The sequence below is a fragment of the Hemiscyllium ocellatum genome, unplaced genomic scaffold (genome assembly GCF_020745735.1).
Source record: "Hemiscyllium ocellatum isolate sHemOce1 unplaced genomic scaffold, sHemOce1.pat.X.cur. scaffold_329_pat_ctg1, whole genome shotgun sequence".
Classification (NCBI taxonomy): domain Eukaryota; kingdom Metazoa; phylum Chordata; class Chondrichthyes; order Orectolobiformes; family Hemiscylliidae; genus Hemiscyllium; species Hemiscyllium ocellatum.
This window is the reverse complement of record NW_026868377.1, coordinates 294341-359571: the sequence shown is the minus strand read 5'-3', so window position 1 is coordinate 359571 and position 65231 is coordinate 294341. Positions and strand designations below refer to the sequence as shown.

The 65231-nt window shown below is 45.1% G+C and overlaps 1 long non-coding RNA gene across 1 annotated transcript; it reads right to left on the bottom strand.

The window, feature by feature from the left end:
• Positions 1–13410: 13410 nt before the first annotated feature.
• LOC132813126 (uncharacterized) lies at positions 13411–43065 on the bottom strand. Its single transcript, XR_009643948.1, has 3 exons — positions 42962–43065; positions 37853–37959; positions 13411–14138 (listed from the first exon to the last, which is right to left on the bottom strand). It is a non-coding gene; the product is annotated as an uncharacterized LOC132813126 (long non-coding RNA).
• Between the last annotated feature and the right edge of the window lie 22166 nt (positions 43066–65231).

Genomic DNA, 65231 nt, shown 5'->3' with positions numbered 1-65231 from the left:
AGAAAAACCCTTCCCTGCCTATGGTGTGTGAACTGCCACTTATTTCCTTTGAAAAGAGTCTCTGTTTCCCCTCAGAAAAGCAGGTGTGTCCGCGCACTTACAGACTGACTTACAGACAAAGGAAACCTGATCTGAGACTCGCAGGTTAATGAAGCTATTAGTGACAGCCCATTGCACACAACAAGAGCTTAGACCACAACAGATTCTAGTGAAACCAACAATGCAATGGAAAAGGTGAATTAGTCTTTATAATCATGCAGCCTCTCTCAATCAAATAATCCTAGTCAACTTCCAAACATTTTAAAAACTATTAATACAATGTATACATATTTATTTCCTTCCCTAATTTCCTCTAAAAATATATCTAATTATTGTCTTCAAAGTACATTTTAAATGGTCAATTCATAATCACAATTCATTTCCAATTATTCTTAGAGCAAAACAACTTGCAAACTAAAATAGTTTTCATGTCAGTAATGACACTGGAAACTTTGTTATGTAGTTTAACCATATTTCCAAATATAGTTTGGTTTATTATTGCAGTGAAGCTAAAATTAAAGTCTATTGATTTTCTCTGATATCCTTCCATTATTTTATTCCCTAATAACAATGCCCATGGTGTAATGGGTGACACAAGGATTAAAATAAATGAATTTTCAATGCAAGAACTGGTACAAATGATCACATATTATCCAGTTCATTCATTGTTGTCGTTGATGTTAAGAGTTATTTTCCCTGTGTGATCAAGTTAAATTCACTTAAATAATCACAGTAACAATTCTCACCTCTATAGATCTGTAAAGTGAATGTCAAGTTATAAATATTTCAAGTAAAACCAAATTCACATTTTGTTCTGTTTTATTCCAGGAACGATGGAATGTGTTACATTATTATGGGAAACAGGAACAAGTGAAGGTGGTGACTCTCAGACGTGAGGCCTTAAAGCTAAAGGCCAGCTGGTAGTTACAGTGGGGGATGTACCTACTGCCCCGCTCTCCTCAGAAGGCAGTGAGGATGGTGACACTGGGTAGAACAGGTTAGATGATGAAGCGCCCACGTATCAACAGAGGGACGGCAATGGGTGGGATGACCCACTGCCCTGTAAATCCCAGAAGGCCGTGTCCATGGCACTGCTGGGCATCAAAGCTCAACGTGGCTAGACAGTAGGGAGCAACAAAAGGAACTGACAGAAACCAAACCTGAACTGTTTACCCAGCTGAACGACAGGTGTTGGTGAATGAACACCCAGCCTGATAGAGAAATGGTAATAATGGGCCTTATTGAGACAATATGGATGAAGTAGTTGAGGTACACAGTCTCACCGAAGATGGTGTCAGCCAAGATCTCTCAGGCCAAGATTCCCTGATGTGTACAGCAGAAACTGTCCCTGGCAATGTGAGGGTGGGGGTGTGAGCCGGTCCCCCCCCCCCCCCAACCCCAGTGCACAGCCGATCAGTACCTCCAGGCATTTACAGATATTACAGGGACACACTGGGGAGGAGACAGGCTGAATGGTCTAAAATAACCTTGGTGTCTCAGGGACCTAAGGGTAATATCGAGGATCATACAGAGAGGAAGCCTGAGGTGTGTAAGGAACACGGGGATTACCAAACCCCAAACTGTGATGATGAAATAGGTTTGATGTGTTTAAAGATGACATGGGACCCCATTTAACTGTAATTATAAACATGGGACTCCCAGTGGGAGATAATTCTAACCACCTTCTGAATTGGGTCATGAGAGCTGAGGCAAACGCAGAAACACAGAGGAATAGCTTCAGTACAGGGAGGGGAACCAGACCCACAATGGTACAAGGGAAGCAGGAAATGGCACATAGCCAAGGAACGTAGGCAGAGAGAGGGAGGTAGATGTTCACATTGTGTGGCCTGTGTTCACGTAGGCACATGCATAGCTTATGAATATTTATTGATGCTGTGTTTGCTGTATTAATAAATATTAATACAGGAGCAGCTATATCAGTTACCGATATGGATTTGCTCCCACCCTGTCAATTACTAAAATGAGAGCAGTTGGAGAGGGAATCGAGGAAGCTGGATGAAATAACCGATGCAGATCACCGATATGGCAAAATATACTCAGATATGGGAGTGTGAAACTGAGGAAGGGAACATTCTGGGAGTAGCCATTTTAGAACAGTTAGGAGCAACTAGTGATGTAGAAACCCGAACTGTAATATGGGAACAACCTGGCCAGGCCCGGGACAGGAAGCAAAGGAGAGGCGACATCTCCAGGGTAGATACCTTGCAGAGAGACTGGAACAGTCAGAGAATCTGGGGAGTTATAGCTAGGACCCAAACAGCAGTGTGGGGAACTCAAACAGGAATGTGCGTTATTATCTGTAGATCCTGTAAAGATCGAGGGCCCTCTCACTCCCCACACAAACAGGATCCCATTAAAGCTGGGGCTGAGGAGGCAGTCATTGTGACAGTAACAGATTGAGAGAAGCAGGGAACAGTCAGACCGACAGTATCCCAGACTAATTCACTGAATCCAGACGGCTCATCCCATCTCACTATTGATTATACCTCCCTCAGTAAATCCGCCACTAAAGAGTATCCTACAGTAGCGAACCACACCACTGTATTTAATGGATTGAAATCGCAACAGGATATAGTCTCAGCCCTTGATATTGTGAATGGGTTCTGGTCCATAATGGCAGAATAAACTGATGTTTACTATCAAAGGAAAACAGTACACCTGGATCCAGTTATCTCAGGGATCCCATAATATTCCAGTATATCCCACCGATATATGGCTGATGGAGTTAGTCTATTTAATCTTACCAACACCTCATTACCTCAGTTGGTGAGAAAGAACATATCCAAATATTAAACATAGTATTGTGTCAGTTCAGGCAGGCCGGGCTTAAAATTAACCCACAGAGAGTGCAACTGGGAAGGTAAGTAGAGGCGTACCTGGGACATCATATCAGGGAGATCAAATCAGGAAGGCAGAGGGGATAATCCCATTGGAACGAAAGGCCATGATTTTAAAAACTATCCATCTGCACATCGCGAAGGGGTAAGGCAAACTTTAGATTGTTTAATTATTGGAGGCCTTTTGTGGAGGCCAGAATTGGCAGAACCATCACAAGCCCTGACAGAAGCACTGGCATTAGCCAGGGGTCAGGGAGTCAGCATATTCACAGACAGTCAGCATGCCTTTGGTATCGTTCATGACCATGTGTTGGTCTGGGCTCGGTGAGGGTACATCACCTTGTCTGGGGGCCACATAGAGCATGAGGAACCCGTCAGAGAGTTAGTGGAAGCAGCTGACTTTCCCAGTGAAGCAGCAATAATGAAGATTAGAGCTCACAGGGAAGTAGAAACCCCACACCAACGGGGCAGTGAGTATGTGGCTAAGGCAGGTAAAATACTGACTGAAACAGTGCAGACATTTGAGGAGATGGCAGTGGCAGGAGCTGCAGAAGTGAGAGAGGAAGGTTGAAAGATATTCCCAGAAACAGTCCCACAACAGGAGAAACAGGAATAGGAAAAGGGTGGGGCAGTAATAGGACAAGACAGAGTCTGGATGATCCAGCAGTGCCACCACACTGTAAAAGACAAACATTATTAAAACATATCATGGGTCAGCCCATATTGGGCAGGATACAATGCAATATCAGATGCTCCGCTACAGGGGGAGGCCTGGATCAGGGAGAGATACAGCAGCTTTTTTGTTGAAGGGGTGTAGTTTTGTACACGCTATATGAGCCAGGGAAAGCAATCAGGATAAAATGGAGGCACAGCAGGGACCTAGGGACCCATGGGAACAATTACAGATTTTACATACACCCCCATCCCAATCTCAGGGAAGGAAATCCTGCTGGGTCTTAATAAACCGGTTTACGCAGTGGGTGGAAGCATTCCACTGCAGATTCTGACCAAGGGACACATGTTACAGGGAACGTAGTTAAACAGCTCTGTGGCCTGTTTGGTACTGAACAGAAACCCCATCTCCCATCCCACCCCAGAGCTCAGGGACAGCAGAAGGAATGAAGCAGACACTGAAAGCTAGTCTGACTAAGGCCCCCCAGAGACAGGCAGAGATGGGTTAGAGTACTCCCCACCATCCTAATTAAATTACCATCAACTCCAGCAAAGGGAACAAGGCAGTCCCCCCTTTGAATTAGTGACCAGACGGACTACGCAGGTGCCACAGGGTGTGGCAGTGGGAGTGCCCGAGATGTCCAATGGCAAGGATAGCGTTAAACAATTCTTGAATGAACTGGCAAAGCAACTGCATGAGCTGAGATGGGAAGTTGCAGAGGGACAGCGAATCAGAAACTGGAAAGGGAGCACAGAAATATCCGAGTTGACATTCCAAACCCAGGAGATCAGGTTGGGAGAAAATATTACCGGAAAGCATGAAGGAAACCCAGCCTTACTTGGCTGGGGAAGCCACAGAGTTCTCGAGAGGGAACTCTCCCATCATGCTTAAGTAAGGAGCGCTGAATAAAGGTCACCACGCTGCTAAACTCAGGCTCCTCTTTGATACTTCTCCCAGCAACAGTTGTGCAGGGGCATGTTGCTGTCTGGAGGTCTGTGGCCAGTGCCTCTGTTCCACAAGGATCAGAACTGGGACATCTGTTGTTTGCAACATATATCAGTGATTAGCAAGAAAATGTAAACAACTGAATTAGCAAGTTTGTAGATGGTACAATTGATGAAGCTGTGAACAGTGAAGAATGTTGTCAAAGGATACAACAAGAAAGATCAGTTAGAAGGTTATACGGAGAAATTACAGATAGATCTGATTTGGACAAATGTGTGGTGATGCATTTTGGGAGGCACATTGCAAGAGGAATGTACACACTAAACGGAAGGCCCTGAGCAGCATTGATGTACAGAGGGATCTTCAGGTGCACGTTCACAGCTCCCTGAAAGTGGTGAAGGAGGTGGATGGCAGGCTTGCCTTCTTCTGTCAGGGGAGTGAATATAAAACTGTAATTAGGCCACCTTTGGGGTATTGTGTGCCGTTTTGATCACCACATAAGGAGGGTGTGGAGGCTTTGGAGAGGTTGAAAACAGGTTTACCAGGATGTTGTCTGGATTGGGAGAGGTTGGAACATCTTGGGTTGTTGTCACTAGAAAGTCAGTGGCTGCGGGGTGACCCAAGAGGCACAGAGTGAATAATCTGACTCTTTTTCCAAGGTGGAAACGACAAATTCTAGAGGCCATAGGTTTAAGGGGAGAGGGGGGACGTTTAAAGGAAATGAAAACCAAAACAACTGCAGATGCTGTAAACCAGAAACAAAAACATTTTTGTGAAAAGTTCAGCAGGTCTAGCAGCATCTGTGAAGAGAAATCAGCGATAACGTTTCTGAGGAAGGGTGACCAGACCCGAAACATTAACTGATTTTTCTTCACAGATGCTGCATGACCTGCTGAGCATTTCCAACAACATCTGTGCAAGTTCAAAGGGAGGTTGTATCAGGCAAGTTTCTCATGCAGAAGGTGGTCAGTGACTAGAATGTACTTGCCTGAGAGATGGTAAAAGCAGGAACAATCACAATGTTTATGAGGCATTTGGGCAGACACATAAGCAGGCATGGGTTGGCAGGGATATGGATCATATACAGGGAGATGGAATTAGTTTGGAATGGCATCATGATCTGTACAGACATAGTGGGCCGATTATCGCAGTGCTGTCCGGTTCTGTTTTCCGGGGGGTAGAATGTATGGAGTGAGAGATAATATTTTGAGTGGAATATGTCTCTTCTTCAGAATACATAGGAAGTTGATGCATTTTGAGAGAAGCAATGTAGAAAGGGAATATATATTTGATTGGAACAGACACAGGGAGCAGGACAGCAGGATGGGGGACAATGTGTACAAATCATTAAAGGAGAGAGAACATAAAGTGTTTTGAGTAAACGTATAGGATACTGGGCTTCATTAATAGAGCGAATGATAACAAACTCATGGAAAAGATGCTGACCATTGACAAAGCTCTAGTTAGGTCACAATCAATCATTGCATCCAATTCTGATCAACAGATTCCTGGTCAGAATGGGGAAGTTAAAATACCACAGAGGGGCCAGTTCCATACTTTGCTTTCTTTCAGGATGCATTGGCGACTCAAGGGTTAAACATTCTCCTGCCAAAGGACTTACTGCTGCATTGCAAGAGTACGAGGCCTGTACTCTTACAATACAGACAGAACACCTCAGTAGGGGGAGGCGGACTGTACCTTCGAAATAGAACATATTGCAGCCACACGTGGATTCCCCTGTAACCCCAGACAGAGGGATTTGTCCTTTCCAGACAAGACTGAGAGCCCTGGGCACAACCCTGTGAAACTGCCTCCCGCTCCCATTGTCTTACCTCCCCTCCATATTAGCATAGGTAACTGAATTCCCCATTTACTGAAGGAAGAACCCTTCTGCCTTAATCTCTTCCCATCAACACATAATCATGAGCAATACGATAATCAGTTTCTGTAATCCATTCACACTTTATCACAGGACGTCACCATTCATCAAGCTTTGTAAGGTCATAATCACCTACTTTAAACTATGTAATGGCAATCGCCCATGTGACTGATATGTCTTTGTCTAATTCCTATTAAATATACTGTCTCTATGGGTAAGGCAGAGATTCATGAAGAACAGTCTCTGCAAGTAGACACTCAGCTACTTTAGAGACACTTTGAAACTCTCGCTGGCTGCACAATAATAAAGCTACTGCTGTTGTGCAGAAAACTTGTCTCGTCTGGATTTGTGGAACAAAATAAGCACCAACAATGAAGGATATGAGTGATCTTCAGAGTGTGGAGTACAGATTACTGGAGAGGTTCACGATGAAGAAAATGCAGTCACTGAATTGATTTGAAGAAATTTGTATTTTCTTTGAAGTAAACAAGTTGAATATATTTTTGATAGAGCTGTATAAGATTATAACATGTCTAGGTATAGCAGTCAAAAATATCTGTATTCGATAGGTGATCGCACAAGAATTAAGATCAGATGTAAAGTTTTGATACAGCGGGAGATGAGCAAGTGTTTCTGCTGACTGTATTGTTTGGAAATATGCAGAACATGCTGCCTATTATGGTGGTGCAAGCAGAGAAGATGAATGATTGATAAAAACAAATAGATCAGATCCGAGGGAAATAAAATTGCAGAGTTTGTGTGGACGTATGGGGAATGAGAATATGGGATTCTGCTACAGTGCGCCAGCTTGGATTTGATGGGCCTCTCTCTGTGCTATAATGCATTTTATGTGGACTTGCTTTACTTGCTCTGGTCACCGATTAAATTGTCATTGAGGTAAATCTGCTCAGTGTTCCTACTCAGTCTAACACAGGCTGTCCTTCCTCAGCAGGAGATAATGTTTTACTGCTTTATACTGGGTTCTGGGAGGGGGAGGGGTGGTGGGTGGGGTGCGTAATGGTGTGTATAACAGTCTGCCAGCACTTATCTGAAATCAAAACACTAGTGCAGCCACACTAGGGACAGACTCTGGAAATGTGGGGAATGCCAGAAGGGAATTCTTTACCCATTCCCATCTGGAAACGGGCCAAACCAGACAGTGTGAGGAGAAGCTGTACACCTGCTCTGTGTGTGTGTGTGGTGGGGTGGGGGGGGTTGAGAGGAGGGGAAGGGATTCACTCAGGCATCCATCCTGCTGAGACACCAATGAATTTACTTATAACCACAAGTTGAAGGACTTTTTTTTCTCTTTTCACACCAAGTAATGAACAATGGTATTGCCAGTCCATAAATTTTTTGCATATACAGAACTTAGCTTTGGAAATGTTCACAGCAGTGTTGAACATGTACAGATTCACACTGGGTAGAGACTTTTATTTTCCTTTATTCATTCACAGGATGAAGGTATCGCTGGCCCGGCAGCATTTCCTGCCCATCCCTAATTGCCCAGAGGGCAGGTATGAATCAACCCCATTGCTGTTTATATTGATATTAATGAACATGAATGTCAGACTAGATTAATTATCATCAAACTCAAATCCATTTGATATTCATATATTTACAATTAGTTTTCAATTCACCAAATGTAGCTGAAGGGAGTAATCTTCAAGTGATTCTAACAGAGAAGATACCTGAATACTTGTTCAGCAAATTAAAGCCTGTTGTGTTTAGATAGTAATAATTTTAAAAAGGTGACTTGAGAATAATGGAAGAAGTTGATTGTTGAGTAATTGATAATCTTGTTTTAATCTGGAGTTAATTTAGGATTAGTTAGCAAAAGGGAGTAATCTTCAAGTGATTCTAACAGAGAAGATACCTGAATACTTGTTCAGCAAATTAAAGCCTGTTGTGTTTCGATAGTAATAATTTTAAAAAGGTGACTTGAGAATAATGGAAGAAGTTGATTGTTGAGTAACTGATAATCTTGTTTTAATCTGGAGTTAATTTAGGATTAGTTAGCAAATGGTAGGGAATCCCAGCCCCATGAAGTGCATATCCAGTTCCATGTGGGAAAACCAGGACACTTCTTGTATCAGCGACAACTACAAGAACACGGAGGTGACACTGGAAATGTCAGGAACACGAGTTAATCCATGGTTAAAGTACTACACTCACTCCTCGTCCCCACGTTGATGTGTTCTCACCAGAGAGGGTACAGAGGAGATTGATCAGAATGTTTCCATTATTGGAGAATGTCTGCTCTGAGGAAAGGTTGGATAAGTTGGGGATGTTTTCCGAGGAGGATGAGCTGAGATTTAATTTAAGTGATAAGATGCTGAGGAATCCAGATCGAGTGAATAGGAAGGAGCTATTCATAACAGAGAGGTCAGAAACTGGAGGTTTTAGATTGAAACTAATTCTCAGAAAGAAGGGGAGTGGATGGTGGTGGGCAGGAACTCACTGATGGGGTGGTAGAGGCAGTAGCCAACATCACGTTAGAATAAAAGGACATGGATGTAACTGAAACCCTGGAACATGCAGGGCTATGGACTAAAGTCTGCAGAATGGGATCATTGTGATTTATTTGACATTTCTCCAGAATATTAAACTCAAGTCCAATTTGAGAATTTATGAATATCATCCGACCTGAATTCCAAACGTCAGACTAAATTTGTCAGTAAGTTCCAGCACAGATCGAGGCTACTTGGTCCATCCTGTATGTGTTGGCTGTAATAGAACGATCCAGGCCTTACAGCGTTCTGTACTCACCAATGACAGCAACAATTTCAGACTGTGTACTCTGCCCTCTATGTTGATATAATCTGTTTGTTTTTCAATGTATTTCTTTGACAGCTGCTCAACTTGTTTCCTTGTTTCGTTCCCAGCCCTAACTCCATTCCCCGTGGCCTTGAGGGACTACCATTTCTGCTGTTTAATCTCTCCTGTCTTCCCCCGAGTGACAGGCTGTCTTTTTGTCCTTGTCTCACCCCCACCTTGCTCACAACCTGTTACATTTCTGATTGTTCCCAGACCTCTGTAACTTTCACTGCGCCCCTGGGTCAATGGCACGAGTTTTGAATTTTCTTCCTCATGAGATAATCAGAAATCTTTCTGGTTGCAGTTTCCCCCAGATTTTATTTTGGAAAAAAAAAGAGCATTTGTGTCAGAGTCAAGTGTTTGTGAGCCTTCATCCACAATCCTGAGCACTTAGACATAATATGTGACCCTCCCACAGATGTGCAGGTTTGATGGATTGGCCGTGCTAACATGGCCTGTAGTGTGTAGGTTAGGTGGGTTGGTTTAGCCATGCTAAATGTGGGGTTATGGAGGTAGGGCCATTGCAAATTCGATGGATCGAATTAGTCTCTTTCTGCGCCTCAGGGATTCTGTGATTCTAACTAGTTGTGATTGTCGACACGTTTTCCTCATGCCAGGTTCATTCAGCTCAGGTACACATGCTGCCTTGGTGTTTCTGTTGGTTCTCACTCAATCCTTTCCTTCTGTTTTACAGCAATTTCACACTGTATGTGAGGGTGAGAATGAATTTGTAAATACAAATACTCCAACCGAAACCCGCACAGCTCAGGACCTGTTTCTGCTGCTGATGTCACTCACAGGGAACAGGAAAATAAAGGTTCAGTCATATATCTTACAAGGACACAGAGGTTACAATCACCAGGAATGGCTACACAGCTTAAAACTCTTTTCTCAAGAAATAAAGGACGCTGGAGAGACCCAAAGTAGGAAGCTTTGTGTCTGTATTTTCAGAGATTTGAGGTTGAAATCATTGGGTTTGAAGCATGTTTCATTGCCCCAGGTCATCAAAGCTGCTATTTAAATGTGCCTCTTTCTTTCTGTCCTTTTGTCTGAGTTAACAATCAGATGGATAGGTCAGTCAGTGTCTGTGTTTTCCCAAATCCCTGATTGAATCCGTCTCCCCCAACAAACTCAGGTGCCTCACCACACTCTGTGTCAGGGAGAAACTCTGCCCTTACAATGAGAACTGTCTTTGCTGTCACATCTCCTCGTGCTTCCGCCTAATCCCCACTTCCCTTCATTAAATCCCAGCTGCCTCTAGCCCACCCACATGAGCATGTTGAAGAGCATGACAGGAGAATGGATTGAAACCGAGAGTTCAATAGCCAGGATGAAATAGGAAGAAGGAAATAAATGGGGTTTTTGGATTCCAGGGGATACAGACTCCTGGATTAGTCCTTGTGGGCATTCCCGCAGTAATATGAGACAGCATTCCATAATGACAGTTAAACCCGGGAGGCAGGAGAGGGAGCTACTGAACATTAACAGGTTTAGTTCAAACACAGGAAGTTTGTTCAGACAGTAACAGTGTGTTAGACATGGAGGTGAAGTGAGCAGTGAGGGAAATGTTACCACAAGCTGCAGATGGACAACTTTCATTGGAACAGGAGGAGGCCATTCAGCCCCTCAACCCTGCTCTTCCATTCAATAGATCTTGGATAATTTGTGGCCTAACTTGCAATTTTCAAAACTCTCCAAACTCATCAATAAACTCCTCTGCAACACACAAGATGAATATTGAAAAAACTAACCATCTGCAAATGCTGGGAAATCGGAAACAAAACCAGACAGTGCTGGAAATTTTCAGGAGGTCTGGCAGCATCTGTGGAGAGTGAACCTTTGGGTCCAGTGACCGGTCAGGTGACCAGCTGCAGCTGACCATTCTGCCTGTTCTGTAACACTCTCTGGAACAGGTTCTGGTGCGGAGGGGGGGGGTGGGGGGGTGAGACTGTCAATAATAACTGAGAAAACAGGAGGACAGGCTCAATCAGAATAAAATCCATTTTGGTCTTTCAGTTTTAATTCAACTGCAAACATTATTATTTCTGAAATAGGATCATAGGCCAGAAAACAACTCTTCATGTCATTGGATCTGGGAAACTGTGTTAATTCTGACCTAGTCCAGCCGACATGTGAGTCCAGACCCTGAATAATGGGGTTGACTCTGAACCATTTCCTGGGCAGTTAGAATGGATGACAAATGCTGTGATCCCATGAACAAACAAAACAAATTCAATCGCTGTGGTTAGTTGTGAACTCGCTGGTGTTATTGGAAGGTTTATGGGGTAAAGGGAGAAGAATGGCATTCAGTGAGGTGATCCTTTGGAGAGCTGATGAGCCAATCAGCCTCCTTTTGTACAGTAACAATTCTGTGAATAATTAATTCTGAGCCCTCTAAGGAAATATCAGAGCAGGGTTTGTAAAGAGGTCAGATTGAATGAGTGTCTTGGTGAACACAAGTGAGGCACAGGTACAGAGAGGCTTTCGGATGGATTAAATTAAATTTTATACATTTGAACAGTCAGGAACATTACAGCAGTTAAAAATTGGAGTGATCAAGAGAGTGGAATTAGAGCAGCAAATAAATCTTCAACATCGATGCAGCTAAAGGGGATGTTGGGTAAAGATACTGTAGTTAGTGCTTATTTCATTCCAGGCACACCAGCCAGGGAGCACTTCCTTCCTGTATCTATCCTCTTGAGCTCTTGAAGATTTTTGTTCATTTGAAGTGTTTCATGTTTAGTTAGTCCAGAGAAGACAGCTTCAAGCTCCTCAATCTCTCCTGCCAGGGCAATGCTGCTGTTAGAATTCAATTCACTGGGGCATGTTACTGGCTGCTTCATGGACTGGAACTTGCAATTGAGACTGTAAGGTAACTGTATAAAATACCTTCAATGGTATTGCCAGTCGTGAGTGGTTTTAGGAAAATGACCTTGACTTACGGGCATTGAGTGCCAGAGCACTTCCTGTTGTGGGGCATCCTGTTTAGATACAATCTATTGATAACTATTAGAACTGACTAGCACTGGCTCTGTCAAAGTGGTCAGAGCATTATGGCTGTCATTGAAGCTGGTAACAAACTTCCCATGGGGTAAAAATCGTAAATGATAGAGTAGGCACGAGGTCTGATGACACTGTTGGAGTATTGATGTTGTTGTTAATCACATTAACTTGACAGGAGTTGACTAAATTCATATTGTCTCTTTCTGAATCTCAGGATGTCTCTCTGGGCAATGAGTCTCCACAAACAGCAATGAGCCGGGGTCATTTATTTTGATTTAAATTGCTCTATAGCACTGCTGCTTCACAGCACCAGGTACAAGGTTGGAGTCCAGCCTTGGTCAACAGCCTGTGTAGAGTCTGCACATTCTCCCCAGGCTAGTGTGGGTCCACTCCAGGTGCTCTGGTTTCCTCCCACAGTCCAAAGATTTGTGGGTTAGGTGGATCAGTCATGGTAAATTGTCCACAGTGTCCAGGATTGTGCAGACTTGGTGGATCAGCCATGGCAAATGCAGTGTTACAGGGGTGGAGTGCTCCAGATGGGATGCTGTTTGGATAGTTTGTGGGATTTGATGGGCCAATGCTCTCCTTCCACACTGTCGGGATTCTATTATATGATTGTGGATAAAGTCGACACAACAGGGTGTCCTTGGAGAAGGAGCATGTAATGCATCTCAATTTTCCCAATGTCTTTAGATAGAGGTGGGTACCGCAGTGGATACAGTGCTTTATCTCCATCGCTGCCCCCTCACCCCCAACTCTACTTTGATTTGGTCTCTTCCCACTTTGTCATTTGTAATGGTTTGCTTTGCCTGTAAGGGGCGTTGTTTATAAATATTCAATTGGTTACATGGGTGGTTTACTGCTGGTGATTATATGGGAACCAAAATGGTGTAATGGAGGGTGTTGATGTTGATGGTGGGAAGGTTGCTCAGCTGTGTGAGATAACACATCTGGGTCAGAGAAATGGGGAATAAAGAACACTTCACAGCTCACATAACCAGAACTGAAAAGCAGTTAAATCAAACCAAAGGTTCAGACAGGGAGGGAGTATTTCCCTGGAGCTTGAGTAACTGGAAAGTGATGGTGTCCAGGAATAGACAGGATTTGTTTTACAGGGCGTTGAAATTTTAAAAACTGTTACATTCAGATAGTTTCATTTCTTTTAGTTTTATTTATTGTGGAATAAATAGCTACAATATTTTAAAAGCAAATTTACAAACCTTGTGTTAAAGATAAATGTTAAATAAAATCCATCAAACCATCCCTCACTGAAAACTGTTGTGGAAGTGCAATCTCCTGGAGAATCCCTGCCCACTCCTTCCTTCCCGGGCTCCATGGCTATATACATACCTGGGAGATAGCAGCAGGAGGAGACCATTCAGCCTTTCAATCCTGCTCCACCATTCAATGGGAAACAGCAGACCATCCAGCTCAGTCTCCTGTTCCTGCTGGGTTCCAATCCCCTTTCATGACTTTACCTTGAAGAACTATATCCAAGTCCTCCTTTGGTTTCACTGCCTTTTGTTCCAGTGATGTTGCGGTGTTACTGTGTGGGTGTAGGCAGGGGTAATGTGATGGTGCTGCCTCCTGGGGGATGCACTCAGCATCCCTCATCATCCTGCAGTAACATCAACTGGGGTTCAGCAACTAGAGATAGAAACCATTTCCAGGATATGGGCATCACTGGCTCAGCCAGCATTTATTCCCCATCTCTAGTTACCCTTGAGAAGATGGTAGTGAGCTGCTGTCTTGAACCATTCACAGTCCATTTGGCGCAGAGAGACAGACAATGTTGGGAAGGAGAGTGTTGCTGGATTTTGGCCAAGTTATTCTCTATCTTTGGTTCTTCAAATGCTGGTTAACTTAATCACAATCTGCACATGAGTTTGAGATTTCAGGCTGTGAATCTTCACCATTGAGCACCCTGAATAAACAAATATGTACAGATTAGAAATTCAGGGCAGACAATTCTAGTTTCTCTATAATATCTTTTTTCCCCTTTCTTCCGCAAAAGCTGTAACGCTCCAGCCCACTTACTCTCTCCCACCATTCTGCCTCTGCTGTCCCTAATGTACACCCTCCCCATTCTCATGGAGTTACTGATAAACAGACCCATGCCACCACTTCCCGTCCCTGGTTAGACTCTGCACCCTTTCTGGGTTCACTTCCTTTCCCTTCAGTTACTGCAAGTCAATGTAACAGCAGAATGAAACAAAAGGAAACAGAAATCGTGGTAGCAGATCCTGGACAGAAGAGGAACCTTCAGTCTGGGAGAATGGGTCAGATCCTTCTGTTTCCCATTGGTCGATGCCCAGCATTATGACAAGTTGGGGATGGAACTTGGGCCCATGTGGGTGTGGTGACCCTTTGAACCCCCAACCTGTCAATACTACAAGCGGATTTCTTCCTCCTCCAGCCAATCACAATGTCAAATGCTTTCCGCTAATTACCCCAGAGCACATGCTCCAAAATCTTCCCATATTCTGTACATGTGCAGTTCTGGGCTTCCCCTCACACGCGTAGTCCCTGCCTCAGGGATTGTGGGAGTTGTAGCCCCCATGAAGCCACTGGAGACATGTTTCTGGATAGTGAATGAAAAGTGTGGGCTGGAGGTTGGATCCCCATTCATACACACAGGACACATGGACTGTCACTGGATTTTACTGAGACATCCGCTTCCACAACCTGATTTCTGACGTAAGGAACATAGATTGCGGGGTGGGGTGGTTAATAAGGGGTAGCAGATTTTAAGCAGATGTAGCTGAGTGGTTAGCACTGCTGCCTCACAGCGTCAGGGACCCGGGTTTTATTTCAGCCAGATGCGACTGTCTGGAGTTTACACATTCTCACCATGTCTGTGTGGGTTTCCTAGGGTGCTCGAGCTTCCTCCCACAGTCCAAAGATGTGCAGGTTAGGTGGATTGCCTATGCTAAATTGCCCACAGTGTCCATGTATGTGCCAGTTAGGCCATTAGCCATGGGAAATGCAGGGTTACAGGGACAGGGTGGGTCTGAATGGGATGCTCATCATAGGTTGGTGTGGATTTGCTGGATGAATAACCTGTTTCTGCACTGTAGGGACTCTATTCTATTCTCATGAAGAAGAATGTACCTATCTCAATGTATTGTGAATCTGTGGAATTCCCTATTCAAAATACGGTGGATACCAGGACAATGAGCAGATTTAATGAAGAGATACAGATGTTGAATTTGTAATGAGATGAAGGGAGAGAGAGAGCAGGCGGGAAAACCCAGCTGAGACCGAGGTGAGCTCAATCATCACCGTATTAAATGGTGGGGCTGGTTCGAAGGGCTGCATTGCCTCTCCTGTGCCCAGTGCTCATCTTCTTACGGTAATAACTGGAAAGCTGAATCCAAAACTCACCACCTTCACCAAAGGAGATTTTGGAAAAAGCAGGATAGTCAGGTGGATTAGCGTTCCAAACCTAGATAGTGAGGAAGCAAGTGGGAGATAATGATTTTGCAATTTTAAACTCAGGGGAGACAGTGATTTATGGTTTTTAGACTGTGTAGTACATTCACACCGTCCAGAATACTCTGTTGTGAATATCTATCCTATACTTTACTACATATCTAAGGTCTTTGACAATGAAACGCAAAGTACCCAGGAAACTTCGCCTCACCTCGTAATCTGATAAAAGACTTCTGATAAATCTGGTTGAACTTAGAACACAGCTGGAAAGCTGGAAGATTAGATCCAATCCCAAGATCCTGTGCTTAAACAAAGGAGACTACAATAGGTTGAGACAGGAGCTGGCTAATGTAGACTGGAAGCAAAGACTTTAGGGTGGGAAAGTTGACGGACAGTGGGGGAATACCAAAGCAATTTTTCGAAGTGCTCAGAAAAAGTATAATCTGCCATGAGTGGCTCAGGAAATAAGGGAGTCTATCAAATTGAAATAGAAGGCAAACAAATTGGCAACGACCACGAAGAAACTAGGAGAAGAGAAAAAAACTTTAACAATCAACAGAAAGCTAGATGGGACTGGGGGAGAAAAGTGATGAGTAGCTATCCTCAGGGCCAGAATAGCAGTTTACACTGCTAGAGGGGAACCTATTGTGTGGGGAACATATGGCCTCTGTAATTGTAACTGTGACCATAGAGATAATCCTGATCAAGTTAAAAATCACAGCACACTCCAAAAGCTTGTACTTCCAAATAAACCTGTTGGATTATAACCTGGTGATGTGTGATTTATAACTTTGTCTACCCCATCCCAACACCGGCTCCTCCATATCAGAATCCTGATAGGCAACCCCACTGAAACTGAAGCGCCTGTCAGATACTTGAGGGAGCCACAGGGGTGTGGGGGGAGGGGTGTATGTTTTAACCACAAATGCTAAACTGAACTAGACTTTCTAACTGACCGTTGCCATGGAGAAAATACTGAGAGACAGTCTCTATTCAAAGTCCCAAACCACAAAGGTATAAGAATGGGAGCCGTACACCGGACAGATGGGGAGTTACCTGATGCGGCCTGGAGGTGTTTTGCATGTACACTATCCAAGTAACTGCCATGTCTCATCAATAAAAACTCAAAGAAGACCTCGCAGGGTTCTGTACCTAATTATTGCTATCCAGCAGGGTTCAGGAATATGAGTACACAGCAGTCAGTCTTCACAGTGGAGGATATGAAGAACATGCCAGTAATTGATAAGGAGACTGAGGAAGGGGAGGACCTAGAAATAACCATTATCATGAAAGTGTTACAGCTGGGCAAGCTAATGGAGCTAAATGTACACAAGTCTCATTACCCTGATGGAATACATCCCAGGATACCAACAGTGTTAGTGGGAGAAATAGCATCCTGCAGCAGAGACAGGCCCTTTGGCCCAAACTGGGCCATGCTGACCAGAATGTCCATCCACACTGACCCCATTTCCCTGCACTTGGCTCATCTGCTTCTGACCCTTTCCTATCCATGTATTTGTCCAAATGTCTTTTACCTGTTATGAGAGTGTACCCACCACAACCACTTCCACTGGCAGCTCATTCCATATACATATCACCCTCTGTGTAAAACAGTTGCCCCTCAGCTTCCCTTTTATTCTTTCCCCTCTAACCTTCAACTGATGCCCTCCAGTCCTTGATTCCCTGGGAAAAAACACAGTGCATTCACCTCATCCATGCCCCTCATGTTCTTATACACTTCTAGAACAGTCCCCCTTCAGTTTCCTCTGCTCTAAACAATAAAATCCTAGCTTGTCCAACCTCTCCCTATAACTCAAACCCCTGACAACATCCTTGTAAATTGTTCTGCACTTTTTACACTTTAATAACTGAAACCTACACTGCATTCAGCACATTTCCAGTGTTTCCCCACGGCGCTGAAACCGACGTGAGAATGCCAATGGATTACAATCCTTTTCAACAATCCCATTTTCATAGTATTCCCATGGTGCAGGTATCCTTGTGTCTTTCTGGTTGTATGGTTAATTAAAGACTTGTCCTTCTGCAAAGCAAAGCTGTGGCTTAATTGTTCCTGGGAAACATGCCATGATTTTTCAGATTTTCAAAAATAAAATGAAGTCACTCTCCCCAGTCACCACACTAACATGGACTTGGCTGTGTCTCAGTATTTTTCCAGTCACATTGAGATTTGGAATATTTGCCCACGGACAGAATACACACCTTTCCTTCCACATGAAAAGGCCAATGAATATCCAGACCGGCACGGATCAAGTAACTATCAGATCTGAACATGAAGTTCAATTTGAATTTCTCATCTGCAAATCCACCCTTTCAGTATCCTACACCTGAGAAAACAACTCACCACATTAATACAGGATGGATCTTTATAAGACAATTATAGTATTAAATTGTAGTTTCATGTTTCCCAAAGTTTTAACTCTCAGTCTAACAATTTCTTTCTTCTGTGAACTGAAATCCAAACCAACCTCCTCACTCCTTCCCTCCACACCCAGTTCTCTCACACTCTCTCCTCTCTTTGAATTCAGTTTCCTAGCTCTTGTCTGCGGACTAAGAAACAAATCAATGAGTCTGGCTCTGAGTCCGGGGGGGTAGGCGGGGGTGTTGTTCGGAAACCCTCGGACGACAACCATCCTGCATACCCTGCATACACCTGTTTCCTGCACACTCTGGCCAAAACCCGTCTTACTAAAATGAACCGAATTAGAGCTCTAATTGCAGGCCCATCCTTGTCCCTTTCCATAAAAACCCTGAATCTTCACAAAAGAGTTCTGATAACTTTCTACAAAATGCTGCCCCACTGATAGCCTGATCACATGGCAGGGGGGCCAGGAAAGGGGCCATTCCCCTGGGTCCTGCTCCCAGAGGGAGGAAGCTGCCAATGACAGATTAATCCGTCACACCCACAGCCTCCCTCGCTGGCACTGACCCGTACTGTGCATACTCCCACAATTGGCCAGCACTGTGCCCGTACACTGGCCTCCCCTCCTACAGCACGTGCTCCCGATCATACAGGAGTCCGGGTGATTGACAGCAGCTGCTGCCTAATATATCAGAATGCCTCCAGTATGGAAACTGGCCCTTCGGCCAAACAAGTCCATACCGACCCTCCACACAGTAACTTATACAGACCCATTCCCCTACCCTAAATTTACCCCTGACTAATGTAACTAATACGAGGGGCAATTTAGAATGGCCAATTCACCTGTCCTGCCCATCTTTGGATTGGGGGAGGAAACTGGAGCACCCGGAGGAAACCCGCTCAGACATGGGGAGAATGCATAAACTCTGGGTTTGGCCGGAATCAAAACCGGGTACCTGGTGCTGTGAGGCAGCAATGCGAACCACTGAGTCGTCTCCATAGATGGGAAGGGGTGGGGCTGGAGAACTGGGGTAATGAGATTGTAAACAATGAATGAATGTGGAGGACACTGGGGATGGACAGGTCAGTGAGGGACAGGATCAGTGCAGCAGCAGGAGGGGATCCTGGACAAACTGAGCAATGGGAGAGTCTGACAGGAGCGAAACTACAGGAAGGTTCTGTTTGGAGGCTGAGGCAGGGACAGCTGGGAGACAGTATGGCCTGGTGGCTTGGGCAGGTTTTCTGATCATCCTCTTCAAAGATGCTGTTCCTCAACTCTGAGCTCAATCCTCCTGGTCTAGAGGTAAGGACACTGCCACCATTTCCTCGTGGGCAAAACCTGTGTTGGCGATATTAACAAGACTCAACACACAGTCACTAACAAAATACTGGCGTACTTGAACTTCATCCCGAATATTAACACCTATAACTGGGCAACGCAGACCCCGATGTACAGAGTTAAATCCTGGATATTAATAACAGCTTTGTGCATGGGAAATCATGTCTCATAAATCTGACTCAGTTTTTTTGAACAAGGAACAAAGAAGATTGCTGAGGTCAGAGCATGGACTTCAGTATGGCGTTTGACAAGGTTCCTCACGGGAGACTGGTCAGCAAGGTTAGATCGTATGGAGGACAGAACTGGCCCGAAGGTAGAAGGCAGAGGGTGCTTTACAGGCTGGAGGCCTGTGACCAGTGGAGTGTCACAAGGATCGGTGCTGGATCCACTATGTTTTATCATTTATATCCATGATTTGGATGTGAACATAAGAGGTATTGTAAATAAGTTGGCGGATGACAGCAAAATGGGAGGTGTGGTCGACAGGGAAAAAGATTACCTCAGAGTACAAGAGGATCTGGATCAGCTGGGTGATGGGCTGAGGGGTTCAGTTTAGAAAATTGCGAGCTGCTGCATTTTGGAAAAACAAACTTTAGCAGGACTTACAGTTAATAGTAAGTTCCTGGAGAGTGCTGCTCAACAAAGAGTCCTTGGAGCGCAGGTTCATAGTTCCTTGAAAGTAGAGTAGCAAGTAGATAGATTAGTGATGGTGGCAGTTGGTCTGCTTGCCTTTATTGGTCAGAGCATTGAGTACAGGGGTTGGGAGGTCATATTGCGGCTGTACAGGACATTGATTCAGCAACTTTTGTAATATTCCTTGCAGTTCTGGTCTCCTTCCGATCAGATGGATGTTCTCAAACTTGAAAGGGGTCAGAAAAGAATTATAGGATGCTGCCAGGGCTGGATAGGCTGTTTTCCCTGGAGCATCAGAGGCTGAACGGTGAGCGGAAAGAGACTATTAAAATCAGGCCGGGCATAGATAGGGTAAATAGAGAAGATATTTTCCCTGCGGTGGGGGGAATACAGAACTCGGGGACTGGGAGGGGGTGGGTGGAGGGAGAGAGAGGGTGGGTGGATCGAGAGTGGTGGGACAGAAATGGTTGAGGATAGAAAGTGAGATTAGAGAGGAGGGGAACAGACGGGGGGAACAGAGGGGGTGACTGACGGTTGGGGGGGGACCGACAGAGAGGGGGAACGGACCGAGGGGGGTGCAACCGACGTGGGGGCGGGGGAAGATGGGTGTGCGACTGACGGGGGAGCGACTGACAGAGAGGGGGAAAGACTGAGGGCGCAACAGACCGACAGATAGGGGGACAGAACGATTGGGGGGGGCGACAGGGGTGGTGGTGACCAACAAAGGGCTGACTGATAGAGAGGGGGGAGCAGACAGAGTGGGAGGAGACAGGGGAATAGAGAGGGGGGAAGATGGAGAGTTATTTTATAGATCTACAACTCAACCCTGTTCCTGTTTTCTCCTCCTCAGCTTAATTCTGTCTGAACGTCACAGAACAACTGCATAGTTTCTGGAAAGTGAGTTTCAGGGAGATCAGGTGCTGAGCGTGGCATTTGGAACATGCTGATCAATAAATGGACTCTAGTTCGATTCCATTGTCTGTGTGGTGTTTGCACATTCTCCCTGTGTCTCTGCGTGGGCTGCCTCTGGGTGCTCTTAATTCCCTCCCACAAATCCAAAATCATGCAGGTTAGCTGGATTAGCTTTAGGGAATGGTAGGTTAGGGTGGAATGCTGTTCCGATGGTTGGTATGGTCTCTTGGGCCAAAAGACCTGCTTCCACACTGTAGGGATTCTGTCACTGAGTATGGGGGTTAGGAGGTCACGTTGTGGCTGAGTAGGGCATTGGTGAGGCCAGTGTTAGAATACTGCATTCAATTGTAGTCTCCCTGATTTCAGAAAGATGTTACCAGAATAGGACTCAACCTCTTAATAGCAGGTTCTTGCAGTGTGGGTTGATAGTTCCTTGGAAGTGTGGTTGAGGTAGACAGGTCAGTGAAGGTGGTGTTTGGTATGCTAGCTGTTATTGGGCAGTGCATTGAGTATAGGAGTTGGGAGATCAGGTTTCAGTTGCACAGTTTATTGGCTTGGCCACTTTTGAAATGCCCAGACTGCTTTCAATTCCAGTTTCCCTGCTAGAGGAAAGATGTTGGGAAATTTGCAAGAGTTCAGAAAAGTTTTACGAGGGTGTTACCAGTATTGGAACATTTGAATCATAGGGAGAGGCTGAATAGGCTGAGGCTATTTCCCTGCAGCACTGGACACTTTAGGTGGCTTTATCGAACTTTATAAAATTATGAGGAGCAATGATAGGGTGACTAGTCATGGTTTCTTTTTTTCCCCCAGAGTAGGGGAGTCCAAACGAATAATGTGATTTTTTTTCCCAAAGGTGGAAATGACAAATTCTAGAGGAGAGGGGGAAAGTTTAAAGGATATGAAAACCGAAACAACTGCAGATGCTGTAAACCAGGAAGAGAATCAGAAGTTTCTGGAAAAGCTCAGCAGGTCTAGCAGCATCTGTGAAAAGAAATTAGAGTTAATGTATGTGAGGAAGGGTGACCAGACCAGACCAGACACTTTAACTGATTTGTCTTCCCAGATGCTGCACGACCTGCTCAGCGTTTCCAACAAATCTGTGCAAGTTTAAAGGGAGTTGTGTCAGACAAGTGTCTTGTACAGAAGTTGATAAGTGACTAGAATGTATTCTCCTGGGAGATGGGGAAGGCAGAAACAATCACAATTTAACAGGCATTCGGACAGACACATAAGCAGGCATAGGTTATCAGGGATATGGATCATGTACAGGCAGATGGAATTAGTTTAGAATGGCATCATGACCTGCACAGACACGGTGGGCTGATTATTCTGATGCTGTAACTGTTATGTTTTCCAGGGGGTAGAATGTTTTTTGAAGTAACAAAAATGATTGATGAGAGCAGACTGGTCGACATGATCAACGTGGACTTTAGTAAGGCATTCGGCAAGCTTTCTCATGGGAGACTGGTTAGCAAGGTTAGATCGCATGGAATAAAGCAGAAACCAGCTATCTGAGTACAGAACTGGCTCAAAGGTAGAAGACAGAGAGTGGTGGTGGAGGGATGTTTTTCAGACTGGAGGCCTGTGGAGTGTCACAGGGACTGGTGTGTATCCACTATTTTTCATCATTTATATCAATGATTTGGATGTAAACATAGGAGGTATTAGTAATTTTGCAGATGACGCCAAAATTGGAGGTTTAGTGGACAGTGAAAAAGATGACCAAGGCTGTAATGTTTCCTGCAGGTGTCACCATTTCAGATGCTGCCCGACCTGCTGGGGATCTCCAGCACTTCTTGGGTTTGTTGCAGATTCCCAACATTTTGCTGAAGCACTGGAGACAGAGAGCTGTACAGCGCCAGATTTTGTTGACTCTGATTCCTGGGATGGCAGGACTGATGGATGAAGAGGGTCTCAATCCTCGTTTAATCCTCCTTTCCTTCGGTTTTCGGAGCCGCTGACGACATCACTAATATTCTACCTCCCACTCTCTGTCCTGAATCTGACCCATCTAACCTGACACTTTAGCTCCCACCCCCCTGCCAGACTAGTTAATACCTCACCAATGGAACTGGCAATAGCGCCCCCCCCCCTCCCCAGGAGATTTGACCCAGCTCTGCCCAGGGGTAACCGGTCAGGCTGGTACAGTTCCCACCTAACCCAGAAACGCTCCCAATGCCTGAAGAATCTAAACCCTTCCATGGTACACCATTTCTCCAGCCACATATCCGGCTGATCTACCCTCTTATTCCTGCTCTCACTAGCACATGGCACTGGGAGCAAGTCTGACATCATTTCATTTCAGGAGCTGCATTATAATGTGTCCCTGCTCTCCCAATATCCAGCTTTCAAACACTCATCCCTTTGTTTCATGCTGTCGTTGGTATTGATGTGTTCTCCAACCACGGGCTGTTTACCCTCCAGCTCCAGAATGTTCTGTAGCTGCACCAGGATATCGCGGATCCTATCACCAGGGAGATAACATACCATCCTGGATTCATGGCTGTGGCCATAGAAGTGCCTGTCTGTATCACTGACTATTGAATCCCCTGTCACTATCTTTCTTCCCGTTTTGGGCAGCAGAGCTATCTACGGTGTCATGAACCTGGCTGTTGCTGATTGCCTCTGAGACCAACACATACGCACACACCCACACGAATCCCAAGCGGTATACAGTATCTGTTTGGGAAGGGAATAACCACTGGGAACTCCTGCACTTCCTTCCTGAGCCTTTTACTTGACCTGATGATCCCCCATTCCCTTTCTGCCTGTGTAACCCTCACCTGCAGTGTGACTAACTCACTGAACATGCTGTTCATAACATTCTCAGTATTGCAGATGCTCCACAGTGAGTCCACTCACAGCTCCAGGTCTGAAAAGCAGTTTCCCAGTAGCTGCTGATGGGCACATTTCCTGCACACACAGCCTGTCAGGGACACTGGAAACATCCCTAATTTTCCCACATTGTACAAGAGGTGAACACCATGGGTCTGAGGTCTCCTGTCACACAGGCTCTCTAGATTCAGCTAGTTACTCCCATTTAGAGAATTTAAATGAGCGAGCAATCTTCCTACCCTTCAAACATTGTAATCAAAATCCCGTATTCTTTACTTATGTTGATACGTTATACCTTAAAAACCGTTACAAAATTTCCACAGGTATCGCTTACAAACTGGCTGTTACCTTTGGGACCATGTGAATTTCTGAATGGGCTGAAACAAAACGGAGTTTCAGCTTCACATTCTCCCTGTCCCACCTCGCTCTGTTTACACCCAACTCCAAAATACTCATTGAGCCAAGCAGCCCTCTCAGTGCAGCCCTGTCATTTTCATTGTCTGCTCACAACTACACTGCCCTCAGCCTCCTGTACTGTTCCAATACATCTCAATGGGAGCTCAGGAAAAGCATCTCATCTTTCAATTCAATCCTTTGTAGCCCCAGAGTCAACATGGACCTCAGCAGTTTCTGGGTGAACAGACAGTTGTTAGAATCTGGAACATTCCGCCTAAAACGGTACTGGAATGTGTGTTTATAAGGAGCTGCAGGGAATTGAAAATAAGGAGTTTACAGGTTAGCATCATGAAGTGGGTGATTGGGACTAAATCTGACAGTCCCTACAAAGAGACGAAGTGCAATCTGGACAAATCTATGCTCCCCCTCAGACCAAAACAGACTCTGAGCTTCCAGTTGCCTGCCACTTTAACACACGAGCCTGTTCCCTGGCCAACATCTGTCTCATTCTTAATGCAGTGTTCCAGGGAAGCTTGATGCAGAACACTCCAGAACATACCAAATGGCCCTGTATTTCAAGGACAGCAATTTCCCCTCCCATGTGGTCAACAATACCCTTCAGTGTATCTCCACCACTTCCTGCACCTCTGCTCTTGAACCCCACCCCTCCAACCGCAGCAAGGATAGAACCCCCAAGTCCTCGCTTTTCAGTCAGATACAACACATCATCCTCTGCCATTTCCACCACCGACAATCAGACCCCACCAACAGAGATATCTTTCCCTCCACACCCCTTTCAGCATTCCTCAGAGACCATTCCCTGTGACTTCCGCATTAGACCCATGCTCCCCACCAACCCATCCTCCACTCCCAACACCTTTGCCTGCCATTGCAAGAGGTGTAAATCCTGTGCCCACACCTTCCCCTCACCTCCATCCAAGACACCAGAGGTCCCTTCCACATCCAGCAGAGATTTTCCTGTACATTGAATAACCTCATCTATTGTGTTCATTGCTCTCTACAATGGGGAGACAGGACGCCAACTTGCAGAATGTTTCAGGGAACCTTTCTGGGAGACGTGCACCAATCAACCCCACTGTCCTGTGGTCAACCGTTTCTACAACCCACCCTCTCACTCTGCCAAGGACATGCATGTCCTGGGCCACCTCCACCACAAAATCCTAGCTACATGACTCCTGGAGCAAGAATACCTCATCTTCTACCTTGGGACCCTTTAAGTACAGAATCAATGTTTCATCATTTCCCCTCCCCCCACCATATCCCAGATCCAGCCCTCCAACTCAGCACCACCCTCTCGAACAGTCCCACCTGCCCATCTTCCTTCTTAATTACCCACTCCACCCTCTCACCATTACCCTCCACCAGCATCTTCCTATCGCCTTCCCAACTACCTTCTCGCCAGCCCCACACACACATCCTATTATCTGTCAACCCTCTTCCCCACTCAGAATCCTGCTGAAGGGCTCAGGCCCAATATGTCAATTCTCCTGCTCCTTGGATACTGTCTGACCGGCTGTACTTCTCCTGCGCCAAACTTTAACGTAAGCTGGAAGAACAAACCTCATTTTGTACTTGGGGGACCCTTCAGGCCTCTGACCTTAAAACGGAATTCATTAATTTTAGGTCCTAAGTCTCCCACGTCCTTGCGCCCTAGTGGCCCACCCCACACACCAGGCCTTGTTATTACATAGCCTGCCATTACACATTACCTATGGTTAGTCACTAACAGTCTCCATTAACATCTATTAACCCTCCACCAGCCAGATCATTATTCATTCCTTTGTCCAATTGCTGCTATATCTCTTTTTGGACTATATCACCACCTATCATTTACTCCTTAACCCCTACCTTCTGTATATAAACTGACATTTTTTCTCAGTGACATCAGTTCTGAGGAAGTGTCAGCGGATCCAAAATGTTAACTCTGATTTCTCTTCACAGATGCTGCCAGACCTGCTGAGCTTTTCCAGTACCTTCTGGTTGTTGTTTCTGATTTAAGTATCCACAGTTCTTTTGGTTTTCATTTACTGGGAGTTTCTAATTCAGGTCTAGCAGCCTACATCATGAGTTGAGAAACCCTCCCAGTCCACACTAACTCCATTTCTCTCCCACTCCCTTCACACTCACTGGGTCTCTTCCCAACCCCTGCCCAGTGACACTGCACGTGCACAGCTCATGGTCACATGCTGGCCTGTTGGCAACACCCCTCATTCACTCCCATTGGCTGGAGGATTACATCTAGTCTCCTATTGTTCTGAAGCTGCCGTCAATCAGCCAGGCCCCATTGTGACATGAGTGGTGGGATCCTCCCAGGAGTGTGGGAGGCTGAGGGGTAACCTCATAGAGAGGTTTATAAAATCATGGGAGGCATTGATGAGATAAATAGACAAGGTCTTTTCCCTGGGGTGGGGGAGTCCAGAACTAGAGAGCATAGGTTTAAGGTGAGAGGGGAAAGATATAAAAGGGACCCAAGAGACTACTTTTTTCATGTAGAGATGGTGCGTGTATGGAAGCTACTGTCAGGGGAAGTGGTGGCAGCTAGTACAGTTACACCATTTGAAAGGCATCTGGATGTGTATGAATAGGAAGGGTGTAGAGGCATATGAGCCAACTGCTGCTATATCGTACTAGATTAGGATAGGATATCTGGTCGGCACGGACGAGTTCGACTGAAGGGTCTGTTTCCGTGCTGTATATGTCTGTGGCTCTGCCCTGGGATGAGCTTCATCATTCACAGTGAATGGGGCAGTATCACAGAGCACAGGGGTTGGGGGCTATTCAGCCCATTGCGGCTATACTCTCTCCCTCTGGACATGCTGCCAATCTGCCCTTCCTCCCCTCCCATTTACCCGTAGCACTCCAAATTTATCCTCAAATAGTTAAATTCCGAGATGTACAGCACAGAAACAGACCATTCAATCCAACTCATCCATGCCACCCATTTATCCCAAATTAATCTTGTCCCATTTGCCAGCACTTTGCCCATATCCTTCTAAACTTTTCTGAATCACGTACCAAGTCAGATGCCTTTCAAATATTGTAATTGTACCAGCCTCCACACTTCCTCTGGCAGCTCATTCCATATTCAGCTTGAAAACATTGCCCCTAAGATCCCTTTAAAATCTCTTGCCTCACACCTTAGCCTTGTGCCCTCTAGTTTTGTACTCACTTAACCTTGGGAAAAGACCCTGGTTGTTCACCCTATCCATGTCCTTCACGATTTTATGTACCTCGAAGGTCATCTCTCAGCATCCAATGATGCAGGGAAAACAGCCCCAGCCTATTCAGCCTCTCCCTATAGCTCAAATCCTCAACCCTGGCAACACTTTTGCACATCTTTTCAGAATCCTTTCATGTTCTGTAATATCACTCCTACAGCAGGGAGACCAGGACTGAAAGCAGAATTCCAGATGTGGCTGAATCAATGTCCTGTAGAGCTGCAAAACAATGTCCCAACTCCAATACTCAATGCACTGACCAAGTACACCAAACGCCTCCTTCACTACCCTGCCTATCCATGATTCCACTTTCAAAGAACTATCAACCTGCACCTCAAGGTCTCTTTGTTCAACAACACTCCCCAGGACCTTCCCATTAAATGTATAAGTCCTGCCCTGATTTGTTTTTTCAAAATGCAGCACCTCACATTTATCTGAATTCACTCCACCTGCCACTCCCCAGCCCATTTGATTGAAGTCCCATTGTACTCTGAGGTAACCTTCTTCCCGATCCACTTCCTCCAGATCCAATTTGGTGTCTATGTAAAGTCACTAAGCATAGGAATAATTGATATAAATGATGAAAAGCAGTGAACCCTGCACCGATCCTTACACCATATTGCTCATCACAGGCTTCCAGTCCGAAAGGCAACCCTTCACCACTACCCTCTGTCTCCAACCTTACAGCCAATTTTATATCCAAATAGCTAGTTCTTTCACCTTGAATGTCTTTCTGAAGTCCAAGTTAGTGATTTCCATACACAAAGCCATGCTGACTGTCCCTAATCATTTCTTACCTTTCCAATTACATCTAAATCCTATCCCTGAGAAGCCCTTCCAACAACTTACCTGACTCCAGGCTCACCAGTGTATTGTTCCCTGACTTTTCCTCATCACCTTTCTCAAATAATGGCGCCAGTCTTCCAGCACCTCGGTGATACAAATATCTCAGCGAGGGACCCAACTATCACTTCCCTAGCTTCCCACAAAGTTCTGGGATTCACCTGATCATGTATCAGGGATTTATCAATCTTGATGCATTATACAAGTTCCAGTGCCTCATAACTTATATGGACACTTGTCAAGTTATCCCTATTTATTTCTCCAAACTCTCACTTCCATATCCTCCTTCAGTAAAAGCTGACATGAAATACGCAGATAGTATCTCTCCTGCCTCCTGCAGATCCATAGACAATTTTGTTGATCTTTGAGGGTCCCTATTCTCTGCCTGGTTACTCTTTTGTCCTTAGTGTATTTCTAGAATCTCTTTGGATTTTCCCCAAACCCATTTCACAAAGCTCTCTCGTCCCCTTTTTGCCCTCTTAGTTTCCCTCGAGTATACTCCTACTGCCCCTATATACCTCTAGGTATTCACACAAACCCAGCTGTCTGGACTTGCCATATCCCTCCTTCATTTTCTTGACCAGAGCCACAATTCCTCTTGACAGCAGCATTCCTCACACCTCCTAGCCTCGGCCTTAACAGGAACATACTGTCTATATACTCATTGTCGCAGGCCTATGGGGGCAATGGCAGATGAAGACAGAGAAACAATCAATCATTCTCAGTAAAGAGGCAGTGCTGGGAAAGATACCAGCCGAAAGGTAGATGGGTCTCCTGGCCGTGATGGAATGCATCCCCGGGGACTGTAAGGAATGGCAGTGGGTAAATAGCAAATACACTCGTGATAATTCACTAAAATTTGCTGACTCTGGGACGGTTCTAACAGATTGGAAAGCTGCAAATGTGATGCCAATATTTTAAAATGGACGTGTCAGCATAACTTCCGTAGTGGGGGAAATGTCTGATCTCTCAAGAAAGAAATAGTGAGCTATGTGGATAGAAATTGTCTCATCGAGCAGACACAGCATGGATTCATGAAAAGTGGACGACACTAAGATGAGTGGTAGAGCAATGTGTGCAGAGGCCACTGTCAGTCTGCACAGGGATACAGAGAGGTTAATTGAGTGGTTAAGGGTCTGGCAGATGGAGGACAATGTTGGGATATGTGAGGTCATCCATTTTGGTCGGACTAACAACAAACTGGATGATGAAATGGTGAAAACATGCAGCAGGCTGCTGTGCAGAGGGAGCTGGGTGTCCTTGTGTATGAATCACAGGAAGTTGGTTTGCAGGTACAGCAGGTAATTAAGGCAGTGAAGGGAATATTGTCCTTCATTGCTAGAGGGATGGTTATGCTGCAGCTGTACAGGGGGCTGGGGAGGCCACACCTGGAGTACTGTGTACAGGTTTTCGTCCCCTACTTCAGGAAGGATGTAATGGCGCTGGAGGGGGTGCAGAGCAGGGTCACTAATTTGAGTCTGGAGTTGAAAGGGTTGCCTTCTGAGCAGAGATTGACAAAACTGGCATGATCCTCATTGGAATTTAGAATAATGGGAGATTGTATAGGAAAAATATAAAATTATGAAAGGAGTAGATAAGATAGAATCAGGGAGGTCATTTCCACTGTGGACTGGACAAACTATGGTGCATAGCAACAAAATAAGGGGGTATCAGATTTAGGACTGAGTTCAGGAGAAACTTCTTCAGCTAAAGGGTTGTGAATCTGTGGAATTCCCAGCTGATTGAAACAGTTGAGGCTTTCATCTTGAATGTCTTTAGGTCAAAATGTAGATTTACGAACAGGAAAGGAATTAAAGGTTATGGGAGAGAGCAGTAAAGTGGAGCTGAGATCAGCCCTGATCTTATTGAATGGCAGAGCAGGCTGGAGGGGCCAGATGGCCTCCTCCTGCTCCTATTCCTTATGTTACGTTCCCACTTTTCAGCCGTCCCTTTACCTGGGAATAGCAAAGAAGTATTGAAAGATTTTATCTTGTTCAATCACAATGCACCTTTATCCAATTTAGAACAGCAACTTTTAGATCTGGTCTATTTTTTTTTGGAACTATTTTAAAACTATTATAATTATCAGAGAATCCAGACAGTGGGGAAGCAGGTCATTCAGCCCATCACATCCGCACTGACCCTCAGAGACTCCCATCCTACCCATGTAATGCTGCCTTTCCCATGGATAATCCACCCAACCTGCACATCCCTGAACACTGTGGGTAATTCAGCCTGGATAATCCACCCAACCTGCACATCCCTGAACACTGTGGGTAATTCAGCCTGGATAATCCACCTAACCTGCACATCTTTACATAGTGGGAGGAAACCAGAGCAATCAGATGAAACACACGCAGATATTAACAATAAGGTGATCAATCCTTTCTTATTTCCCAGTTCCGTCCAAATAATTTCACTGAACTTACTCCCATGAATATCGTCCCCAAGCACAACTCTAATGCTATCCCTAACCAAAAACACCACTCGTCCTCCTCTCTTGTCCCCCTTTCTATCCTTCCTATAGCATCTATACCCTGGAACATACAGCTGCCAGTCACATCCATCCCTGAGTCATATTTCTATAATACCAATGATATCCCAGTCCCATGTTCAAACCATAACCTGAGCTCATCTGCCTTCCCTGTCAGGCCTCTTGCATTGAAGTAAATGCAGTGTAACTGCTCGGTTCTACCGCGTTCTGCCTTGACTGTTTGATTTCTGAACTGTACCAGCCTCAGACTTACCTCCTTTCTCACTATCTCTTTAGGTTTACCCCCACTCCCTCACTGGTTGAATGCCTCCCGAGTAGTACTAGCAAATCTCCCTGCCTGGATATTAGTCACCTTCCAATTCAGGGACAATCCATCCTTCTTATTCAAGTCACTTCTACTCCAGAGGAGAACTCAATGACCAAAAGATGTGAATCCTTCTGCCCTACACCAGATCTTTAGCCAATCATTCATCTCCTCCATCCTGCTATTCCTACTCTCACTAGCATGTAGCACTGGGAGTAATTCAGATATTACGACCGAGTATCTACTTTTTTATATTCCAGGCTAATTTGCTATATTCTGTCATCAGGACCTATCTTTTTCTCTTCCTGTGTCATTGGTACCAATGTCCAATGACCTCCCACTGGTTATTCTACCCTTTAAAGAATATTCTGCCACCAATCTTTTCTGAACCTTTCAAGTTCCACAACATCCTTCTGATAGGTGGAGAACAGAATTGCACTCAATATTGTAAGAGTGGCCAAACCAATGTCCTGTACAGCCACAACATGACTGCCCAACTCCTGTACTCATTGCTCTGACCAATAATGTAAATCATACCAATCACCTTCGCTATCCTATCCACCTGCGACTCTACTTTCAAGGAATTATGAACCTGCACTGTAAGGAAACTTTGCTCAGTAACACTCCCTCGGACCTGACCATTAAGTCTATCAGTCCTGCTAGGCTTTGCTTTTCCAAAAAGCAGCACCTCACATTTATCTAAATTAAACTCCATCTGCCACTCCTCAGCCCATTTCCCCATCTGATCAAGATCCCATTGAAACCTGAGTTACCCTTCTTCACTGCCCACTACACCTCCAATTTTGGTGTCACCTGGAAACTTACTAACAATACCTCCTATGTTCACATCCAAATCATTTATGAAAATGATGAGAAGTAGTGGACCCAGCACCGACCCTTGTGGCACTCCAGTGGTCACAGTCCTCCAGTCCGAAAAACAACCTTCTACCACCACCCTCTGTCTTCTACCTTTGAGGCAGTTCTATATTCCAAATGGCTAGTTCTCCTGGTATGATGAGATCTCATCTTGCTAACTAGTCTTCCATGGCGAACCTTGTCGAACGCCTTACTGAAGTCCATATAGATCCCATCTACCGCTCTGCCCTCAAAAATCCACTTTTTTACTTCTTCATAAAACAGCTCAGTCAAGTAAGTGACATGATTTCCCGCACACAAAGCCATGCTGACTATCCCTAATCAGTCTTTGCTTTTCCAAATACATGCAAATCCAGTCCCTCAGGGTTCCCTCCAACAACTTGTCTGGCACCAACATCAGGCTCACAGGTCTGTAGTTCCCGGGCTTGTCCAAACCGCCTTCATTAAACAGTATCATCATATTAACCAACCCCCAGTCTTCTGGCACCTCAGCTGTGACTATCGCTGATACAAAAATCTCAGCAAGGGGCCCAGCAATCACTTCCCTAGCTTCCTACAGAATTTTAGGACACACCTGATGAAATCCTGGGCATTTATCCACCTTTCTGCGTTCCAAGACATCCAGTACCACCTTTGCTGTAATATGGACATTTTTCAAGGTGTCACCATCGATTTCCAACATTCTATATCTTCCATATCCTTCTCCACAGTAAATGCTGATGCAAAATACTTGTTTAGTATCCCCTCCCCACCCCATCGCCTGCAGATCCACACACAGGCTGCCTTGCTGATCCTTGAGGAGCCCTATTCTGTCTCTAGTAACCCATTTGCTCTTAATGTATTTATAAAAACCCTTTGGATTGTCCTTACCCTATTCGCCAAAGCTGTGTCCTGTCCCCTTTTTGCCTTACTGATTTTCCTCTTAAGTATACTTCTATTGCCTTTATACTAGAAGGATGTTCTGGATTGGAATAAATGCCAAATATTTCATCTTGATAAAAGGGCAGGACTTACACTGATCGGGCCTTGCATAGTGATATAGAACAAAGAGACCTCGGGGTTCAGATCTTTGCAGTTTATGTCACATGTAGACAGGGTTGTTCAGAAGGTGTACAGCACACTTGCCTTCATTGCTCACACCTTTGAGTATAAGAGTTGGGACATTACATTGAGGTTGTACAGGATGTTGGTGAGGCCTCTTCTGGAATACTGTGCTCAGTTCAGGTTGTGCTGTTATAGGACAGATGTTATTAAGTCGGAGCGGGTTCAGAAGAGATTTACCAGGATGTTGATGGTAACGGATGCTTTCGGTTATAAGGACAGGCTAGGTAGGCTGGGACTTCTTTCACTGGGGTGTAGGAGGCTGAGGGGTGAACTTATTGGAGGTTTATAAAATCCTGAAGAGTATCGGTAATGTGAACAGCAGGTGCCCTTTCCAGGAGGGGGCGCGATTCAAGAGTGGGTGAGAAAAGGAAGACCCTAAAAAGACGTTCCGGATTTTACTTTTTGTTTTTGTACAGAGAGTGATTCACATGTGGAATAAACTAGCAGAGGACGTGGTAGCTGTGAATACAATTACAATTTAAGGGTGGCACAGTGGCTCAATGGTTAGCGCTGCTGCCAGGGACACAGGTTCAATTCCTGCATTGGGTGGCTGTCCATGCGGAGTTTGGATATGCTTCCCCGTGTCAGCGTGTGTTCCTCCAGGTGCTCCCGTTTCTTCCCACAAGCCACAGATGTACAGGGTAGGTGAACTGGCAGTCCTCAATTGCCCATAGTGTTCAGGGATGATTGGGTTTAGTGAATTAGTAAGGGGTAAATGTAGAGTAAAACGGTAGGGGAATGGGATTCTAATAGGAAAAAGCATTTGGACCTGTATATCGATAGGGAATGCTTGGATGGATTTGGACTAAGTGGAGGTAGATGCGATTAGTTCAGTTCGAATTTATGGTTGACACGGACTGGTTGGAACACAGGGTGTGTGTCAGTGCTGTATAACGTTCTGGCTCTATCGCTCGTTATCTCTGTAAATTCCTCTATGCTCGGAACTCTCCGTCAATGCCACCTCATCCAGTCTTACAACTCTTCCTTATCTCGATAATCCTCTCCAGCCTCAAAACTCAAAAAAGTCTATCAGAAATATCTCTATCTCTGTAACATCCTCAATCCTCAGAATCCTCTCCAACTTTCATCTCCTCCAGCTTCATTACTCTCCCTATCTCTAATCCCCTCCAGTCTCTCAAAGCTCTGCTATATGTGCCTTTTTTATTTCCAGCCTTCAGGATTCCCAATGTTTATTTCTCACTTGATGACGGCCCTTTCCGATTCTGTGCTGAGCTTCTGAATTCTTCCTTAAACCTCTCAATCTCCTTTTCCTCCCAAAACATCGGCCAATCATCTGTCATCTACTCTAGTATCACCCTTTCTGACCTGAAGTCCAATGGAGCTTGTCATATTCCTATAATAAACATCTTAGCGGTCTACAGAACAGAAAAAGGCTCTGGTAGTACATCGGGTCTGTGACAAAGAAAACTACCACCTAACTGTCCTCATCTATTTTCCAATAATTGTGGAAAAGTCTCATCTATCATGGCATTGCAAGTGCACACTAAATACATCTCAAATGCTACCGGGATTTCTGTGTCTCCCACCCTTACAGACAGTGAGGTTTAATGCAACTGTTGCTCTATGATTACATCACCCACAGGAACACAGAGCAGCTGGGTCTGTGCAAACCAGAGATCACCCACACATTGGGAAGGATAGCAGGGTCCCTGAGAGGGGGCACAGGAGATTTACCAGGATGGTACAAGGAATGGGGGATTTTAGTTGCAGAGACATGGGTGTTGTTAATACATATCAAGAATATCCATCTACAATAGATGGACACTTGTTCTCAACCTCTCCCCTTGCCTGGGCTGTGGTAACCTTCAGGTTAAACCCACCACCAGACATTTCTCCCTAATGAGACAGCAGCCCTATGGTCTGGTCAGACAATGCTGACTACCTTTTACACAGTGATGCCACTGTACCCTGGGGATGGGGAGAGGGAACGCTGAAGGTGGTGGATGGGACACCACTCAGGCACAGTGCTTTGTCCTGGAGGATGTTCACTTTAATATTGTTGGTGTCTGCACTGATGCAGGCAAGTGGAGAATGTTCCAACACAATCCTGATGTGTGCCTTATAGGGAGCAAACAGACATTGGGGAATCAGGGGTTTGGGGAAACAGATTGTTCTCCTTGTAGCAGAGGAAATTGCGGGTGCCCTGTGACAGAGGGGTTTACAGATTTAGAATAATCCACCTTACACTCATGAGTTCATCAGAAAAGGATTACAGGACACATATTGAAGACTTGGGGAGATCTACTGAGAGTGTGGGGTGATTCAAAAGAGGACATTTATGCAGCAAATGGGAATGAGCTGGAATACAATACTCACACACAATGTGAATATCCAGCTCCTGATGAATTGAGTAATTTTGTCACAGTTTGGCGTTACAATTACTGAGATTATCATCTGAATGTCCACCTGTAATACACGTTTATAAAACTGTCACTGTCAGTTCATTTAAGAAACTCTCACCACCCCCTCCTCCTGGCCCAGGATGACTGGACACATTACCCCTTGTGGGGGTCAGCAGTTAGTTCAGGGGGAAATCTGTATGGGTTTCTGTGAGTTTCCACACTGGGTCTTCATGTGACTGAACAGGGCAGATCTTTGTCACATGGGACACAATGTTTCAAGAGTCAGTGCGATGTGGAGAGCAGGATGTGTGCTTCCTTTTCTTTCCTTCCGTGCTGCTGCTGTGCCTCATCAATTAGACACGGGGGGGGGGGTGAAAGGCTCATGCAGCTCGATGAGCAAGTTGTCTCCATTCTGACCCATGAGCAGCAAGCTCCTCCCAGTCATTCCAAAGAGTCTCTCTGAAAAGGTAACAACTGCTTCCCACTGCCCAGTGATTCCAGGAAATGTTTAGAAGAATGAGCGGGGAAATCTCTGAGAAAAGGCAGAACGGTAAAGTTCCAAAAGGATTATAAACAGTTTACAGAGAGGGATTCATTGGAGAAGTGGGCAACAAGTTAGCAAATGGAGCATAATTTGGGAAATTGTGAAGTTGCTCATTTTGGAGGAGATAATAAAAGAACAGAGTGCTATGTAAATGGTGGAAACTGTCGAAAGCTGCACCACAAAGGGACCAGGGGTAATTGCGTAGGAAACACAGTTACAACAGGGAATCAGGATGGGGAATGGAACGCTGTTTCTTATTACAAGGAGTTTTCAGTGTAAGTGTTTGGAGTATATACCTGAGAGTAACTTTACAAAGTGCGAGTGAGACCACATCTGGAGTAATGACAGAAGTTTTGGTCCCTTTATTTAAGGGAATACATAATTTCATCCGAGGCATTTCAGAAAAGATTAACTGGGATGATCCCTGGCTTGTAGGGATTATCTTTTAAGAAAAAGCTGAAAATGTTGGGACTCTACTCACTGGATTTGGGAAGAATGAGAGGTGATCTCATTGTAACATGCAGGATTCTTAAGGAGATTGACAGGGTAAATACTGAGAGGATGTTTCCCATCATGAGGGATCTGGAATCAGATACTCGGATAGTCACGGAATCAAGGGTTCTGTTTTAGATTCGTCAAGTTTAAGGCAACATCAACACGGGTCAGGGGTTTCAGTAGCAATAGAGCTGGGGTGAAGGGGGCGGGGGGAAGCAACGTTTTAGAGATTGGAATTCCTGGTGTTTGTGATTGTGTAGATACCTGATCAGAAGGTCACCTTGGGGTTACAGATATGAGAGCAATATTGTGAAGAGTGTAGTTCTGCCTCAGACAGTTCCCAGGGAGAGGGAGGGGCTCAGCAGTAAGGGAAAGGAATTTGTAATAGCAACTGAAGGCAATGGGTTTAACCATTTCAATGTTCCGTTGCAGGAAATTGCAGCCAATCGCGTAGTGGGAGTGTGATGAGCAGTTTGATAACTGAGTAATGGCGAGGGATGATGGGGAGGGAGAGCTAGGCATTGTCAGTGTACATGTGAACCCTCAGACGGTGCTTTTGGACGATGTCAACTCCTGACAGTATGTGGGTGAGAAACAGGAGGGACCAAGAATCGATCCTTGAGGGACACCACATACAAGGAATTTAGAAAGGAATGGGAGAGTGGGGATGGAGTAGGTTTTTCCAACAACGGTGAGGTCAAAATATTACTTCGTAGCAGAATGGGAGAGAAGGACATAACCAGAAAAGACAGACAGACAGAACAAGGAACAATACCTGTGATTTGGTGAGGGGAGGGAGGTGGGGGTGATGTGGAGGAAGAGCCCAACTCCAAAAACACACTTTCTTCATTGGTGACATCACCCAACTCCACCCTAGTCTCAGCTCATTTACTGAATGCAGGGATGGACGAGTATTTATCTCCAGACTTAATTATCCAAACACTCTTGGCCAGCCTCCCACATTCAACTTACATGTAATCTCAAGAGTATCTTAAACCCTCCTGCCCAAGTGCTCACTTGTACCAAAACTAGTTGATCCATCGAAAGGCTCCTATTTACAGGCAACAATTTAAAATTCTCACCCTGTGAACATCCCTGTCTCCCTGCACCACACACCCTGCAAGACCTTGACAACTCATTTGTGTTTATTCATTGCTTCACCTGTCTGGCTGTTTCTACTGTTGCCAAGGCAACACTGTCTGGAATTCCCACCTGAACCCTCTCAGACCTGCTTTCCTCTTTTAAGGTGTTCTCGAAAACCTGCTCATTTGGCAATGCTTTTGATCACTTGACCTAGTATCTCAATCTGTGGCCTTATGCCAGAATTTTTCAATAGTATTTCTGTGAAATTATAAACATGATTAAAAAAAACAAACTGTTGCTGATTTGCACATACATTGTCAACTCTTCAATATTGCTGAGTGAATAATCTATAACAGCTCTTACCCAACCACATTGTGGGAGCACCTTCACCACACGAATTGCAGCTGGACAGGGAAATCAAACATCACCCTCTCCACAGGCAATGGGGCTTTGGCACTGATCACTGGGATCTGTGGAGGGAGAAACACAGTTGCTATTTCAGGGAGTGCAAAATGCATTATAAGGAGGGAAAATGGGGCAGAATTTGGGATTTTCAAATTTGTGATTCACAATGTGCACTAAGTTCTGTAAAACCTTTCATGCCATACCATGAAAATTTCCTTCTCTTTCTGGTCTATGTCTTTCCTTTCCCCTGCCCTGCACCTTCACACATCTCCAATGCCTTGGCCACAACAACACTGTACTGTCAGTGAAGCTTATCACGTGGTTGAGTATTGTCCCGCCCCTCATTCACTCCGATTGGTTGAAGGACCAACTGGCACATCCTGGTCCTCCAGCCCCGTCCCCCCACTCTTATTGGTCCTGCGCTGACATCAATTATCCGAGGCCCATTGTGGGCTGGAGCATGCTCAGTGCTTCCTGCTTTTGCTGCTGTTCATCAGATATAAGAGAGAGAGAGGGCTCATCCCTGTTTCTCCTGATGTCAGACAATAACAACAACTACCTGCATTGTATGTAGCCTTTCACATTGAGAAATCTCCTAAAATGCTTCCGGATGATGGAAACGTTGATTAAAGAGAACGATTTTTAGATACATCTTTAAGGCGGACAGAGGGGGTGAGGGAGGATATTCCAAAGGTGTGTGTCCTCAGCAGCTCCAATCGTGCAGTGATATAGGTGGGCAACAGCTTACAATGGAGACAGTTAGTGGCTAACCACAGGTTAACAACCTCATGTCGTAGCCACCTCATGTCACAGCCTGTCATTACACACTACCTATGGTTAGCCACTAATAGTCTCCATTAACAGCTAGTCACCCTCCCCCAGTCAGATCGTTATCCACTCCTTTATCCAACCGCTCTTCTCACTCTATCCCCACCTTTACTCCTTTTATCTTGCCCCCATCCCCCCACACTATCTTCTGCACATAAACGGACTTTTTTTTCTCAGTAACATCTGTTCTGTGGAAGGGACACCGGATCTGAAACGTTAACTCTGATTTCTCGTCACAGATGCTGCCAGACCTGCTGAGCTTCTCCAGACCCTCCTGGTTGTTGTTTCTGATTTACAGCATCTGCAGTTCTTTTGGTTTTAATTTACCGGGAGTTTGTAATTCAGGTCCAACAGCCTCTGTCCCAGTCCCTGCTGTCTCTCCCACCCCCACCCAGTGACACTGCACCTGCACAGCTCATGGACAGGTGTCGTCTTGCTGGCCACACCCCTCATTCACTCCCATTGGCTGCAGGACCACACAGACTCTCCTCCTATTGGTCTGGAGCTGCCGTTAATCAAGCCGGCGCCGATTGAGAGGTGAGCTCCTCCCTCTCTCTGCCTGGGATGAGCTTCATCATTCACAGTGAATGGGGCAGTATCACAGAGCACAGGGGCTGGGGGCTATTCAGCCCATTGGAGCTGTCCTCTCTCCCTCTGTAGATGGTGCAAATCTGTCCCAACTACCCCCAAATCTTTCCTTAAAAAGTAAAATTCCAAGTCTGTTTCAAAATACCTGCTGAATCTGTGTCGTTCAGACTGTTCCAGATGCTCAGAACTTACTGAGTAAAATAATGTTCACATTTTCACCTTGTATTATTTGCCAATTACTTGAAAGTAGTTACTAAAAATTGTGACAGGGTTAACAATTCCTCTCTCTCTTTGCAAATTCAAGACCTTGGAACAAAATCGGCACCAGGTCAAAATCACTGCTTCACCTTCTCAGCTCCAAGGATAATTATCTGTGCTTCAGCTAGCTCTGCACAAAAGAGAGGAATGCATCTTAATTTATTAAGATCAAAGAAACAGAACTCCAGTCCAATTCGTCTGTGCCAACAAGGAATCCTAAACTAATGAATTCCCATTTACCATCTATTGGCCTGTATCCATCAAAACCCTTCCTATTCATGTACCCAATTGGAAGCCTTAAAAATGTTGTGATTTTATCAGCCTCCACTACTTCATCTGGTAGCCCCTCCCATACACACACCACACTCAGCTTGAAAATGTTGCCAGTTCGATCCCTTTTAAATCTTTGCCCTCTCAACTTAAACTCATGTGCTCTAGTTTTGGACCCACCTAACCTGAGGAAAAAGGATGCCAGCTGCTCACCTTATCCACGCGCCTCGTGATTTTATAAATCTCAATGAAGTCACCTCTCAGTCTTTGACTCTCCAGAGAAAATAGCCCCAGCCTATTCAGCCCCTCCCTGTAGCCCAAATCCTCCAATCCTGGTAACGTTTTTGTAAATCTTGTCCAAACCTTTTCAAATTTCACAACATCCTTCCCAGAACAGGGAAATTCAAACTGAAAACAGAATTCCAGAAGTGGCTTAATCAACGTCCTGTCCAGCCACAATATGACGTCCCAGCTTCTGTATTCAATGCATTGACCATTAACGGAGAGCGTTAATGGAGTCCCATTTGCCAGCGGTTCACCCTTATCCCTCTAAAACCTCCCTCTTCAAGTACCCAGTCAGACGCCTTTTAAATGCTGCAATTGTACTAGCCTCCACCCCTTCCTCTGGCAGCTCATTCCATACTTGCAATGCCCTCAACTTAAACACGATACCCCTTAAATCCCCTTTAAATCTTTTCCCTCTCACCTTAAGCCTGTACCCTCTCGTTCTGGAGCCACCGAACTTGGGAAAAAGTCCCTGACTGCTCACCTTATCCATGCCCTTCATGACTTTATAAGATCACCTCTCAGCCTCCAAATCTCCAGGGAAAATAGTCCCAGCCTATTCAGCCTTTCCCAATAGCTCAAATCGTCCAACCCCAGGAAAGTCCTTGCAAATGTTTTCTGAACCCTTTCAAGTTTCTCAACATTATTCCAAGAACAGGGAGATTGGAACTGAAAACAGAATTCCAGAAGGGCCTTCATCAGTGCCCTGTCCAGCTACAATATGACATCACAACAGACCAATAACGGGGAGCGTACCAAATGCTGCATTCACTCCCCTGCCTACCTGTGACTCTACTTTCAGGGAACTATGAACCTGCACTCCAAGGTCCCATTGTTCAGCAATGTTCCCCAGGACTTTACCATTAAGTGCATAAGTCCTGCCCTGATTTGCCTTTCCAAAATATAACAGCTCACATTTATCTAATTTGAACTCAGTCTGCAATTCCTTGCTCCAATGGCCCATCTGATCAAGATCCTGTTGTATTCTGAACTAACCTTCTTCACTGTCCACTACACCTCCAATTTTGGTGTCTTCTGTAAACCTACTGCCCATATCTCATATATTCACATCCAAGTCATTTATTTAAGGGCCCAATATCCATCCCTGCAGCACACTGCTGCTCACAGGCCTCCAGTCCGCAAAGCAACCCTCCATCATCATCCTCTGTCTCCTACATTCAAGGTAGTTTTGTAATGGCTTGCTCTCCCTGCATTCCATGTGATCTAACCCTGCTAACCAGTCTGCTTTGTGGAACCTTGTTGAATGTCCATATAAACAGCATTCACCGCCTGGCTTAATCAATTTTCTTTGTCACTTCAAAACACTCACTCAAGTTAGTGAGACCCAATTGTGCATGTACAAAGCCACAGTGACTCTCCCTGATCATTCCTTACCTTTCCAAATAGATGGATATCCTGTCCATTCGAACAACTTGCCTGCCTGACTTCAGGCTCACTGTTCTCTTGTTCCATGGCCTCTCCTTACCACCTTTTTAAAATAATGGCACCCACCTCACCTGTCACTATCAAGGATACAAATATCACAGGAGAGGCCCAACAATCACTTCCCTAGATTTCCGGAAAGTTCCAGGATACACCTGATCAGGTTCCACGGCTTTATCCACCTTGATGCGATATAAGATATCCAGTCCCACCTCCTCTGTAACATGGACACTTTTCAAGTTATCACTGTTTATTTCTCCAAACTCTCGAGCTTCCATATACTTCTCCAGTAAAAATGACGTGAAATATTTGCATATATTTCACACCCTCTGTGATTCCATAGACAGCCTTGTTGACCTTTAAGCGGTCCTATTCTCTGGTCCAGTTAATCTTTTGTCTGTGATATATTCGTTTAATCTCTTTGGATTCTATTCCAGGACATCCCAGAAAGGCCTACTTCAAGGACCGTAACTTTCCTCCGACTTGATCAACAATGCCCTCCAACACATACCCTCCACTTCCCGCACCTCCACCTTTACCCCACCCCTCCAGCCACAATAAAGAATACAGCCCTGCGGGCTTCATCTTCCACCCCACTAATCTCCAGATACAGCGCATTAACCTCTTATTTCTGCTACCTAAAGTCAGACCCCACCATAGACATATTTCCCTCCCCACCGCTATCTGCGTTCCACAGAGACCATTCCCTCTGCACCTCCCTTGTTAGGTCCACACCCTCCCACCAACACATGCTCCACACCTTTGACCTTCCCTTACCGCCACGGGAAATGTAAAACGTTCAGCCACACGTCACTGAGCTCTGTCCAGGACCTCAAAACGATCTTTTCACATCAGGCAGAGATTTGTCTGCACATCCCAAAACCTCATATACTGCATCTGGACACTATGGGAAATTTAACATGGTTCATCCAACTAACCTACACATCTTTGGACTGTAGGAGTAAATTTGAATATCCGAAGGAAACCCTCACAAACACTGGGGAGAATGTGCCAACTCCAACACAGACAGTTGCCTGAGGCTGGTATCAAACCCAGGTCTCTGTTGCTGAGGAAGCAGCGCTAACCACTGAGCCACAATACTGTGGGATCTTTGGTGCTGATGTGCTGCCCCACTGATACCTCAGGCACTCACCCTGCCTCATTTCCTAAGAGGCAGTGATGATGGAGTGAAATTATCACTAGACAATTAATCCAGAGACCCAGATAACGTTCTGGGGACCTGGGTTTGAATCCCATCACGGCAGATTTTGGAACGTGAATTCAATAAATATCTGGAAAAAATAATCTATTGACGAGAAGGAATCCATTGTCAATTGTTGAAAAAACCCATGTGGTTCACTCATGACCTTTAGGGAAGGAAAATGCCATCCTTACCTGGTCTGGTCTGCATGGGACTCCAGACCTATAGCAACGTGGTTGATTCTTAACTGCCCACTGGGTAAACGCAGCAATAAATGCTGGCCGAGCCAGTGATAGCCTCATCCTGTGAATGAATAAAGGAAACAGGTCAGGTTTTGTTCCTTCTCTAGTAGGTACATCCTACAAACTCAATCAGAAATGTTCTCGTACACACTGAACAAATACCTTTCCATCCAAGCCCTTAACACTACAGCACTCCGAGGCCATGTTGGTAAAGTTAAAACCCCTTATCATTGCATCCATATTATTCTTACAGATAACTGAGGTCTCCTGGTAAAATTCTGTCTCAATTCCCTGCTGACTATTGGGAGAGAGTCTATAATACAATCCCAGTAAGATGGTCATCCCTTTCTTATTTCTCAGTACTACACAAGTAACTTGCCTGGAGGTATTCCCAGGAATATCCTCCCGAAGCCCAGCCATAATGTTATCCCTAATCAAAAACACCTCTCTCCCTGCTGTTGGTCCCTTTCTATCCTTGCTATAGCATCTATACCTGGAACATTAAGCTGCTAGTCCTACCCATCCCTGAGTGCTGCCTCTGTAATTGCTGTAATATCCCAGTACCATGTTCAAAACCATACCCTGAGCCCACCTGCCTGACCTGTCAGGTCTCTTGCACTGAAATAAATGCAGTGCAACTGGTCCGTCCCACCTCATTCTGTAGCTTGCTCTTGCCAGCCTTGACAGTCTGACCGGTGAACAGTACCAGCCTCAGACTCACCTCTTTTCTCACTATCTCTTTAGGATTACCCCGACTCCCTCACTGGTTTAACGTCTCCCGAGTGGCACTAGCAAATCTCCCTGCTCGTCAGGAGCCCATGCTTTCCCCTTCCTATGCCATTGGTACCAATGTACAATGTCCTCCCACTGGTTATTTTCCCTTTTGAGAATATTCTGCTCCCTCTGTGAGACATCCTTGCCACTGGCACCAGGGCAGCACCACCCCATTCTGATGCCTCACTGTCAGGTGCAGAAATGGCAGACTGTGCCCCTGACTAGAGAGTCCCCTATCACCATCGATCGTGTGGAACTGGATATACCTCACATTATGTTAGAAGCCAGTCTCAGTCCCAGTAACTTGGCTGTCAGTGCTACATTCCCCTGAAAGTCTATTACCAACTACATTTTCCAAAACAGTACACTTGTCTGAGATGGAGATAGCCACAGAAGACTCCTGCAGTACCTACCTACCCCTCCTAGCTTTCCTGGGGGTAACCCAACTACCTGACTGTATCTGCAGTATCCTGCAATCCTGAGACTGCCGCCTATCACACTCCCCGGCTCCTGTCAATTCCTCACTGCCTTTAATCACTCCTCCACCAATCCATGCGATCCAATTGAATTTGTAATCACACTTCCTGCAGACATAATCATCAGGATCATTGAAACTCTCCCTAATTTCCCACATCCAACAGGAACAGCACGCCACTCTACAACAGGCCATCACTCTGCCTTAATAATCTACAGACCAAGGCAAAGGCACAGTCTTACTGCTCGATAAATACTGCCCGAGAATAACTTATGTTTTATATCTTAAACATTTAATCAAGAGACCGTAAGACATTAAAAAGAAATCCTCACTTTACTCACTATTGTAGATTTAATAAAATAAAACTGACTAAGATTGATGTTTGAAGAGACTGAAACTCACTGAGCTGATCCCCGGCTCTGAGTACTTCCAAGGGTGAGGTCTCTCCGAGGGCAGCTGTGAAATGTCACTGTTTCTCTTCTCTGCCTACTCCATTTTTAGAGGTTTTTAACTTCACAGCAAGTCAGCTCAGAGAGGTCTCTGCTTGGTTTTATTCACTGGGGGTCGTCTTTGCTGCCCAGACCAGTATTTATTGGCCACCTTTCCTTGTCTTGGAGAAAGTGGTGGCTAACCGCCTCCCTGAAATGCTGCAGTCCATGTACACCACAGTGATGTTTGGACAACAGTCCCCCTCTGGCCCCACAACCCTCCCTGTCTCTGTAATCCCCCTCCGGCTTCAGAAATTACACGTCTGTGGCATCAGATTTTTATTTGGATTCGTTTTTGTTTAATAAACACCACCCACCCGCCCCCCCACAAAAAAAAGTGAAATATTTCACCCCCAAACAAATTTCCGTTGATTGACCTTTTGGAGAGGCTGACACATGGAGGTTGCAGTACTTTATCTCACATTGTATGCGTAGAATGATGGAACTTTCTTTTAAACATTGCTAAAAAGGGAGGCAATGGCTGCCAGACGAGTGATATGTGCAATGTTCCGAGGATTAGGGTTAGAATCCCAGCATGGCTGATGACGGCATCGGAATTCAATACAATCTAGAATGAAAAGGCGAATGATGACCATGAAACTATTGTCGATTGTTAGAAAACCCATCTGGTTCACTCATGTCCTGCAGGGATGGAAACGGTCATCCTCACCTGGTCTGGCCTACATGTGACTCCAGACCCACAGCAATGTGGTTAACTCTCAACTGCCCTCAGGAAAACTACTTTAAAAACTGTTAACAAATACCCCGCAGGTATCACTTAAAAACTGGCTGTTCCCATTGGGACCATGTGAATTTCTGAACGGCCTGAACTAAAAATGAATTTCAGTTTCACCTTCTCCCTGTCTCCCCTCGCTCTGTTTTCATCTAACTCCAAAACACTCATTGAGCCAAGTAGCACCCACAGTGCAGCCCTGTCATTGTCATTGTCTGCTCACACCTACACTGCCCTCAGCCTCCTGTACTGTTCCAATGTATCTCAATGGGAGCTCAGGGACAGCATCTCATCTTTCAATTCAGCCCTTTGTAACCCCAGAGTCAACATGGACCTTAGCAGTTTCTGAATGAACAGTCAGTTGTCAGAAGCTGGAACATTCCACCTGAAAAGGTACTGGAATTTGAATCCAAAAGGACATTTAATGGGAAGTTTGCAGGTAATTGAAAATATGAAGTTTACGGGTTAACATCACGAAGTGGGTGCCTGGGTCTAAATCTGAGGGTTCTTACAAAGAGACGAGGTGTAATTTGGATAAATCTGTGCTCCCTCTCAGGGCAATATCTCCTTCCTCAGCTGCAGGGCCCAGAACAGAGCACACACCCAAAGGGTGATCCAACCACAAATTTGTACATCTTTCTGCTTAACAAAAATATCGGAGATATTTTCCTACAAACAGAACAGACAAACCTTTCTCCTTCCACAGTTAAATGCCAATGATATTCAGATCCTGATGACTCCACTGACTGTAAAAACTTGCTTTTGAGATCCCAGCCTCAATTATTCTGATTTAATATCCTATGAAATGAATTCACAAAACAAAACTCAGTCAGTACAGGAAGAATATAAAGACATACTTTTCTCTTGGTATGTGCTTGATGTGTAAATGCCTCTCCTAAAATCACACGCTATTCCTGCCAGACGAGTGATATGTGCAATGACACCCCACCTCCGCCCCCTCCCCATCCTAGGAATGGGACGTGTCCATGTGCCTCATTGTACCTTGCCCCCAATAAAGATGGCGGCCATATCCCAGGACCTTTCACCGCCTGAGGGCCGCAGCCATTTTCCCATCTGCTGCAAAGGTGGGAAAGAGTTTCTAATTCAGACTAACGTTCCGCACAGAGTGTAATTAAGACTTCCCAGTCTAAAGTGACTCATTATCTCCTGTCTCCGAGGCCATTCTCCCCTTCTCTGTTTGTGTCTCCCACATTCACCAATGGCCGAGTCACGTGGCACTGCACAGGGAGAGTTACTGGTGACGTGTCATCCCACTGGCCACGCCCCTCAGTCACTCCCATTGTTTGGATGACCAGCTGGTTCCACTTGGTCCACCAGTCCCACCCCCTTTTCCTATTGGTCCGAAGCTGCCATCAATCAGCTGGACCCCATTGTGAGGTCAGTGGTGGGATCCTCCCCCTGCCTGAATCAAACCCGGAAGGTGGATGGATGGTGAGAATCAGGAACAACAAGCAGGAGGTGCTGGGAAAGCTCAGCAGGTCTGGCAGCATCTGGGAACAGGAATCTGTCCAGTGGCCCTTCCTCAGGACCGATGAGAGCTGGGAAAATTAGGATCCTGACAGTGTGGAAACAGGCCATTCGGCCCTAAAAGTCCACAGCGTATCTCCGAAGAGTATCCCACCCAGACCCATTCCCCTACCCTATTACTGTATATTTCTCCTGAATAATGCACCTCACCTACACATCCCTGAGCATTATGGGAAATTTAGCTTGGCCAATTCAACTAACCTGCAGATCTTTGTACTGCAGGAGATAGGGGTTAAAGAGTAAATAATGGGCAGGGACAGAACCCAAAGAGAGACAGGAACATTTGGAAAGACAAAGGAGTGGATTATGATCTGATTGGGAGAGTGCATAGCTGTTAATGGAGGGGACAGGAACCTGTGTCTGGCAGCATCTCAGTGGAGGTGGCGGAAATGGCGACTGATGATCTACGTTTTGCTGCAAAAACAGACCCCGAGCTTCCAGCTGCCTGTCACTTTAACACACGAGCCTGTTCCCTGGCCAACGTCTCTGTCTCATGCTTACTGCAGTGTTCCAGTGAGGCCAGAACATACCAAATGGCCCGTATTTCAAGGACTGCAATTTCCCCTCCCATGTGGTCAATACCATCCACTATATCTCCTCCACTTCCTGTATCTCTGCCTTTGAAACCCACACCTCCAACTGCAACAAGGATAGACCACCCCCCCCCCCCCACCAAGTCCTTACCTTCCACCCAGATACAACACATCATCCTCTGCCGTTTCCACAACCTACAATCAGACTGCACCACCAGATTCTTAAGGGGTTTGACAGAATAAATACTGATGTGTCTGAGGGTAAATACAGAGGGGGGAGTTTGAAACCAGATTCTGAGTCAGTCACAGAATCAAGGGTTCTGTTTCGGATTCATCAAGTTTAAGGGAACACGGGTAAGGGGTTTCAGTAGCAATGGATCTGGAGTGAGGAGACAAGCAACATTTAAGAGATTGGAATTCCTGGTGTTTGGGATTGTGTAGATGTCTGATCAGAAGGTCAGCTTCACATCAGATACAACTGTAATATTGTGAAGAGTGTAGTTCTGCTGCATCGTTCCCAGTGAGAGGGAGAGGCTCAGCAGTAAGGGAAAGGAATTTGTCAGACAATGGGTTTAACCATTACAATGTTTCATTGGAGGAAACTGCACCTAATCGAGTAGTGGGAATGTGGTAAGCAGTTTGATAACTGAGTAACAGTGGAGTAATGGAGAGGGATGATGGGGGGGGGGGGGGGGGGGAGAGCTGGGCATCGTCAGTGTACATGTGAAACCCAACATGGTGCTTTTGCACAATGGCACCTCCTGGCAGTATGTATGTGAGATACAGGAGGGGCCAAGGACACCAAATGCAAGGAACTCAGAAAGGAAAGGGAGAGAGTGGAGATGGAGCAGGATTTTGGGAGAGAAGGATAAAACCAGAAAAGACAGAACAAGGAACAATATTGGTGAATCAGTGAGGGGGACTGATGAGAAGGAGGAGGAAAGAGAGTTGGAAAGTCTATAGTTTAGTGAAATTAGGGTAAAGGGTCAAGATGAGTTCTGATAAGGCTTGACAAGAGACTGGAAGAAGATGTAAGTTTAGGACAAAAACCAGGAACACCATGTGAGGCAGTTTGGCTCTGTGGGCTAGTGAGAGGGAGGGAAGCAGCAGATTGGATTATCTCAGTCTTAGTGACAGAGAAACGCCATGTGCTCCAAACTCTTCTTGTTGGATGGAGGAGACAGGAGGATGGACAGTGTTTCACAAAGAAACAAAACCTGGGTAAGTGATATTTAAAGTGATTAAACAAACCTAATATATTTAACTTTTATCCAAAATATTAAAACAAATGACTGAAGTCCTGGTTCGAATCCCAACTTGGCAGATGGTGGAATCTGAATTCAAGAAAAAAATAACTGGAATTAGGAATCTCCTGATCTCCATGAAACCATTGTCAATGGCAAAAACAATCCTGCCAACCCGACAGTGGCCCAGCCAGCTACTCACTGTATTAATCACTGCAAAGTCTCAACAAAGGAATGAAACTGGGTGGACCACTCGGTATCTAACAAGGCACCAGAAAATACAGCCACAGAATCAGCCCTCTGGATGGTGCAACGTCCTCCAGACTAACATCTGGAGTTTGGTGCCAAAATGTGCAGAGCTGTCTCACAGACCAATCAAGGAACAGCCTGACATTCTCATACTCATGAAATCAACCCTTACAGACAATGACCAGACACCACCATCACCATCCCAAGATATTGAGATTGTGGTGATGGAAAAGCACAACAGGTCAGACAGCATCCGAGGAGCAGGAGAATCGACGTTTCGAGCCTAAGCCCTTCATCAGCCTGACCTGCTGTGCTTTTCCAGCACCACACTCTCGACTCTGATCTCCAGCATCTGCAGTCTTCACTTTCTCCTGAAATCTCTGAATATGTCCTGTCCCACCAGCAGGACAGACCAGGAAGAGGTGGTGGCACAGACAGGGAGGATTTGCTCTCGGAGTACTCAGCATTGACTCCGGACACCAGGAAGTCTCATGGCTCCTGTTGATTACTAGGTACCGTCCTCCCTTGGCTGATGAATCACTTCTCTTTCATGTTGAACACCATTTGGAGGAAGCACTGGGGAAGTAAAATGGTGTCAAACGTACTCTGGGTACAGGATTTCAATGTCCACAATCGAGACTAGCTCTGCAACAGAATTACTGACTGAGCTGGTCAGGTCCTAAAGGACACAGCTGTTCAACTGAGTCTGCAATGGGTGGTGAGGGAACCAAGAGGGAAAAAACATACTTGATCTCATTGTTATGAATTGACCAGCTGCAGATACATCTGTCCATGACGGTATCGGACAGGACACATTCCTCTTGGAGACAAAGTCTTGGCTGAAAGTTGAGAAAAACCTCCATTGTGTTGAGTGACACTATCACCATTCTAAATGGGACAGACTTTGAAGAGATGTAGAATCTCAAACTGGATCTCTGAGGCACTGTGGGACATCAACAGCAGCAGAACTGTACTCCAGCACAATCTGTAATCTAATGGGTTTGTAAATCCTGCTCTCACCCATCACAATGGACAGGAAAGGAGGGCATGCCAAGAGCAGCACCAGGTGTACCTAAAAATGAAGTGCCAACCTGGTGAAGCTACCAAACAGGACCATCTGCATTTCAAACAGCATCAGCACCAAGCCACAGAGCTAAGTGATCCTACATCCAATGGAACAGATCGGAACTCTGCAGTTCTGCTACACCCAGTTGTGAATGGTGATGGACAATTAAATAACTCACTGGAGGAAGCATCACAGATATCCCCACCTTTACTGATGGAGGGGCCTCACACATCCATGCACCAGATACGACAACAGCATTTGCAGCTATCTGTATCCAGAAGTGCAAAGTGGGATGATCCATCTCATCCTTCTGCAGTGGTTTCCAACATCACAGATGCGAGTTTTAAGCCAGTTTGATTCAGTTTGGATAACATCAAGAAATGGCTAAGTAGTGCAAAGGCTACGGGCTCTGGCAATAATACTGACAGAGGAGGTTCCAGACTGAGTCTGTCTGTCATAGAGAGTATGGCTGCCTCATGGAGTTTGAAGCACTGCAATGAGTCCATGCAAGTCATGTTAGTCAAGGATATTATAACGGTGGCTGAGAGTACTTTTGATGAGGACTCTATTACTGAGGTAGTGTGGGCTGAGGTTAGAAACAGGAGAGGAGAGGTCACACTGCTTAGAGTTTTTTTTATAGGCCTCCACAGAGTTCCAGGGAAGTTGAAGAGAGGATTAGCAAAATTATTCTGGGTAAGAGCAAAAGTACCAGGGTGGGCATTATGGGGGACTTTAGCTTTTGTGCAGAGAGGTAGCGAGTCTGTTTGAGAACGTGGCTGAAGAGCTTATGGGGGACTTTAGCTTCCCCAACATTGACTGGGAATGCTATAACTCTCATATGTTGGGTGATCAATTTTTGTCCAGTGTGTACAGGAGGGGTTCCTGATACAGTATGTCGAAGGCCAACAAGAGGGGAGGCCACATTGGATCTGGTGATTGGTAATGAACCAGGCCAGGTGTTTGATTTAGTTTTAGGTGAGCACTTTGGAGAGAATGACCATAATTCAGATATGTTTAGTTTAGCAATGGAAAGGGACAGGTACCTGCCACAGGGCAAGAGTTATCAATGGGGCAAGGACAATTATAATGCAATTACGCAGGAATTGGGATGCATAGAATAGCGTAGCAAAATGCAGGGGATGCAGAGAATGAAAATGTGAAGCTGGTTTATGGGACAGATATTGCACGTCCTTGATAGGTATGTCCCTGTCAGGCAGGGAGGAAGTGATAAGGTAAGGGATCCGTGGTTTATTACAGAAATTGCATCGCTTGTTAAGAAGAAGAAGGAGGCTTATGTGTTGATGAGACAAGATGGTTCAGATGAGGAGATGGAGAGTTACAGATCAGATAGGGAGGATTTAAAGAGAGAGTTAAGAAGAGCAAAGAGAGGACACGAGCAGTCTTTAGCAAATAGAATAAAGGAGAACCCTAAAGTTTTCTATAGGTATGTGAGGAATAAAATGATGAGTACGGTAGGAACAGGTCCAATCAAAGACAGAATGGGAAGTTGAGTGTGTACCATGTGGAGATCGGAGAGGTGCTAACGAAGATTTCTCATTGGTTTTCACTCAGGGAAAGGAGAATATTGTAGAGGAGAAGAATGTGGTATGAGATATTAGACTAGAAAGGATCGTGATTAGTTAGAAACAGGTGTTATCAATTCTAGAAAGAGTGAAAGTAGACAAGTCCCCTGGGTTGGATGGGATTTATCCAAGGATTCTCTGGGAAGCTAGGGAGGAGATAGCAGAGCATTTGGCTTTCATATTTGAGTCATCATTGTCTACACGTTTGGTACCAGAAGACTGGAGGATTGCAAATGTTGTGCCTTTGTTCAAGGGCAGTAGAGATGACCCAGGTAATTATACACCAGTGAGCCTGACTTCTGTTGTAGGAAAGGTTTTGGAAAGGAGTATAAGAGATAAGATTTATAATCATCTTGCAAACAACAATTTGATTTCAGATAATCAACATGGTTTCATTAAGGCAGGTCATGTCTCGCAAACCTCATTGAGGTTTTTGAGAAGGTGACCAAGCATGTAGATGAGGGTAGGGAAGTTGACGTGGTATACATGGACTTCAGTAAAGCCTTTGATAAGGTTCCACATAGTAGGCTGTTGGAGAAAATGCAGAGGCATGGAAATGAGGGTGATTTAGCAGTTTGGATTAGACACTGGCTTTCTAAAGGAAGGCAGCGAGTGGTGGTTGATAGAAAATATTCAACTGGAGTCCAGTTACTAGTGGTGTGCTACAAAAATCTGTTTTGGGACCACCACTGCTGTTTGTCATTTTTAGAAATGACTTAGACGCAAGCATAGGTAGATGGATTAGTAAATTTAATTAGATAAATGTGAAGTGTTCCATTTTGGTGAAACAAACCAGGGTGGGACTTGTACAGTTAATGTTCGGGCCCTGGGTGGTGTTGTCAGTCAGAGACCCAGGGATGCAGGTAGATAGCTCTTTGTAAGTGGTGTCACAGGTAGACAGGTTGGTGAAGCAGGCGTTTGGGATGGTTACGTCCTTTGAGCAGAGCAATAAGAGGAGGTGTTGGGATGTCATGTTGTGGCTGTACATAAAAGCATTGTTGACCAGTAGGAAGTACTCATCTGGTTCACTTACATCCTTTAGTGAAGAACATCTGACATTCTAACCTGGTCTGGCCTGCACGGGACACCAGACCCACAGCAATATGGCTGACTCTGTGCTATACTCTGGGTAATTACCAGTGGGGCTAAGAATGCTGGTCCAGGCAGTGACACCCACATCCCATGAATGAATAAATAAAAATACATATGTCCCTCCCTCCCTCTGCAAACCCCTCCCACCTGCAGCAATCTGTACTGGCTTTGTAACACCGTTCAGACCCTGACCATTCTCTGTAACACTCTCAGCACCTTCAGCACCTTCAGCTCTCCCGGTTCCTGTTGTGACATAAAACCTTGACAATTATTCCCTCTTCCATCTGACCTCCTCCTGCGAGCAGACCCTTTGCAATCCCTTTAAAACTTACTCCTAAAACATCCTCTCACTTCAGGATTTTAAGTACTTTTTGGTGATCCTCTAAGCCCGATAATCTAATATGATCCTTTTTACTTGAGTGAGGGACCGATGGGGATTTCTTGCTGAGGATTTGTCTGTTTCAATGGAATGTCCTTTTGTTGAGTGTTTTACACTGCTCCTTTAAATGGTTTCCAATGCTCATTTACAGGCACATATTTCAGTCTGTTTAGCCTATTTACCTTGGTCAGTTCTCCTCTCAAACTCATGTCATTGGTTATTTTTGTTTCTAGTTGTAGCTTGTCCTTTCTGTGATTCACTTTAAAACTTTTATATTTCTTTAAACTGCACTTTATCACAATTTCGCAGAGCATCTCTCCAGGTGACATTACTCATTCACGAAGTTTCATCACACAACGGTCGCTCTGAGATAGCTATGTCCCTCGCCAGTTGCACAATTTGTTATTCAAAGAAACAGTGAAAACTAATTCTCTGAACTCCTCTTCCAATATCACTGTTGTCAGTGTGACTGTCCCAGATTATGGGAATATTGAAGTTTCCCAAAATTATCACAATGTGTTTGTTAAAAAATTCCAATGAGTTCCTGTGTAATGCAGTGATGAACAATGGAATGCTGTTCAGTGGCTAAAACTGTTCTGCTGCATGTGTCCTCGGCAAGTAGTAGCCAGAATTTACATTCAGACTGACTCTACTTCATGATCTGAGACCAAATGCTTTCTCTGTAATGCCTTTCTTACCCATTATTGTTAGTGTTGTCCATTTTGCCTGAGTTTCCGCAAGGTTGTGATCCATTGAATATTTATGTCCACCTTTTGTTCACCCTGTAACCACATCTCTCTGGTGTCTAAACCTTTTTTTTATCTCAGTGTCACTAATCCATCTGCCTTATTGATAAGACTTCGTCCATTCAAAAATGAAATAATTTATTCTTTCCCACAATTTCCTGTCACAAACCTATTCACTGATGTACAGTTTTAGTTAATCGCTGTCCCTTCCTGTTCCTTCCTGCTTGCCTTCAGTCACATTCCCATGTTGTTCCGATGCTTCACCTTTTCTCTTCGGATTTGGAAAATTCCTTTCATCTGGATCCTGTCCAAGCATCCTCTCTGTCAGTTTAAAGCCCTGTCCATAAACCTACTGACACGATCGGCCAGGACCCTGGTCACTGGGCCCACCACGATACCAGTGGGACCATTCTATTAGATTTTTTTTATAAATCAGGTAGGGGATGTGGGTGTCTCTGACTGACCAGCCTTTATTACCTATCCCTACCTGCCCATGAGCTGAGTAGCTTGCTCGACCATTTCAGAGGGTAATTGAGAGGCAAACACTTTGCTGTGGGTATGTCGTGTAGACCAAGTGAGGATGATCAGATCTCGTTGTCGAAAGGCCAAGTGCACGCCACGGTGGCTCAGTGATTAGCACTCCTGCCTCACAGCACCAGGGTCCCAGGTTCGATTCCAGCCCCAGGCGACTGTGTGGAGTTTGCACATTCTCCCTGTGTCTGCGTGAAATGCCTCCGGATGCTCCGGTTTCCTCCCACAGTCCAAAGTCGCGCAGGTCAGGCGAATTAGCCATGCTAAATTGCCCATAATGTTAGGTGCATTTGGTCGAGAGAGAAGGGTCTGAGTGGGTTACTCTTTGGAGGGATGGTGTGGACTGGTTGGGTCGAAAGGCTGTTTCCACACTGGAGGGAATCTAATCTAAGGGATTATGATTTTTGTACATCAGCAATGGTTTCATATTTGTTTATGGATTGTTAATTGCTATTTTTAAAATTATTGATTTTAAATTCCACCATATCTTATGATGGGATTCAAACCTGCCTCCCCTGAGCACTGGCTGAGGTTTTGGACAAATGCGCTAACAATTATGTTACTAGGCCATCACTTCACCTGCTCACTGGTTGCTCATCCCTGAGCACTGATACATGAAGCTAAACCCATTCTTCCAACATGATTGTGTGATCCTGAAGTCTTCCAGCACTCCGGTAATATCACTCAGTCTCTCTCCATGTGGTATCCCTCACTGTGTGGGTCTAATTGCTGCCCCTGTCAGTGTCTCTCGATCTTGCAGCTACTCCAGATCCTGGGCCAACAGAATTCTCCACTCCAGAGAGACGCAACAGCACAGGCCAGGGATGGAGCTTGGGATTTTCCAGATATCTGTGGGGTTCATTTCCATTCTCCTTGTGTAACCCTCACTGCATCAGTCTAATTTTCCATTCTGTCTATTTCTCTGTCTCCTGTAGGTAGTCAGGAAGTTCCTGACTCAATAGACTTCCCAACTGCTGTGTGTCTCATCCATCACCTTATTGAAGGTGGTTGGTCAGCCAGAGAGACAAAGGGCAGGGAGATCTGGAGCCTTCAATAAATCCTGCAGTGAGGTAAGATCACTCACAGTGTACAGAGCAGGGAGCAATGGGAGGGCTGCAAACATCGGCTAACAATACATGATATAGATACAGTGCTGGGTGGGGAGCACAGTATAGACACACCCCATGCTCAATCACCACATCTACTTTAACTTATGTTGCACTGAGACAGCATCGGGAGTTCAGAGTTATCAGTCCAGGCCTGTGCTGTCTTAGTGAGCATCAGGACAACAGAGGGGAAAGCAGGCCTCCCACGAGAGGGAGTGAATGCTGCCTGGGATCTTTCTGTTCTGTGTTCTCCCTCCAACACTGTATTAAGACTCACTACTCTGCAACACTGTATCTGTGGCATGGCTTGTGCACCAGTGTCTTCAGTCATTTTTAACTCCTATAACAGTAGTTGTCCCTGTAACCTCCTCCCTTCCCGATAGTCCCCCCACATATTTGAGATGTACTGCATTCCAGACTACCATCCCTATCGCTGTAACTTGCTTCAGTGTCCACAACATGCCTTATTTTGGTACTGTAATCCTATTTAACTGGATACAGAGTGATACAGCACGGAAACAGAACCTGTGGTCCTACTCCTCAATGCTGCCCATGTTACCTAAACTGAATGAGTCTCATTTGCCTGCATTTGGCCCTTATCTCTTCAAACCTTCTCCTCTCAATGTACCTCCCAAATATCTGTTCCATGCTGTAATTGTTCTTGTTTCTCCCATGTGCCTGAGGCAGTCTGTTCCATCTATGCACCATCCTCTGTGGATAATGTTCCCCGTCAGCTCCCCCTTCAAATCCTTGCTCTCTCACGTCCCGTTTATATCCTCGAGTTTTGGACTCACCTACCCTTGGCTATTCACCATTCTTAGGGCCACCCCGAGGATTCATCTGTCAATGACGGCAAATTTGCCAAATGTCGCTTTTCCCACCCTGTCCATCCGGTATGCCACTTCTGAAGAACAATGTAACTTGCACCCCCTGGTCTCTCTCTCTCTCTCTCTCTCTCTCTCTCTTTCTCTCTATTCGACAACCCACTACACCATTAATTTGATCATCAACAAACTTACGCACAATCACTTCTATATTTTCAACCAAATCATTTATGTAGATGATGCACATCAGTGGACCCAGCCCTGATCCTTTCTTCAATAATGGAATAAAACCATATTCTTGTCATAGAGCCATACAGCATGGAAACTGACCCTTCAGCTGATACCCACCATCATCTAAAACTCAACTCTTCCCAGCTGCCTGTTGCTGGCCCATAGCACGCCAACCCTTCCCTATTCACCTGTTTATCCAAATATCTTTAAAGTGTTGTAATTGTACCCACATCAACCCCTTTCTCAGGAAGTTCATTCCACACTCAAACCACCCTCGGTGTAGCAAATTGCCCCATATCTTTTTTTTGAACATCTCTCTCCTCTAACCTTAAAAATGTGGCCCCTCCTCTTGAGACTCTCCCATCCTGCGGAAAAGGCAGCTACCATTAAATGGATCTATATACCTCATTTTTTTCATAAACCTTTATAGTATCATGTCTCAACCTCCAGGCTCCAGTGAAAAAAGACTCAGCCTATCCAGCCATTTTTCAGAACCCAAGCCTTCCATACCCAGCAATATCCTGGTAAATCTCTTCTGAATCCCCTGCAGCTTAATAATATCCTCCCTATAACTGGGCGACCAGAACTGCACAGAGTATTGGAGAACAGGCCTCGCAAATGTATGTGCAATCTCAATGCCGCTCATACCGCTCATGTTCATATAAGCCTCTGTAAGGTAATCCCTCAGTCTCCGATTCTCCAGTGACAGTAACCCCAGCTTATTCAGCAACAACCCGGGCAATATCTTGTAAAGCTTTTCTGAGCCCTTTCAAGTTTCACAACATCCTTCCTATAGCAGGGAGACTGGAATTGCAGAGGACTCCGAATGTGGTCTCATGTATTACTCTTGTTCCCTGAGTTCCCCAGTCTTTGTCCTCAGTAAGTTCTGGAGTGAAAAAAATGTTTAGGATCTTAGCAAATATCCTGCAGTCCCACACATCGATGGCCTCATTGATCTTTAATGGATACTATTTTGTCCTGAGTTCCTTATGCACTCCTAATATACTGATACAATCACTTTTGGATTCCCCTTTCCTTCTCTGCTGAGGCTATTTCATTGAGCCTTTCTCCATTCCTGTTTTCTAATCAAAGTGTATTCCTACAGCCCCTGTATATCCTCAGGGATTCCCTTGATCCAGCTGGCTATACCTGACATGTGCCCCCTTTTCCTTGACCAGACCCTCAATAGACAGCCAGTGTTTCCGAATGCTGTCAGCATTGAGCTGCACACACACAGGAACATGCTGACGCTAGTCGATCAGTTTATCTCACTTTAAAGATATTCTCACTTGCCAAACTTCCCTTTCCCTGTAAATAATTCCCTTCCCCAATCACATTTTGAAAGTTCCTGGCTAATACGATCAAGATTGGTCAGGCTCCATTTTATAACTTGCACTTGTGGACCAGGCCTGTCCTTTTCCAAAGCTGTTTTCAAACTACTAGAACTGTGGTCAGTTTGGCAAAATGCTTTGCCACTCACATCTCATTCCCCTTCCATACCTTGATTCCCAAGGGGAGGTCAGGTTTTACCCCTTTCTCTTTTCAGGCCATTTACATATTGATTGGGAGATCCTGGAACACAATTACCAAATGCCTCCCTTGCAAATGCTGAACACTGGCAGTCCCAGTCTTGGTTTGGAAAGTTCAAAAACCCTACCATAACAGCCCCATTATTATGGTTGATATTTAAGATGTCCCGATACATTTGTTCATCAGTCTGCCACGGATTATTCGGGGTCAGCAGTCAGATCGTATCAACGTGATGACCCATTCTTATTTCTCAGTTCTAACTTAGCTTCACTGGGCGATCCCACAGGAATATCCTCTCGTAAGTCCTGCTGGGATGATTCATGCAATCAAAACCCACCACCACACGTCCACTGTTGCCTCCCCTTCCTGGAGCATCTCTACCTTGAAACAATGAACTGCCAGTCCTGCCCCTCCCTCAGCTGTGTTTCTGTAATAACTATAATATCCCAGTCCCATGTTCCAATCCATGCCTTGAGTTCATCTTCCTTAGCTGTCAGGCCCCTTGTATTGAAATAAATGCAGTTTAATCATCAGTTTTCCCCCATTGCCTGCTATGTTCTTGCCTGGCTTATCTGCTGAAATTGCTGTCTTTAACACGTGTACCAGTCTCAATCTTCTTTCTGGCCTTACGTTTATTTAAGGTCCAACACCCTGCCAGACTAGGTTATGTCCTCTCAAGCATCTCTAGCAATTCACCCCAGCAGGATGTGGGTCCCTCTCCCGCTCCCAGTTGAGGTGCCTTTCCCACCCTGTAAACCTGTGCTGACACCTTCAGGGATCTATGAACTTGTCCACCAAGGTCCCTGTATTCCTCAGTACTCCGCAAAGTCCTACCATTCATTATGTCTATCCTTCGCTTATCGTACCTTCCACAGAGTATTACCTCACTTCAATCAGAACTGAACTCTGCTTAGATTTTCATCTGATCGACATCGAACAGCAGACGGAGACCATCCCCCTCACTGTGGATAACACCCTCACCTTTCATATCATCTGCAAACCTACTAATGATACCTTCTGCTTTCCCATCCGAGTCATTAATGGTCAATGGTTCCTGCACAGATCCCTGTGTACACCCGTTGGTGAAAGTATTCTACCCACCAGTTTTGCATCCAATTTGCCAACCTGCCTTGGAACCCAGTCCTTTTGGACCAACCTTCCATTTTGCATCTTATCAAAGGACTTATTCAAGTCCGTGTAAACCACATCATCTGCACTGCCTTCATCAATATACTTCAGCACCATTTCAAAAACCTGAACTGAATTCCTCAGACAGTACCTTCCTCTGCCAAATCTGTGATGACTAAACCAAGTTGATCCTTATCTTTGCAAGTGTGGATTCATCCTCATAATTCATTCCAATAATTTCCCTCCCCCTGCTGTCAGACTATCTGCTCTGTAATTACCTGGCCTATCCCTGCTGTCCTTTTTGAACAAAGGAACCACATTAGCGATCCGCCAGTCATTCAACACTTCACCTGAGTCCAGCAAAGTATATATATCCACCAACAATCTCTGGGTAATTAGCATGGGGTCAAAGAATGCTGGTCCAGGCAGTAACACCCACATCCCATGAATGAATAAATAAAAATAAATATGTCCCTCCCTACCTCTGCAAACCCCTCCAGCTGCAGTAATTCGTACTGGCTTTGTAACACCGTTCAGGCCCTGACCACTCTCTGTAACTCTCTCACTACCTCCAGCATCTTCATCTCTCCCTGTTCCTAACGTATCAATAAACCTTGACAATGTTTCCTCTTCCCATTGCCCTCCTCCTGCTAGCAGACCCATTGCAATCCCTTTAAAACTTACTCTAAAACTCTCACTTGAGGATTTTAAGTATTTTGTGGTGATCTTCTCAGCTTCCTAATCTAATATGATCCATTTTGTCCTGAGTGAGGGACCGGTGGGGATTTCTTGCTGAGTTTTTGTCTGTTTCAATGGAATGTCCTTTTGTTGAGTGTTTTACACTGTTCATTCAAATGTTTTCCACAGTTCATTTCCAGACACACATATTTCAGTCTGTGTAGCCTATTTACCTTGGTCAGTTTTCCTCTCAAACCCATGTAATTGGCTATTTTTGTTTCTATTTGTAGCTTGTCCTTTCTGTGATTTACTTGAAAACTTTATTTTTCTTTAAACTGCACTTTATCACAATTTTCCTGAGGATCTCTCCAGAATGACATAACTCATTCACTAAGTTTTCTCACACAACAGTCGCTCTGAGACAGTTACGTCCCTCGCCGGTTGCACAATGTGTTATTCTAAGAAATACTGAAAAAAATTCTCTGAACTCCTCTTCCAATATCACTGTTGTCCGTGTGACTGTCCCAGACTTTGCGAATATTGAAATTTCAATAAATGTTCACCATTCCTTTATTAAAAATTCCAATGAGTTCCTGTGTAATGCAGTGATGAGCAAGGGAATGCTGTTCAGTGGTCTAAAACTGTTCTGCTGCTTGTGTCCTTGGCAAGGAGTAGCCAGAGGTTACATTCAGACTGACTCTACTTCATGATCTGAGACCAAATGCTTTCTCTGTAATGCCCGTCTTACCCATTATTGTTAGTGTTACCCATTTTGCCTGAGTTTGCACAATGTTGCGAAACATTGAATATTTATGTCCACCTTTTGTTCGCCCTGTAACCACATCTCTCTGGTGTCAAAATCTCTTTTATCTCTGTGCCACAAATCCATCTACCTTGTTGCAGAGACTTTGTCCATTAATAAAAAACATAATTTACTCTTTCCCACAATTTCCTGTCACAAATGGTTTTGCTGATCTACAGTTTTAGTTAAAATTTGGCCCATCCTGTTCCTTTCTGTTGTCTTCGGTCACATTTTCTGTTGCTTCACCTTTTCTATTTGGATTTGGAAAGCTTCTTTCACCTGAAGCCTGTCCCAGCATCCTCTTTGTCAGTTTAAAGCCCTGTCCATAATCCTACCAATGTGATTGGCCAGGACATTGTTCCACTGGAACTGTGCTGGGACCAATCTGAATGGATTTTTTTAAAATCAGGTCTGGGATGTGGGTGTCTCTGGCTGACCAGCCTTTATTGCCCATCCCTTGCTGCCCTTGAGCTAAGCAGCTGGCTCGCCCATTTCACAGGGTCATTGAGAGGCAAACACTTTGCTGTGGGTATGTCGTGCAGACCACGTGAAAGTGAACTGTCGTCTTTCTCTGAAGGTCAAGTGTTTGGATTTTTATCAATACTTATTTATGGATTGTTAATTCTAATTTTTAAAACATATATTCATTTAAAATTCCACATGGTTAGAAGTTAGAAAAAAGAAGAGAGGTGGTCACTTTGTTGGGACTGTATTGTAGACTGAGTAGACCCAACAGATACCAGAGGAGCAGCTGTGTTGAGGGATTGCAGATAACTATAGGAATAATAGAGGAGTACAGGCTGGAGATTTTAATATTCCCTGTATTGACTGGGCCACCTGGAGTATAAAAGACTCGGACAGATTGCAATTTTTCAAATATGTCCAAGAAAGGTTTCTAAATCAATATGCAGAGGGCCCTACTCTACTCAGGCAGGTGCAACACAGTGCCCACAACTGTCTTTGTTTTAACATAGTTATGAAGGAAGATCAGCAGGTCCCCAGATTGATGAGGAAAACTGGAACAGGGCCAGGTTTGGGGCCATTCTGCAGGATCTGGCCAGCGTCAATGCTGTGAATTTAAAATTGCACAATGCCCAGTTATAATCCAACTCGCTTTGGAAGCGCTGGTGATCACTGTAACAGATGAAAGGCTTCAACTAAATTTGTTTGATATTATATTCCATGACCCTGCCATCCTGTTGCTATAAATTCTGTGCCTTAGGATTGTGCTCCACAACCACCTGATGAAGGGGCAGTGCTCTGAAAGCTAGTGCTTTCAAATAAACTGGTTGGACTGGAACCAAGTGTCGGGTGATTTTTAACTGTGTACATCCCCTGTCCAACACTGGCACCTCCACATTATGATTCTAATCGATTGGGTGAGTCTGTTTGAAGGAAAAGAAACAACTGGCAAATGGGAGGCTTTTCAAAGTGTGATCTGAAGAATCCAGAACCAGTCTGCCCCATTGGGATAAAGGGAAATGCTGGCAGGGTTAGGGATCCTTGGCTGGTGTGGGATAATAAGGCTCTGGTCTTGAAATGAAGACTGCATGCATTGGGTTTAAGCTTTCAGTATCTACATAAACTCTTCTATTCTTAAAGACACCATCAATCTGTGGAGACCCTACAAACCTCTCAGTCCCTGTAACACTCCCAGTCTGCAGAAGTCATTCCAATGCCTGTGACTCTTTCAATCCAGTTCCTACAAGACCCACTATCTGTGTGATATCTTTTCATTGCCAGCACCCACCCTGTCAATGTAAGCTGCTCTAGTGTCTCCATTTATCTACTCATTTCCATAATCTTCTCCAGCTCTTACATGTGTAAACGTCTCCCTCCCCTACAACCCTTCCCACTCTGACTAAACTGGAGGAGGTTACGAATGCTCCCTAATCTGTGAAACTGTCTCCAACCAAAATTGCTGTCTTTGTCACTTGGAGAATCTGTCTGATTCCACACCCTCTTTATCTAAATAACCTGCAGAACCTCAGCCTTCCTGTATCTATAAACATCTTCAGTCACGACTACCCTCCATATGTCTATTTGTTTTTCTAATCTGTACAACCCACTTTATCTCTGTACTCAGCTCCATTCACCTGAAACATTCCTGTCTGTGTAAAATACCACTATCCTTATCCCTGTAAACTGCTCCATTCCTCCCAACCTCCCATCTCCATGAACTCCTGTAGGCCCGCCAGCTCTCCACATTTCTGTAACCTCCTGTGGCTCTGTGCCCCTCCCTCTCTGTGAAACCACCTCCAGCCCCACACCCCTCCCAGTCTGGGCCATCTGCTCCAGATCAGACCATTGCTGTCTCTGTTACCTCATACAACCTTAGCAACGCCTCCTATTTGTGTCACTTCATTCAGATCACAACCTCTCCCGCTTCCCGAAACCTCTTGCTGCCATCATAACCCTTGCTATTTAGAACATGGATTAGCACATTCCAGTACAAGCCCTTCCGCCCTCAATATTGTGCTGACCTTTTATCCTACTCTGAAGACGAAACTAACCTGCATACCTTACATTTTACTGTCATTGATGTGCCTATCCAAGAGTTGCTTAGATATCTGGAATGCGTCTGAATCTACCACGGCTGGCAGTCCATTCCACACACCCACCACACTGTGTCAATAACATACCAGTCCCGTCCATGCCGACAGGATATCCCAACCCCATCTAGTCCTACCTGCCAGCACCTGGCCCATATCCCTCTGATATCTAAGCTAAACCTTCCGCCAATTACCTTAAACTTATGTCTCCTTGTGATCGCCATTTCGCCATGGGAAATAGTCTCTGGTTATCCACTCCATCTATGCCTCTCATTCCCTTGTACACCTCTATCATGTCACCATTCTTCCTCCTTCGCTCTGATCAGAAAAGCCCCAGCTTCTACAACCTACCTTCTATGGGCATGCCCTCCAGTCCAGGCAGCATCCTGTTCAATCTCCTCTGCACTGTCTTTAAAGCTTCCACATCCTTCCTATAATGAAGCAAACAGAACTGTTCACAATATTCCAAGTGTGGTCTAACTGAGGTTCTGTAGAGCTGCAGCAAAACCTCGCATCTCTTAAACTCAATCCCCCTGCTAATGAAAGCCAATACACCATATGCCTTCTTAACACCCTGTCAACTTGGGTGGTAACCTGAGGGACACAGGATCCCTTTGTTCCTGCACGCTGCTAAGAATTCTGCCTTTAACCACATAAAGGCTTTCTGCAGAATCCTCCAATCTCAAACTATGCCTACCTTTGTAAGTTCCTCCAGACCCTACAACACTCATAAACTGTGAAACCTCCTCAAGTCCCTATATTCCTAATGTCTGCAAAATCCTGCCATCCTGATGTCCCTCCATATCTCTGTAACCCCCACCATCCTCCAGTGCCTTCTAGGGAACATTGCAGAGGAAGGAAGAGTTGGAGAGTCTGGGCCATGTTACGAGGTATGAAGGGCTGCAGAACCTGGAGGATGGTACAAATGTAGGAAGGGACTTGGGACCTGCAGGAGGTTGCGCAATTCATAGAACCTGCAGGATGTGACCGAGGATGGCTTGTGGAACCTGGAGGATATTATGATTTGAACCGCAGGTAATTTTTGATTGGACCATTCAGCCGATCTTACAGTCATAGAGATGTACAGCGTGGAAACAGACCCTTCAGTCAAACCCGGCCATGCCGACAGGATATTCCAACCCAATCTAGTCCCACCTGCCAGTACCTGGCCGATGTCCCTCCAAACCCTTTCTATTCATATATCCATCCAAATGCTTCTTAAATGTTGCAATTGTACCATCTGTAAGATTGGCTGAAAGATCCAATCAAAAATTACCTGTAGTTCAAATTATAACATCCTCCAGGTTCCACAATACATTCACGGTCCCATCCTGCAGATCAGATATCTCAACCCAATATAGTCCCACCTGCCAGCACCCGGCCCATCTCCCTCTAAACCCTTCCTATTCATACATCCATCCAGATGCTTTTTAACTGTTGCAGTTGTACTAGCCTCCACCACTTCCTCTGGCAGCTCATTCCATACATGTCCTATCCTCTGCGTGATAATGTTGCCCCTTAGTTCTCTTTTATATCTTTCTCCTCTCACCCTAAACCTTGCCCTACAATTCTGGACTCGCACACCCCAGGGGAAACACTGTCTATTTACCTTATCCATGTCCCTCTTGATTTTATAAACCCCAATAAGGTCACCCCTCAGCCTCCGACTCTCCAGGGAAAACAACCATCGCCTGTTCAACTCTCCCTATAGCTCAACCCTGGCAACATCCTTGTAAATCTTTTTTGAACCCTTTCAATTTTCACAACATCCTTCCGATAGGAAGTAGAACAGAGTTGCATGCAGTCTTCCAAAAGTGGCCTGACCACTGTCCTGTACAGCCGCAATATGACCCCCCAACTCCTGTACTCAATAGTCTGACCAATAATGTATACCAAGCGCCTTCTTCGCTATCCTAACTACCTGTGACTT